The following is a 72089-nucleotide window of genomic DNA, read 5'->3' as shown; positions in this document are numbered from 1 at the left end:
GACACGCGGGTCCGACATGTACTAAATGGACCGCGGCCGATTTAAGCTACCACCTAGCAAGTGTGGTGTCTGGCGGTGACACCACAGCTATACAAATGGCCACTGTTCCGGGCTAAACTGAACAGTTTTAACCCCATGTCCCTAGCTCAAATAGACTTTTTTTGTTTATTGAAATGTTTTAAAAGAATAAAAAGCATAATTCATTTGCTCATACTATCAAATTCGAAGTTACGCAAAAAATGTGTCCTAAAAATGAAAAAAAAAAACATTTTTATTACGCAGCATATCCTCGCAGTTGTACTGTTAAGTCTTCCGTTATTAAGAAGAAACACAAAGGTTGTCAGCACTAGAAAGTGTAATTCAAGTGCTACTAACAAGGAGAGGTCCCCAGCGGTGCGAGCGACTTTTTGAAACTATCTATGCAGTGATGTAGGTTAAGATCCCAGGAATCACAAACGCAGCCACTCGCGCTGGTAGGCCCTCGTTTGCGATGAATTGATGAAAAAAATAAAGTTCGGAATTTTGTACGGTGCTCAGTAGCGTTAAAAAGGATTCATATCTTATCAGGTGCAGTAAGTTTTATTTTTATTTTCAAAACTTTATCGAAATGACTTTCATCATCATTTTTATTCAATTAATTGATTTAAATGAAATTTTTTAATTCCATATCTTCGTACATAATTTTAATCGTAATAATAATCTCATAATATCATTTGCTCTTATTTTTCTTCCTATCATTCTTTCTCCACTTGAAATCATTGTTCATTTGTTTTTAATTAATTTTACGTATTAATTTCGATTTAATTTATTTTGTTTTATCACCCTGTTTTTCGATTCACATTACTGCGCTCATTACATCTATTGCTCATTTTGCTTTAAATTCGTTTGGTTATAAACAAACTCATCTTTCATTTAAATTTTCATCTGCGCTACTTTGTACATAGTAAATACGTATTTAGGGGTTATGTTTTACATATTTCTATGACGATTACCTTACAAAAAATGCATATCTGGTAACTAAAAACACGTTTTTGACACCATTGCACAGTCAATATAAGTAGATTATTTCGCCTATCATGCTTTTTTAACTAATAGACCGGAATTTTCAAATAATTGAATATTATAATAGATAAATATAATGAAATCCATATTCCAAACATTCCGATTGGAAAAAGAATGATATAAAGAAAAACGAAAGAAATGAAAAAGTTTATACAGTGATTAAAATTATGTGACAAAGGAACAGAAATGAAAAATTACATTTAACCCAATTTATTGAATAAAAATAATGATCTAAGTGAATTCGATAAAGAATTAAAAATAAAAAAAATTGTGCCCATGACAAGGTTCGAAACCACAACCTCCAGCATGTGAAACTGTTCTCCTATCCATTTTACCACACTATCTGGTTATACATTTAAACTTTTTTAACACTGTTAAGTGCCACACAAAATGCCGAATTCCTTTTCCGTCAATTACTTGCAAACGAGGGCCCACCAGGGTGAATGGCTGGAGTGTTTGATACCTGGATTGTTAACCTACATCACCTTATAGATAGTTTTAAAAAAATCGATAGCAATAGTGGGGACCCCTTCTAGTAACCTTCTTTCCCTAAATTTCGAATCTCCGCCATAAATGACACCTGTTCCATCGTAACATGGCATGTCCACAAATAACTCTTGCGACTGATTTTCATTCGGCTATATCTTCTGCGGTGCTCTCCAAGTGAAAGAGCAACAAATGGAACAACATAATGTGAGCACCCTAGCAATGTCCCTCCTCATCATTGCTGAACCACTATTCCCAGTCTTCTGAATATAAACACATTCAGGAAATTTGTCTTTAGTGTAATTTAACGTATCTGAAATTATATTTTGCAAAAATGCACTGAAGCGCCAGAGAAACTGGTACTGAAATACAAAGATACGTAAACAGGCAGAATACGGCGCTGCAGTCGGCAATGCCTGTGTGAGACAAGTGTTTGGCGCAGTTGTCAGATCGGTTGCTGTTGCTGCAATGAAAGATTATCATGATTTAAGTGCCTTTGAACATGGTATTATAGTCGGCGCACGAGCAATGGGACACAGCGTCCCCGAGATAGCAACGAAGTGCGTATTTTTCCTTACTACCATTTCACGACAGTACCAAGAATATCAGTGCGTATTTTTCCTTACTACCATTTCACGACAGTACCGAGAATATCAGGAATCCGATAAACCATCAAATCTCCGACATCGGTGGGCCGGAAAAAGATCCTGCAAGAATAGGACCAACGATGACTGAAGAGAATCGTTCAACGTGACAGAAGTGTAACCCTTTCGCAAATAGCTGCATATTTCAATGCTGGGCCTTCCACAAGATTCAGCGTGCGAAGCGAATCAACGAAAAATCATCGATATGGGTTTTCGGAGCCGAAGGCGCACTCGTTTACCCTTGATGACTCCGCGAAACAACACTTTACGCCTCGCCTGGGTCCGTCAACACCGACACAGGACTGCTGATGACTGGAAACATGTAGCTTGGTCAGACCAGTCCAGTTTCAAGTTGTGATGATGATAATGATGTTTGGTTTGTGGGGCGCTCTACTGCGAGGTCAGCAGCACCCGTACAAAGTCCCATTTTTTTCACAGTCCAGTTGTTTACGAATGATGATGATGATGAGGATGATGAAATGATGAAGACAACACAAACACCAAGTCCCCGGGCAGAGAAAATCCCCAGCCCGGCCGGTAATCGAACCCGAGACCCCGTGATCCAGATGTAGCAACGTTAGCCACTAGACCAGGGGCTGCGGATTTTTCAAGTTGTATCGGCCGGATGGACGTGTATGGATATGGAGACAACCTCATGAATCCATGGATCCTGCATGTCAGCAGGGGACTGTTCAAGCTGGTGGAGGCTCTGTCATGGTGTGGGGCGTGTGCAGTTGGACTGATATGGGACACTGATACGTCTAGATACGACTCTGACATGCGACACGGACATAAACATCCTGTGTGATCAACTGCATGCATTCATGTCCATTGTGCATTCCGACAGGCTTGGCCACTTCCAGCAGGACAATGCGACACCTCACACGTCCAGAATTGCTACAGAGAGGCTCCAGGAACACTCTCCTGAACTTAAACACTTCCGCTGGCCACCTAACTCCCCAGACATGAGCATTATTGAGAATATCTGGGATGCCTTGCAGCGTGCTGTTGAGAAGATATCTCCATCCCCTCGTACTCTTAGGAATAATGGACAACCCTGCAGGATTCATGGTGTCAGTTCCCTCCAGTACTGCTTCAGACATTAGTCGAGTCCAGGCCACGTCGTATTGTGGCACTTCTACGCGCTCGCGGGGGCCCTACACGATATTAGAGGTAGGTGCACCAGTTTCTTTGGCTCTCTAGTGTATAACGAAGCAAAATTTGCTTCTTCGGCCTCTTTATGCGTCGTAATAATTTCGCCGTTGACAATTACCAGGAATAATTTTTCATTACTTTGTTCAGAATCCTGCTGATAGGAGAATCACTCAAAAAAATGGTTCAAATGGCTCTGAGCACTATGGGACTTAACATCTATGGTCATCAGTCCCCTAGAACGTAGAACTACTTAAACCTAACTAACCTAAGGACAGCACACAACACCCAGTCATCACGAGGCAGAGAAAATCCCTGACCCCGCCTGGAATCGAACCCGGGAGAATCACTAGTGACGACTAAAAGCTAGGATTAGGGAAGTGTGCGGCAGGAATTCGGCTGTGGCACATTTCAGTAAATAGGTTCAACATTTATGTTTAGTGATTTAGGGAAACTATGGAAAAGCTAAAACGAAAGGTCTGTCGAGAATACGAATGCGTGCTCCTTCCTACAGCGAAAACATCCAGCGACACCGAAGTAATCGGTTACATAACTATAGCAAAGTTACACAAAGATGGATTGTAACTGGTGAAAAGCAGTTGTGAGAGTTGAAAACAAATAGTCTCAGGAGGCAGAAAAAAGTCGCTCTACTTCCTGTAGCTTAAAAGTATCGCGAATTTCTTGCACAGCAAACAGTTAGTTGCAAGTGATTGGAAAAAAGTACTGATTACTACCGAGTTATGTATTCTCAGCCCGACTAATTATGCTTTATCTAGAGAGAAAAGTTCTTTGCATATCAGCACTGATTTCGAGGCATCGCTTTGTACCGTATCATTTACGAGTTTGGAGGGACGACATTCCATGGGAACAAATTAATCGATTCAAATTTTTATTCTAATAGTGGTTTTACACACACCAGGTGCAATACCTCAGGCCAGTGCGAATGGCCAGTTTTATTTTTTATTTTTTTATTTAATTAAATTTCCTAGCGGCGTCCGTTTGGTGAATTATCGTGAGGGATTTGACGTACTCGTGTATCGGCATCCATTAGTAGTTTGGGTGATACTTCCCTCACCCGAGCATTGACTGACGCTCAAATAACACTGTTGTGGGGATTCTGGGTTGGCCACACAGGGACCTTAGAAGACTAGGGCGTAAACGATAATAACGCGAGGTGCTACCGTGAGGCAGTACTAGGCAATGGAGTAGTATAAGAATAAGGAGGCAGAACCAAACGGAATGCTCGATACTGAAGCGAAATCCAATCTGTTTTTAATTACAGCGTTGATCAACTGAGAGGCCTGCGATAATTTTCGATCGTCTTTCCTTACCTGAAGATGAAAGCTGTAAGACAACTGTCGTCAGAGTTACATCTCTAATTCAGAGAGTTAGTGTATAATAAGTATTACGTTTTCTTTCGCGTGTTGCCTCTGTGGAAGAAGATAATGGAGGAAGGAACATTAGGATTTAGTGTCCTGTCGACGAAGAGGTCGTTAGAGACGGGAGCACTAGCTCAGATTGAGGAAGGGTGGGAAAGAGAATCGACATTTACCCAGCATTTACGTGAGACGATTTACGGAAATTACGAGAAACCAAAATTTGGGTGGCTGGTTGGGGATTTCAGTCATCTCTTCCCCAATATGGGTCCAGTGTCTTACCACTGCGCCACCTAGCTCGGTAAGCTACCGGAGATCCATCATTGTATTTTCAGCCTAGACGCACACATCTTTTCGGCGGCAGCAGTGTATGACCAGTGGCCGGATCTTGGCGTTTCTACAGGGTGTTTCAAAAATGACCGGTATATTTGAAACGGCAATAAAAACTAAACGAGCAGCGATAGAAATACACCGTTTGTTGCAATATGCTTGGGACAACAGTACATTTTCAGGCAGACAAACTCTCGAAATTACAGTAGTTACAATTTTCAACAACAGATGGCGCCGCGGTCTGGGAAACTCTATAGTACGACATTTTCCACATATCCACCATGCGTAGCAATAATATGGCGTAGTCTCTGAATGAAATTACCCGAAACCTTTGACAACGTGTCTGGCGGAATGGCTTCACATGCAGATGAGATGTACTGCTTCAGCTGTTCAATTGTTTCTGGATTCTGGCGGTACACCTGGTCTTTCAAGTGTCCCCACAGAAAGAAGTCAAAGGGGTTCATGTCTGGCGAATAGGGAGGCCAATCCACGCCGCCTCCTGTATGTTTCGGATAGCCCAAAGCAATCACACGATCATCGAAATATTCATTCAGGAAATTAAAGACGTCGGCCGTGCGATGTGGCCGGGCACCATCTTGCATAAACCACGAGGTGTTCGCAGTGTCGTCTAAGGCAGTTTGTACCGCCACAAATTCACGAAGAATGTCCAGATAGCGTGATGCAGTAATCGTTTCGCATCTGAAAAATGGGCCAATGATTCCTTTGGAAGAAATGGCGGCCCAGACCAGTACTTTTTGAGGATGCAGGGACGATGGGACTGCAACATGGGGCTTTTCGGTTCCCCATATGCGCCAGTTCTGTTTATTGACGAAGCCGTCCAGGTAAAAATAAGCTTCGTCAGTAAACCAAATGCTGCCCACACGCATATCGCCGTCATCAATCCTGTGCACTATATCGTTAGCGAATGTCTCTCGTGCAGCAATGGTAGCGGCGCTGAGGGGTTGCCGCGTTTGAATTTTGTATGGATAGAGGTGTAAACTCTGGCGCATGAGACGATACGTGGACGTTGGCGTCATTTGGACTGCAGCTGCAACACGGCGAACGGAAACCCGAGGCCGCTGTTGGATCACCTGCTGCACTAGCTGCGCGTTGCCCTCTGTGGTTGCTGTACGCGGTCGCCCTACCTTTCCAGCATGTTCATCCGTCACGTTCCCAGTCCGTTGAAATTTTTCAAACAGATCCTTTATTGTATCGCTTTTCGGTCCTTTGGTTACATTAAACCTCCGTTGAAAACTTCGTCTTGTTGCAACAACACTGTGTTCTAGGCGGTGGAATTCCAACACCAGAAAAATCCTCTGTTCTAAGGAATAAACCATGTTGTCTACAGCACACTTGCATGTTGTGAACAGCACACGCTTACAGCAGAAAGACGACGTACAGAATGGCGCACCCACAGACTGCATTGTCTTCTATATCTTTCACATCACTTGCAGCGCCATCTGTTGATGTTGTTGAAAATTGTAACTACTGTAATTTCGAAAGTTTGTCCGCCTGAAAATGTACTGTTGTCCCAAGCATATTGCAACAAACGGTGTATTTCTATCGCTGCTCGTTTAGTTTTTATTGCCGTTTCAAATATACCGGTCATTTTTGAAACACCCTGTATGTATGCAATCAGATGACTGTAAGAATATCAGAGTCGTCAGCGCTGTGACTGTTGAGCAGTGGCTGGTGACACTACCTAAACAAATTCATTAGATTAGGAGTGTAGAAGGATAATCCACGTGCGCAGATAAATGTTTTCTTTTTCAGTCGTCCCGTGATTTTACGTTGCAATGAAATGGCGCTCGACACATATCGCATGGACCACGTGGGTACTGGCAGAAATGTTTCTTCTGTTTCGCGAGAAAGCACAACTTGCGTGAAACTCAACTTTTCAAGCAGGCCAATGGGCAGATTCCATCACTTCAGATCTCCGAAACGCTTTCATCGACTGATACACTACGAGCGTATGCATTTCTTCACATATGCAATTGACTCTACAGAATTGTTAATTAATATAACGTGCCACTTCAAAACTTAAAGTAACGTTGAGTAAGAACTGGTGACGAGTTGTCCGCTATGCACTTGTGTCTGGGCTCAGAGGACGCAATGGAAGAGATATGACGATGCTTACTGAGCTATTCCGACAGAGACGGTTTTCGCCTGGAGGCTGTTGCATTAGTCTTTATGTTTTGTATTCTGAGATGTGGAGATCGCACGCAATACAGTTTTTCAATGTTGTAAAGATAATTTCACAGAAACAAGAGTAATTGGGTAACACACCGAATAAATCATAACTACATTATTAGTCTGTAACGAACCACTGGAGACCATGGCTCCGTTACACGAAAATACTGGGAACATATCTTTGAACTTCAAAATTTTGGAGGTGAATTTCGGCTTCTCCCTGCATATTCACAAGATATTGTAATAGTTTTCGACACTGGCTGGCAACTATAGTACTCCTCCAAGTGGTTTTATGTATCACTATACGTGATTTGAATTTTCGTTTCGGATTTTTTGTAGTCGTTTAGGTACCCTTATGAGCAAAATATGACTGCTGCCGAATCATTTTCTCTTTTCACCGGCGGAGAACGAAATCAAATAAAAATCATGGATGTGCACACTCTTGTTCTACGCAGTCTAGTAGTGCGAACGGAACTTCGGAAGCAGTTGTAACTCACTGAAGCAATAATCGTAAACATATTAACTACTCGGTGAAAATGAATGAAAGCGCGGGAGCATTTTGCCAGAGGTCTCCCAGTCGTTCAGAGAAAGCTGGAGTCACGAGTCACGTTTCGTGATCAGTGTGACTGTAGCGGCAAATTCGCCTGGGCCCGGAATACGGGAAAAAAGGCATTGTGTGCCAATCAGCAAGCAGTTACGCTTCACTGTGGTGGTGTTCGAACGACTTCACGTGGGGTACAGTCATTTAGAAACTGGAAGAGGGATGAAGAGCGACGGCTGTACCCCAGCAGTTTGATATTCCTCACAGCAGTGTTTCACGTGCATAGGGACCGTTCCGATGCACAGCCACTGCTGCCCGAAAGGAGAGGAAGTTGTAGGCCACGGTCAACAACAGCAGCAGGTGACCGCTACATTACGCAACAAGCAAGATGGGACCCACGTCAAACAGTGGGTGAAGTTTCAACCACATTTAACAGGACTTTAAGGTACATAGTATCACGCTCATCATTGGCACGACGGTTACATGACTGTGGTCCTTTTGACCAACGACCATTACGTTGTGTTCGGTTCATATGGCGAGAGGTGGGAACACGTAAAGCATCCAGAAACATTGTTAAATATGATCGTTTTGGTGGTCCAGGTGTTATGCTGTTGCATGACTGTATTGATCACGGTACTCTCACCAGTCAACGTTATTGGGACACTATACTTCTCCATGTGCGCCTATTCAGGGGCGCATTCGGTCTGTCTTCATTTTGACAATGCGCGACCGCTTCGAACAGCGCAGATGGAGCAGCTCTTAGGACGAGAGGGTATTCGGGGCGATTGGCCTGGCCTGCACCCTCCCCCCCCCCCCCCTCCACCTTAAATCCCTTTGAGTACGATTGAGATGTGTTAAGGAGACGCATTGCAACACGTCGAACTGCACCAACGTCTATCCAGCAGTTGGGGGAATGGAACGCCATACCGCAAGAATTAATTATTAACCATATGCCCAGCATGCGAGCAGGTTTCAGAGCATGCAATACCGTCCGCGTTTATCACACACCCTGTTAAAGCCTATGTCCAGCCTTTTGTAACGTCCAGGGGCTATCATAATTCGTGGTGACTTCCGTGTAATTACTTACTGCCTTTTAATAAAAGTGCCATTACTGCTTGTCTCATTGCGTATGTCTTTCAGTTACCTTTCGCACTGTACTTTAGCAGATCTTTCTATGTATGGTCCACGTTTGACCGAGCTCTGTCACATCATGCAGAAGTTACGTTTGTCCTTAAGTTTTGCACACCAATGTAGTTTAGATTTCGCAACAAATGGCTCTGGTTGCACTGGTCATTAGCCAGTTTCCACTGCTTGTACTGGCGTTCTTCAAAAAGATGGTGGTATTTGACGTTTGTGTGGTGGGGCACGACGCTAGGTAGGTTGGTAATGACGTTTTTTGTGTTTGAGGGGGGAGGGGCGGACTGCATGTGGAGGAGGGGCAACTATCCTCCCCTAGCCTTCGCCGGCATGTCATTCCTGCTGATAGTGTACAATTACTGTAAAGTAACGGTTTGCGGGGACCTGAACCGCAGTCCCGAGTCTCTCTTTCGGCGACGATTACACAACGAGGCCGTGCAAGTGCGGCGGGCGCGTGTGGCCAGAGGCCGTCTAACTTAATGGGTGGCGGAGGGCCCTGCATCGACCGGCGGCTGACCAGCCGCCGCCGGCCGGGTCGCGGGTTCGGTGGCGTGAGCGGCGCGCCGGGTCGATGCGAGCCGGACCACAGTGACGTCACGCGGGACTGGACTGCGATCAATACGACGGGACCAGCCAAGGCGGCGGCAGGGCGACACAGCAGGACCTCCCACCCCCTTCCCCCTCCCTCTCCTTCCCTCCCAAGAGTCGGCTTCCGCACAAAGAATTTCCTCTTCTGCGCTCTCCACGGCGAGGGAAAAGCACATATTAGATAGGACCTTAGATGTGCCTGTCTTGTGCTTTGGCGAGTTCATCAAAGCGTTCTGCACACTTGACTTCGACTTTCCACTAACTTCCCCTCCAGGTAAGGAGTAATGGTTCATCTCGTACGTGACATCACTCGAACAATGGGTAATATATGACCCCGCAGCGTCACAATGGAAACATGTGGAATCAGGCGTTCTCAAGAGTTAGGTATTAGATACAATATTCTTCTATCTGAACTGCTAAGAAATGAAGAGGTCATTCGGAAAACAGGCGAGGAAGGGATACGTGAAAAACTAGAAAAAGGGAAGAGATGATAGGACATGGTTAGGACGTCAACGAATGGTACTAGTGGGAGCCGTAGAGGGCAAAAACTGTAGGGGAAGACCGAGACTGGAATATACGCAGCGCATAATCGAGGACATTAGATTTAATCGCCACATTGTGATGAAGAGGTAAGCTCAGGAGAGGAACTTTTGGACCGTCAAAAAAGGTTCAAAGACTGGTCTACAATAGAAGGTTTTTTTTTTTTTTTTTTTTTTTTTTTTTTTTTTTTTTTTTTACCGAAGTCGTGATATCAGCCTCGTCTCAGAGCAAATACTACTTGCATGCTTAGGATCATCAACTGCACTTACGTGCAAAACTTACACTATCTGATCAAAAGTAACGCGAAACTGAGCAGTAGATGTCACGACAGGAGGAACGACACCCGTGTGAAGAGGGACTGGGAGTATTGTGTTGCCAGCAAAGATGCAGAATGTGTTGGTCAGGAGAGCTGTGATTTCGAATGTAACCTAGTCACTGAATATCACCTTCGCAATAAATACATCAGGGACATTTCAGTCCTTATAAAGACGTCCAAGTCCACTGTTGGTGACATGACTGTGAAATGGAAATGAGAAGGAACAACCACACCTGACCACCAGGCAGACCTCATGTACTGGAGGACAGGGTTCATCGAGCATTGCAGAGGATGGTTGCAAAACATCGCATGAAATCAGAGGAAGCGACCACTTGTGAGTTGCAAAGTGTTAACAGCAGTCCAAATAGCACAATGACTGTTCATGGGGACTTAAAAAGAGTGGGGAACAGTGGTCGTGCAGCTCCTCATAAGGCACGCTCGAGGAGGTCTAAAGAGCGACGCAACTGGACAGGGGGAATGAGTGATTTGTAGTAATGAATCACGCTATACCCTATGGCAATTCGATGGAAGGATTTTGAATTTGGCGAATGCCTGGAGAAAGGTATTTGCCGTCATGTTTAGTGCGAGCAATGGAGTACGCAGCTGATGGTGTTACGGAATCGGAATTTTTCCGTGGTTAGGGTTTGGTGTCATTCTGCTTAATAAAATGCTACATTTGGAAGTATAAGAACACATTTTACAGTATTGTGTACTGCTTATAGTACAGGAACAACTCAGAGACGATGATTGTACGTATCAGCATGACAGTTCAACCACTAATGAAGCAGCATCTGTGAAGTTATGGTTGGCGGACAATAACATTCATGAACTGGACTGGCCTGCCCAAAGTACCGACCTGAACCCCCCTGGAACACATTTGGGATGAGTTAGAACGTCAGGATCGCTCTAGATCCCCGCTTCCAACATTACCTACTCTGGTTTCGTCTCTTTGGGAAAAATGGGCTGAGATTCCTCTCTAGTCATCCAGATACCCTGTTGAAAGTGTCACTAAGAGAGTTGAGACTGTCATATTGATATCCACTAATAGGTGCCCACATACTTTTCATCAGATTCTGTACTAACTTGAGTACTCCTGTAGAAACTGTCAGTACTGACCCATGTGTGTCACCAAGATCATTGTAGAGTTTACGGTTAAATCTCAATCTATCTAAAATCTAAACTCTTCTGCTTGGTATCTGAAGCTTTACTGGTCCTAAATTTTGAGGATCCCTCCTATAGTTCGTCTTGAATGAGACAAACACAAATGTCTGTGTTTATTTGTGTACATAGCTTAATAATGTACGTTATAAGAAGCAATCTGGCACGGACACCACAAGGCAGTGCACTGTAAGTACGTAAAACGTAAAAAACTTTCGGGTTCGTAAATGTTTCGTCACCGATTACTAAATTTCCGTCATTTCGGCCAGCAGCACCAGCACTGCATCTAGCTACACTTGGTCCACAACTTAATGTTCTTGTAAAACCTCCATCTGATGATGATCCTGCAGTGGTTCGAAAACATGTTCGTGGTTGAATAAATCGTAAAAAAGCGACTGGTTGCTTATTTATCACCAGATAAACACCAATTTAAATCACAGTCACAGTTCGTCATCCACAATAGATATACTGAAGATAAACTTCTCTTTCTCCAACACTAACATGGGACAAAAATCAGTTGGCTGATCACATGGCAGCAGCCTGCTAAAGGACGTCACCTCTCCAACTAGCACAAAAATATAAAATTTTCTTTCCTCGAAAATGAACCTGAACAGTCACTTTTACCTCCAGCGGTTGACTATGGAGATGTTATCCTGCAAAGACGTTCCAAGGAAAGCTCTGAGCAGTTGGATCTTATATGGAACGCCCGTGTACAATAAGCCTACGCCGTAATTATTCTGGCTACTAGAGCCACTGCAGAGCCTTTTTTTGGATGAGGAGGGGGGGGGGGGGGGGTGTAATATACTACGATCGTGGGGTTTGCAATGAAATTTTTGGCTTAAAGGAGCAGGGAATACACTACAGGTTAAGGCCACGACAGACATTAGCATATAGTTTCACCTGCTTTGCCAAGTAAACTTCAGATTGCACAATGGAACCAGGGATATGCCGATAATCATTGAAAGTCCAAGGTCAGCCTGTTCCCGCCCCGTTTTCCTTGTTTAACAACGTTTTGAAAACGATCAGAAAAACCAGATGTATCCTTTAAAAATTAGATTGTTGCTGAATACTGAAGCCATAACACCTTCACCATCGACTGTTGTTTGTGGCTGCTTCGACTGCAGTGGGAGCTGTAACTGCAAACCTTACTGGACGGTCTGCTCCACAGAAGGGCACCTTATGTGCGTCCTGTACTGACAAGCGAGACCACCACATCCCTTACTGACGTTCTGTATGCCTCCCGAGAACGGACATCACTTACGGTACATGCCACCTACGTCCCGTGCCTGGCTTCTCTGCATCCATTTGGGCATTCATTTCGCTTTTGTGAGCTTTATTCTGTAGTTTTATAACGGGCAGTTAAATGAAAATGAAATATATGGCGAAAAGTAGGTAAAATTTATTATTTAAAAAGTAATAGCCATAAGTTAACACATTTGTACCACTGGAGGGCAAGACGGTCAATGCCTTCATGGAAAAAGACTTGTGGTTGCCTACAGAAGAATGATTTTGCCCAGGCGTGGACCTCTTTGTCCGTAGCAAATCTACGGTCGCAAGTATCTTTCTTCAGTGCACAAAGAAATGCGAAATCGCATGAGGAGAGATCGGGACTGTATGGAGGATGGCAAGGGCTTTCCAGCCAAAATTTTGCAGCGTAGTCGAAACAACCTTGGCAGCATGCGGCCTGCCCTCATCCTCCTTACAGTCGCGATCTCTCCCCATGCGATTTCCATATTGTTGGTACACTGAAGGAAGATATTCGTGGCCGTAGATTTGCTTTGGAAAAAGAGGTCCACGCCTGAGCACAAGCACGGTTCTGTGGGCACCAAAAACATTTTAACATGAAGGTATTGACCACGTCGCCTCTCAATGAGATAAATTTATTTAGAGTTTAGGAGATTATTTTTGGAATAATAAACAATTTACACATTTTTTTTCCATCTGTCTCGTTTTCATTTGACTACACGTTACAAACGAAAGATCCAGACAACGAAAGGTTCTGCTATTTGATCTAACGCCGCCACTCGCTGAAAGTGTTCGGAATTATAACCCAAAAAAGTTGTTCATACCCCATACACAAATGTAGCAGCAGGAAGACGGCACACTACATTTCGGCCCAAGCGACATGAAGGTTTCCAGCATATCAAGAAGCATTTCCTTTTCTTCACTTTTCTTTACGTTGTATGGTGACTAATACGGGGTTACAAAGACACAACGGTGCTTCACTGACAATGTCTTCTTACTCTAGTAAAAAAGTGTGAGTTAATGTGGAAAACGTGAATTGAGCAGTCTCACAACGGAAGTGAACACAGACATCTCACCGAAATCGATCCACCACATTAAACCTTCGAAGATTCTAACAGTCCCTAACGCCGACGACATTTCATCATAATTATGTACATTGCTACATTCAAGAAGTCTTGAAGTGGCTGTGACCGTTGGCGAGTGTTGGTCGCTGTTGCGAGCGACAACATTGGTTTCCTGGCTTTCGGAGGACGGGAGTCGTTCTCGCGCCTGGAGAGAAGTGTCCGGATTTTGGTTAATCTGGCAAAGGGGTAGTGCCCTGGCCTGGTTCAAAGGAGAGTGTTTTCCACGGAATACGCTTTGGAAACCGAACTCCTCAAAGTGCCGGCATGCAGCAGCACTTTACAGTAGAGCTGCGAACGTTAATAGGAAATAGCCAATATCAGCGCCTACTTGCTGCCCTGGAGACTGAACGGCCCTAAGGCCAGCATGTCAGAATAACTTCGTACAGCTGGTAGCAACTCGTGAAGTCAGGAGTTGGTCGGCAGGCCTGGTCGGGTGCTGGTGGATTTTCGAGTCCTCTGGGGCGCAGGCGGTATGGTGGTCTCTGCTTCGGAACTGCAGTCGGGGATCATTGCTTTTCTCTCGGCGTGGAAAATTTTGGAATGCGTTCTGAAGTGCGTTCCCATGCGTCGGGGTGGGAAGGGTGTCTGTTTTCAAGGTGGCTGTTACTGTTTAGTGAGCGTACACGGACAATTTACGAAGAGGTCGCGTGACAGAGCTTGGAACCCCTAGCTAACTGATGTGTTCACTGAACGAAATGGGCTTGACGAGGATTATTAGACGCGCATAAACTGTGTTTCGCTTCTATGAGAATTCGAACAGTGGATTTCTGGTGTATGTCCTTATTCCAATTAACCTTCGACTGTGATCTTGTATTGTTTACAGGAGATGGTAGACCTTGTTGGTGGCGGTTGGGGTTGTTTGGGGGAGGAGACCAGACAGCGAGGTCATCGGTCTCATCGGATTAGGGAAGGACGGGGAAGGAAGTCGGCCGTGCCCTTTCAAAGGAACCATCCCGGCATTTGCCTGGAGCAATTTAGGGAAATCACGGAAAGCCTATATCAGGATGGCTGGACGCGGGATTGAACCGTCGTCCTCCCGAATGCGAGTCCTGTGTGCTAGCCACTGCGCCACCTCGCTCGGTGTTGGTGGCGGTGTAGAGCAGTGTTAATACTGACATGTAGGAAGGACGACGGATGACACCTCTCACCTCTAACAGCATCGAAGGTTTTTGTAGGGGATTTGTGGGGGGGGGGGGGGGGGGGCGTACTGGCCACTCAGAGAGAAATTCAGTTTTCACCAAACCATGACAGAAGCTTACCATTTAAACGTTTTGAATCTATATTTTATAAGACATCAAACCAAATATATTAATTGAAAAAGTAATATATTGGAGCTACAGCCATTTTTCTGAAGACTTATGTAGTGCTCAATTTTCCACACCTACGCGGGTGGTACCGTGGCCAGTGCCATCGCAACAGGATCCGATGTTTCTTTGTTCTGATTTCTGGGCACGTTTTCTAGATATCTTCACGCCCTAGCAGCTGAAAGAATACCATGCGACTGCAGCACACCGTTTTGAATCTGACTTTTGTATTAGGCTAAATATAACAGAATAGAGACAGTTTTAAATACTATAACGTTATTAATTCAGAATTGTTACAAAGGGATAGAATGGCTTACATATATAAAAGGATGTGGAAGTCAATCTGATGTTTAATATTTTGCGTGACATATGGAAGTAACTATTACTGGGGTGAACACCTTAGCCACTTTTCCCGACGAGTAGTGTGGCCACTTTTGCAGATCGGTCGCCATGTCGGCATTAGCAATGCACAGGAGAAACTATCATATTGAAATAAATAATAAGGAACTACATTTGTAGGCCGAAAGTCGTTATTTAAACACTGATATTATTCAAATTATTACTCTTCATACAAGTGAGATTGGTTCAAATGGCTCTGAGCACTATGCGACTTAACTTCTGACGTCATCAGTCGCCTAGAACTTAGAACTAATTACACCTAACTAACCTTAGGACATCACACACATCCATGACCGAGGCAGTATTCGAACCTGCGACCGGAGCGGTCGCTCGGCTCCAGACTGTAACGCCTAGACCCGCACGGTCACTCAGGCCGGCTACAAATGAGATCACAAGATTAATATACATTACCTATCTTACGTCCGATGTCTCAAAAACAAAATAAAAAAAATTATTAAAAATAAAGGAAAAGCTTCCTCTGTCAATCTCGACTACAACAATGACGATGAATATTAAAACTCGTTTGGCCATTTCTCGGCAAGTCGCAGGCTGTTCAGATTAAAAGATATCCAATGGCCACTTCTCCCGTCGTGACCAAATTACATCTTCCCCTACCGATCTTACTATTAATTGATAACATACATAAATTAGTACATTGTGTTAATTAATAACGTAACTGCATTATGAGGCACGATCGCAAATGTTTATTAAAAGTGTTGAAAGTCATTTTTCTTTCTTAATTGATAACATACATAAATTAGTACGTTATGTTAATTAATAACAGTATTTGCAATATGAGGCACGATCACAAATGTTTACTAAATTTTTTGAATGTTATTTTTCTTTCACTCAGTGCGTTGTATTACAAAGGTCTTAATTTGATTTCATATTACTTGCTGCAAACATGTAGCACATTTGAAGACGACCGCCTGCGTAACGTACATTCACGAATGCAGGCTTCTTCCGTTTGACAGCAGCTGACCCGTGCTATTTGCACACACTTGTTAGTTGTCAGCATTCGAAAACAAACAACAAAATATTCCCCCTCTCATTTCTGTTCACCCCGACGTAAGCTCGCGGCCGAATTCACCAACGTCAATTAAAGTCAAGCTCATCTTAAAATATTAGTGTCTCTGTAAGTATTTTTGTTTGATACTGAGGAAGGAAAATACTCACTTAACGTTTTTGGATTCTGCTATTAGCTGCTAGAAGCATATTATTATACACTGAAGCGCCAAAGAAACTGGTATAGGCATGCGTATTCAAATACAGAGAAAACTTAACGTCGCAGAAGACACCACACACAACACGGAAAATTTCAGGCTACTGATCAATACTGCAAAACTTCCTGTCCAACAACGACATTCACAACGTAGGATTGTGATGACAGACCATGGATCAACGCATGAAGACGTTATGCAAAGATAAAAAGAATAAAGTTGCACCATTGTCTGAGGTCTATAATTGGCGAAATTCTGTAATAAATAATACCGTTACGTAGAATGGCAGAGAAAATATATTTGTGGTAAGTTCTATTGGACCAAACTGCTGAGGTCATCGGTCCCTAGGCTTACACACTACTTAATCTAACTTAACCTAACTTGCACTAAAGACAACACACACAACCATGCCCAAGGGAGGACTCGAACCTCCGACGGGGGAAGCCGCGTGAACCGTGGCGAGGCGTCTAGACCGCAAGGCTACCCCGCGCGGTTGAAAATAAATGAAAGAGCCACGGTAGTGACGAAATATAGCTGAGTATGTGCGTTTGCAGATGATACTGAAACTGAGTCCAGAGGAAGGCATATATGAAAAGCTTTGACATGGTCTTGTGAACGATTCTCATTGTAACGGAAAGAATAAAAGGTATCCAGAATGATATTTTCACTCTGCAGCGGAGTGTGCGCTGATATGAAACTTCCTGGCAGATTAAAACTGTGTGCCCGACCGAGACTCGAACTCGGGACCTTTGCCTTTCGCGGGCAAGTGCTCTACCATCTGAGCTACCGAAGCACGACTCACGTCCCGTCCTCACAGCTTTACTTCTGCCAGTACCTCGTCTCCTACCTTCCAAACTTAACAGAAGGTTCGCAGGAGAGCTTCTGTTAAGTTTGGAAGGTAGGAGACGATGTACTGGCAGAAGTAAAGCTGTGAGGACCCGGCGTGAGTCGTGCTTCGGTAGCTCAGATGGTAGAGCACTTGCCCGCGAAAGGCAAAGGTCCCGAGTTCGAGTCTCGGTCGGGCACACAGTTTTAATCTGCCAGGAAGTTTCAATAAAAAGTATATAATAATGTCCACATCTAAGTCCAGCAAACACAGTGCACTTTAATGATGTTTCACAAATATTTCAAACGGGTCAGATGTTTCAGTTATACAAGTGCCCTTTCACCTAGTGATAACAATGTCATGCAGTATAACGGAGAAAGGAAACAAGCAGAAAATAAATATTTCAGAAGCCTACAACTACTGGAGAACTCATCATTTACAAGATATGAGACTGAATTACAAACACCTGCCAACGAACATAATTATAGATACATGTATTAACTCGTAGAAAACTCATTGAATGGCACACACTGGGGTGACAACATTCACGGGATACCTCCTAATATCGTTTCGGACCTCCTTTTCCCCGGTGTAGTGCAGCAACTCGACATGGCATGGACTCAACATGTCGTTAGAAGTCCCCTGCAGAAATATTGAGCCATGCTGCCTCTACAGCAGTCCATAATTGTGAAACTGTTGCCAGTGCAGGATTTTATGCACGATCTGACCTCTGGATTATGTTCTATAAATGTTCTATGGGATTAATGTCGAGCGATGTGGGTGGCCAATCATTCGCTGTCATCCATTGTCCAGTACGTTTTTCAAACCAATCGCAAATATCTGTGGTCCAGTGGCGCAGTATCATTCATAAAAATTCCATTGTTGAAAAGCTGCAAATGGTTCAGATGGCTCTGAGCACTATGGGACTCAACTGCTGAGGTCATTAGTCTCCTAGAACTTAGAACTAGTTAAACCTAACTAACCTAAGGACATCACAAACATCCATGCCCGAGGCAGGATTCGAACCTGCGACCGTAGCGGTCTTGCGGTTCCAGACTGCAGCGCCTTTAACCGCACGGCCACTTCGGCCGGCCTGCAAATGGTCTCCAAGTAGCCGAACATAAAGATTTCCAGTGTATGAGGGTTCAGTTGGACCATACGACCTTGTCCATTCCATGTAAACACAGCCAACACTATTATGGTGCCATCACCAACTTGCACAGTGCCTTGTTGACAACTTGGCTCCATGGCTTCGTATGGGCTGCACCACACTCGAGCCCTAATATCAGCTCTTAGCAACTGAAATCGGGAGTGCACAGTGCCTTGTTGACAACTTGGCTCCATGGCTTCGTATGGGCTGCACCACACTCGAGCCCTAATATCAGCTCTTAGCAACTGAAATCGGGAGTCATCTATCTACCCACGGCACGATTTTCCAATTGTCTAGTGTGCAAGCGATATGGTCACGATCACAAGAGAGGCGCTGCAGGCGATATGCTGATAGCAAAGGCGCTCCTGTCGGTCGTCTGCTGCCACAGTCCATTAACGCCAGATTTCGCCACACTATTGTAACGGATACGTTCGTCGTACGTTCCACATTGATTTCTGCAGTTATTTCGCGTAGTGTTGCTTGTCTGTTAGCAATGATAACTCTAAGTGAACGCAGATGCTCTCGGTCGTTAAGCGGAGGCCTTTGGCCACTGTTGTCCGTTGTGAGAGGTAATATTTGAAATTTGGTATTCTCGGCACACTCTTGACACTGTGGATTTCGGAATATTGAATTTCCTAACGATTTCCGAAATGGAATGTCCCATGCATCCAGCTCCAACTACCATACCGTGTTCAAAGTGTGTTGATTCCTGTCGTGAGGCCGTAATCACGTCGGAATGCTTTTCACGTAAATCACCTGAGTACAAATGACAGCTCCGTCAATTCACCATCTCCTGTATGTGTGCGTGTTGCTATCCCTCGACTTTTGTGCTCTCAGTGTATGCCGGGAGGCCTAAGAGAATCGTGCGGTTCTAGGCGCTACAGTCTGAAACCGCGTAACCGCTACGGTCGCAGGTTCGAATCCTGCCTCGGGCATGGATGTGCGTGTTGTCCTTAAGTTAGTTAGGTTTAAGTAGTTCTAAGTTCTAGCGGACTTATTACCTCAGCAGTTGAGTCCCATAGTGCTCAGAGCCATTTGAACCTAAGAGAATAATTACAGACCGGCGGACAAGGGTGAAATGGAATGAAATTTTCATTCTACAGCGGAGTGTGTGCTGACATGAAACTTCCTGGCAGATTAAAACTGTGTGCCGGACCGAGACTCGAACTCGGGACCTCTGCCTTTCGCGGGCAAGTGCTCTACCAACTGAGCCACCCAAGCACGGCTCACGCCACGTCCTCACAGCTTAAGGCTGAAATGGCTGGATAATATGTGCTGACAACCACAAAATGTACATTCGAGGATGCATTAGAAAGGTAGACAAGTTGTAACTGGAGGAGGTGATACAGTATTTAAGGCACTGATCCCGTATCTAGGAGACCCCATATATTCAACTTGAGTGAGGTTTTCTGGGGCTTCGGTAAGTAATACATGGATAATGCCAGGATGATTGTTTGGATTCGACCACTGCCGTAGTCCAGATGTCCTTCGTCCCTTGACGTGATGCTTAACTTTGGGGTTGTCTTCCTTTAACAGATACGTATGGAGAGAGGCTAAGGTCCAGAAAGGTCTGGCGTGGCAAACAAGAAATTAAGTCTGCACCATGGACACCCTCTTTTATGTAATTACTAAAGAAGCCCTTATCAAAATTCTGATTACTGGAGCAGGCGGGCACGATCTCGATAGTTCATAAAATTCAGAGGAAAGATACACTAACCCCTTACCCGAATATGACTACTTGACCTTTAGCTAGAAGAGCGGGTACACGTACCTGGGCAGACATTATTGTTACAGCTTGGAGAAGAATAAAAAACGGGTGTTACATCCGGATAAATACTGTCACCTGTGGTTCCATACCAAAAACAGACAAGAAAAGCGAAGCAAAACACGTATTAATCCAGAACAGAACTGTACCTGGCAAAATGATGAAATGTACTTATCACACTGTGTTTTGCACAAAGCTAAAAAGTCATACCTTAAAAATATCACTGTAACACTTGGAAGTAAATAAACTTACTTCTTTTAAACACTTGTCAGAGTATTAAGATAAAATTTACTTTTTTAAAAAAACTATATTAGGCCAATGCTGCAACACTTCTACAACATGGCTCACAGACGTGTTGCGGGGAGTGGATATTAGAAAACTCACCACTCTGTCTCTAGCTGTGGAGTTTGGCTACTGGTGATAAGGGCAGTTTTGGACAAGTTATGGAGTTTTGGCGGTGAAATGATAAAAGTTGCGAATTTCTTTTGAGACGACTGAAAATCGTAGTGCCGGCCGGTGTGGCCGTGCGGTTAAAGGCGCTTCAGTCTGGAACCGCGTGACCGCTACGGTCACAGGTTCGAATCCTGCCTCGGGCATGGACGTGTGTGATGTCCTTAGGTTAGTTAGGTTTAATTAGTTCTAAGTTCTAGGCGACTGATGACCTCAGAAGTTAAGTCGCATAGTGCTCAGAGCCATTTGAACCATTGAAAATCGTAGTAACAAACCTTACTTGCTTGTGTTACGTCTTGAAGACTAGTTCGCTGCACCTCTCCACGCAAGTTTATCCTGTGCAAGCCTCTTCATCTCTGCGTAACTACAGCAGCCTACATTTATTCCGCTCTGCTTCCTACAGTGAAACATACGCCTCCGTGTACAATTTTTACTTTCACCCCTACCTCCCAGACACACACACACACACTTCTCTTTTCTAAACTTACGATATCGTGATGACTCAGGATGTGCTCTATCAGCCGACTACTAAAAAGTCAAATTGTGATACAAATTTTTCTCCTAAATTCGAATCTTCAACATTTTTCTGTAGAACCACATTTTAAAAGCATCTATACTCTTCTGGCGATCTGAAGTTTCCCCGGCGTATTTCAAATTTGAGCAGTTCTCGGGTAGCCGACCGGGTAGCGTCGTAATTGCTCCATAATATTTCGGCAGACGTACACGCTGCCATCTTCAGGTGGTTCCTGATCAATGCTGTGCTGTTCCTCTCGGCGCAGCAGTTCTGCTCGAAGGCTGCGATCAGGAGAGCCTTCCAACAGAACTGCAACACCTCGAGACAACATTTCGGTAAAACGGGTACAACCAGAAGCAAATAAGACACGCACTCAGACAGACTGCGCCACGAGAACAAGAAGAAGAAACAGAAGAACACAAGTCATCTGCGTGCATTCCGTTTGTCGGAAACACAGCAAGAAAAATCGGTAGAATCCTGGGGAAACACAATGCGAAATGTGTATTCCGACCCCCTGCAAAAGCCTTGACTGTACAGGGTTCAGTGAAAGATAACCTAGGCCTTCGAAAACCAGGCGCTTATCAAATTCCCTGTCAGTGCGGAAAATCATACATTGGGGAGACAGTCCGCACTGTAGAAGAGAGGTGCCGCGAACACAAGCGCCGTATCGAATTAAGCCACGTCACTAAATCAGCTGTGGCTGACAATTGTATAAAGACTGGCCATACTATGGACTATGAAAAAACAAAAATACTCTGTCAATCCTCCTACTTCTGGGACTGCATTACTAAAGAGGCCATCGAAATCCGACTACAGGACGCTCTACTTAACAAAGACAGCAGCCTTCAAGTTATTCAGGCTTGGAACCCTGCACTCAGCCTGGAGAGAAAGATGCGGTCCCAGAGATCGAGGGCCGCCCCAGACGGCGGCAGCATGGAGACTGCTCCAGTAGCCGCCGCGCCGGCCGCACCGAAGACACCAGGAGAGGAACGGTGGAGGGGGGTAACGGCTAGTATATATAGGGCGCCGAGAGGAACAGCACAGCATTCGTCAGGAACCACCTGAAGATGGCAGCGTGTACGTCTGCCGAAATATTGTGAAGAAATTACGAAGCTACCCGGTCGGATACCCGAGAACTGTTCAAATATACTCTTCTTGTCTGAAATGTTTATCGTCCACGTTGATCATTAGAACATTTCAAAAGCTACGCTCTTACTTACCAGTCTTAAATTTATTGTTGACGTTGAAGGCATATGGGTATATTGAAATAACGTAAAAATAAAAACGTATTTTCTATGAAAGTAGTCACTTTATCCATAAATGGCACGCTATAAAAAAGAAATAATTACAAAAGACTGTAAACATTTACAGAAATCATAGCTACACGCTGCTGATGTGTAAAGCAAAGCACTGAAGTCCGTTACTGTAGCGTCATAACACATTGTACAAAGCGTCTAACAAAAATACATTTCTCAGTCATTAAGACAGTAGTGAGGTGAGACCCGTAGCTACGTAGGCCGCCAGACCGCGAGCGGCGGTGCGCACCGGTAGTAGAGTTCGCACAGTCACGACGAGGCGTACTCGTTGTACACGAGCTCGAGTATCTTCATGCGCAGGAGCAGCTTCCGCGAGTAGTTCATGTTCCTCATGTAGGGCAGCAGCGACTTGAAGAAGAGCAGCTCGTCGCTGTCCACGTCCTGGATCTCGCGTTCGGTGAGCGAGAGCGCCTTGGTCTCGGCCGAGGCGTCGGCGCACGCGTCGCTCTCGAGGTGGTGTCGGCGGCGCGAAGAGCGCTTGTGCGGTGGCAGCATGAACGAGACGGGCGCGTGCGCGATCGTGTCGCTGAACGAGGTGCTCTCCGACAGGTCGGGGAAGTGCGGCAGCGCGGGGAACTCCGTCTTGATGTGGCGCCGCTTCGCCTCGCTCTTGAGCGTCTCCTCGTCCGCGTCGTACTGCGAGCTGTCCACCGTCGCCTGCTTACTGTCCTCGCAGAACAACTGCTGCTCCAGACTGCGCGGCCGGTACTTGCTGCCGATGGTCCGCTTCGTGAAGCTCATCAGGTGGAAGAAGGGCCAGTTGGACGTCGCCTCCGTCGTCGAGCCCTCGCCACCCGTGTGCGACACCTTAGCGAGCTCGCACCGGTAGTAGTCCTTCAGGCTCTTCCATCTCTTCTTCACCGCCGTGCCTGCAAACAGAACACACAATTAATGGCACATTCCGTGGCCGTGTTAAAAACGAAACAAACATAAGGACTCTGTCCAACTCAAGTTGTACACTGAGGGAAATGCAATGACCGAACGCAACCACACGTACTCCAGTATTTCCAGGCTTGTGAGATTTGATAATTCAGGGATTTGTTAATTCAGATATAATTGTATGCAAGCTTATTATCAATAAAGATAAACGCCATTTTCACACTCGCCTTAGATTGTTTGCAGATGATGCTGTCATTTTTATCGTCTAGTAAAGTCATCGGAAGATCAAAACAAATTGCAAAACGATTTAGAAAAGATATCTGTATTGTGCGAAAATTGGCAATTGGCCCTAAATAATGAAAAGTGTGAGAGGTCATCCATATGAGTGCTGAAAAAAATCAACTATACTTCGGTTATACAGAAGAATGCTAAAGATTAGATGCGTAGATCACATAACTAATGAAGAGGTATTGAATAGAATTGGAGAGAAGAGAAATTTGTGGCACAACTTGACTAGAAGAAGGGATCGGTTGGTAGGGCATATTCTGAGGCATCAAGGGATCACCAGTTTGGTATTGGAGGCCAGCGTGGGGGGGGGGGGGGGGGGGGGGGGGTAAAAATCGTAGAGGGAGACCAAGAGATGGATACACTAAACAGATTCAGAAGGATGTAGGTTGCAGTAGGTACTGGGAGATCAAGAAGCCTGCACAGGATTGAGTAGCATGGAGAGCTACATCAAACCAGTCTCTGGACTGAAGAACACACGATAAATCAGTCAAATATAGAGGCCCTAAAATCATCTAAATACCTAGGAATGATAATTACAAATAACTTAAACTGAAAACAATACACAGAAAATGTTGTGAGAAAGGCGAACCAAAGACTGCGATTTATTAGCTTGGTTCAAACGGCTCTGAGCACTAGGGGACTTAACTTCTGAGGTCATCAGTCCCCTAGAACTTAGAACTATTTAAACCTAACTAACCTAAGGACATCACACACATCCATGCCCGAGGCAGGATTCTAACCTGCGACCGTAGCGGTCGCGCGTTTCAAGACTGTAGCGCCTAGAACCGCTCGGCCACCCCGGCCGGCTGCGATTTATTGGCAGGAGCCTTAAAAGATTCAACAGATCTACTAAAGAAACTGCCTACGCTACCATTGTCCGTCGTAGTGTGAAGGTGGTTCGATGAACCCTCTTCCAGTCACTTAAGTGTGATTTGCGGAGTGTCCATGTAGATGTAGACCTAGATGAAGAATGATGTAAGTTCGAGTACTGAGTGTGTCTATCGTTACTGATACACTTCACGCGGAGACCGCAGAGCAGCGTGCCCGGAGGACGTGCACATGCAGCTTACCACCATCTTTCGAATTTTGAGAAAGGTTGAACCATTGGCATGGGGGAACTTGGTGCTTCATACCAACACATTGCACGGACTGTTGGCTATAGTGCAATGACAGCAGAACGAGATGGAATCAGGACAACACTGCACCACAAGAAATCGTAGGATTGTTCTGCTGACTCCAGTGATCAGACCGCTGACAATAGCTGAAACCGGGGCAGAGATAACAGGAAGTACCACGGAAAATATTACAGGGGGCTGAGTTAAGATCTCGTTTACCGCTGACACCATGCCAGAGTCAACACAGACTGACACGGTAAATAGCCAGAGTCAACTAGAACACTGTGGCATTGTGTTGTGTTCGGCGATGGGGTCAAATAGACGTCAGTGTGTCCGTGAACGAACTGGTGAAAGTTCACTGGAGGTAGTGATTTCTCGAGATGCATACAACTCCGAGAATCACGGTGTGGGGAGCTATTGTATATGACACTAGGATGGATTTGGCATTTGTTCAAGGCAGACTCAATGTTCGTCAGAATGGAACAAGAATGCTGAACCCTGTTGATCAAATGTAAATTTATAAAAAAAAATTTAAAAACTGTCTGCTATTTTCAATATATTGTCTCAAACATATTCAAAATTAAAAATTCTTTTTAGTACAAAGTAACGACAAGTGTCGCTAGCTTAACTACCATCTTCAGATCTGAGAATAGACAAACCAAAGGAAAAATTGCCGTAAGTAAACAATTAAGTAAAAATGCTTATTTTAAAAATTGATAGGAAATTAACATACCACATGTAATATTATAAATGCACTAGCAATGTACAACACCGTTGCATCGTCCATAAAATTCTTATTTTATATCTTATTTTACATTTCATTATCTGCTTACGAACGTTTGCTCCTATTCTGACTATATCAGATATATTCAGTAAACCCTGTTGTCATACCCTTCGGGATCGCGTTACTATTTGGTATATTTCAGCATGATAATGCAAACTGTGTAGACACTATGAACGCCTTGAGCATTGTATAGATCCTTAACTGGGCGGCCCGTACCCCGTACCTGGTGCTCACAGAGCATGTCTCGGATGCGATGGAAAAAGTATTGTTTCATATCAGCTTCTAGCCAGCAATCTTTATTCACAGACGCAGCCTGTGTTTCATACAAGACAAGAAGTTCCTCAAGATGATCTTTGAAGGCTGTTGTCTTGCATGCACAACGAATACAAGAGCGTATTCGTGCCCGTGGGGTCACAGCTCGTGCTGATGGTGATGGACATCATTTCTCGATGAAATGAATGTTTAATCATTTAATACCCATCACGTCATGAACAATTTTACAAACTTCGATAAATATCTCACTTGTTGTGTATGTTGTAACACTTTCCATTTCCGTCTGTACTGTATTCATTAAAGATACAATGAGGGAAGTAAAGGATTATTTCTATCTTGGAGTTGTTTGTTTAAGTCAGGATGGCCGGACGGGGATTAGAACGGCCGTCTTCCCGAATGAGACCGGGACCTTACCTCTGTGCCATCTCGCTCGATTACAAGAAATTAGTCAGGGGCTTAATGAAATTATTACAGACCCATATCTCTGACCTCAATTTGCAGTAGGATTTTTGAGCAAATACTGTACTCGAACATTATGAATCACCTTGAAGAAAATGACTTATTGACACATAACCAACACGGATTCAGAAAATATCGTTCTTGTGCAACACAGCTAGCTCTTTATTCCCATGAAGTAATGAGTGTTGTCTGCAAGGGATCTCAGAGCGATTCCATATTCTTAGATTTCCAGAAGGCTTTTGATACCGTTCCTCACAAGTGACTATTAATCAAATTGCGTGCATATGGAGTATCGTCTCACTTGTGACTGGATTCGCAATTTCCTCTCAGAGAGGTCACAGTTCGTAGTGACAGACGGTAAATCATCGAGTAGAACAGAAGTGATAACTGGCGTTCCGAAAGGTAGTGTCATAGGCCCTCTGCTGTTCCTGATTTAAATAAATGATCTAGGTGATAATCTGAGCAGCCCCCTTAGATTGTTTGCAGATGACGCTGTAATTTACCATCTAGTAAAATCATCAGACGTTCAGTTCCAATTACAAAATGATCTAGAGAGAATTTCTGTATGGTGCGAAAAGTGGCAATTAGCACTAAACAAAGAAAAGTGCGAGGTCATCCACATGGGTACTAAAAGAAATCCGATAAATTTTGGGTATACGATAAATCGCACAAATCTAAGGGCTGTCAATTCGACTAAATACCTAGGAATTACAATTACGAGCAACTTAAACTGTAAAGACCACATATATAATATTGTGGGGAAGGCGGAACAAAGACCGCGCTTTGTTGGCAGAACACTTAGAAGATGCGACAAACCCACTAAAGAGACAGCTTACATTACACTTGTCCGTCCTCTCCTGGAATATTGCTGCACGGTATGGGATCCTTACCATGTAGGATTGACGGAGGACATCGAAAAAGAGCAAAGAAGGGCAGCTCGTTTCGTGTTATCGCGCAATAGGGGTGAGAGTGTCACTGATATGATACGCGATTTGGGGTGGCAGTCACTGAAACAAAGGCGGTTTTCTTTGCGGCGAGATCTATTTACGAAATTTCAATCACCAACTTTCTCTTCCGAATGTGTAAATATTTTGTTGACACCCACCTACGTACGGAGAAATGATCATCATAATAAAATAAGAGAAATCAGACCTCGAACGGAAGGATTTACGTGTTCCTTTTTCCCACGCGCCATTCGAGAGTGGAATGGTAGAAAAGTTGTATGACAAAGGTTCGATGAACCCTCTGACAGGCACTTAAGTGTGAATTGCAGGGTAACCATGTAAATGTAGATGAAACTGAACGTACAATGACGGTTTGCGGATAAGGTTGAAATGCTGTATGACTGATTGTAAAACTTGGACAACATACTCTTGAAGAGGTGGACGAATGTTGCTATGGCGGAAGTATTTCAGAATAAAAACTATCTTGGTTGCGAAATTATTTATCATCGATAACGCGTTTCACCCTTTTGTGGCAGCATCAGATTGCCTATAAAAACAAGAAACCAATCAATTAGAAACGAACAGAAGAAAGCGAAAGCCCATATAGTAAATGTGGTGTCACCGCCAGACACCACACTTGCTAGGTGGTAGCTTAAATCGGCCGCGGTCCATTTAGTACATGTCGGACCCGCGTGTCGCCACTGTGTAATCGCAGACCTAGCGCCACCACCAAGGCAGGTCTCGTGATACGAGAGAGTACTCGCCCCAGTTGTACGAGAACCTAGCTACCGCCCAGTTGTACGAGAACCTAGCTACCGACCAGATGTACGAAGGCTTTCTCTCTCATTAGCCGAGAGACAGAATAGCCATCAGCTAAGTTAATGGCTACGAACTAGCAAGGCGCCATTAGCCATACAGTGATTGAACTTAAAGTCTACTGTGTATCGTCAAGATCGATGTACTACCATGATATTAAAGATAAGTATTAATCCTGCTCCGTACTTTTCTTCCTAACATTAATTACGTATCCTGTTCCAGTACTTCACGCCCGTCTGCGTTAGTCTAGCGTGCATTTTCAGCCATCTCCACTTCACGGTGTCGGCCCAGATACCCGACACAACAGTAAACTGGTCAGGAAAATGAACTAAAACTAATAGAAACTTACGTAAAAGTGGCTGGTTATTGAGCTCATCTGTCATAAGGCCATATAAAATACTTCGCAGCCAATACTGTTTTTATTCTGAAAAAGTATAAAGCCTGAGACTAGAAGAAAAATCAAAAAAACTATTTTAGGAGAGCAGCTCTGTATGGATGCAAAAAATGGGCGATGAGGAAGATGGCTACGAAACCTTTAAAAGTTTTGTTACAGGAGATTTTTGAAGATCGGATGGTTGATCGAGTAAGGAATGCAGAAGTCCTGTAACGATTCGACGAGGAACATTGTCTAATAAAGAACTTAGTGAAACGATTGGGCAGATATGCGACGTGAGTCGTTGCTGAATGTCGAAGGGATAGTGGATGTGGCAGGCCTGGATACGAATACATAAGGCAGAGTATCGATAATCGATGCAACTGGTAGGCCGAAACGAAGAGAGTAGCTGGCAGGTAGCAAGAGTGGCTGAGATGCATCAAATCAACCTTAGTGTTGACTACATAAACAATTGCAGTCTCGAAGTAACGGGAATGTCCTTAATTTTTACAAACAGTTTTAAGATATCGAAATAATATCTTCGATAAATATCACAGAATGCCAAGAGGCGAACTATTTCTCTACGCAGTTAACTTATGGAATCTTTATTTCTGTTTTTGCGGCGTTCAACATATTTTTAAAAGAGGAGTGTAATGAAACAAGATCCGTTAGTGTTAATACAAAAATATCCAACTAAAAAGGCAAAAAATGAGCTAAATCTTCTAGTGACACTTTCAGTAGCAGAACGTAGGGAGCCAGTTCATATGGTGCACAATTTGCTAGCTCATGTTGAGAAACTAATCATGTAATGAACTTCGTTAGGCGCATTTTGAAAAGCTACGTGGTTATAAAATCATTACGTTACCTAACTTGAGAAGCTAAATTACGTTACTTACTAACTGTAAACAGTGAACTTAAGTGAAATACTTGCAATTACTATGTCTCGACCTAGGCTCACACAAACAGTACCATGACTGATTTCAACTTCTTAGCATGTCATCATCAGATGATCCGTTCAAACAGAAAGAAGAAGAATAGCAAAATCCTAGGAAACTGAATTCAGACTAACTTTTATTCACACCTAAACGCACGTAAGTCGTCAGCTGAACAGGCTAGGAGAGATGCTCGAAGGTGAACATATCAGCGCTCTGATTGTTATAACGGAAGGTTGCAGTTAGCTACGGCTCAGTATGAAGTTTATAACTATTAAACCGCACTGGGCGCGTTTTGAGCGCACTGACAATTTGTTGTTTGCATTGCACTCTCAGGTTGTGAAATCAGCTGCTTTAAGAGTTATGACCTGAAGATGGTTGTTCGACAACTGAAACTGTTTATCCAACTGCTTCTTTATGTTGTCATCAAGGAAAATAAATTATACTGAATTTTTTGACTGGAAGGTTGAACAATACTCTAAAAAATTAAAAGGTGGGAAGTAACCAGTAACCCAGTTCTTATTCTGCTGTGCACGTTTACTAAATCAGGTGAGGCTTTGATAATACTCAGCTGACATCTATTCCTATATGGCGAAGCTGGAGCTGGCTGCAGTCAGTACATTCACACATTCACTTTATTACCACAATGTCGACGTCGCCCAATTTTTCTCCGCACTTTCTGATGCACACTTAGGAGACGAACGCCATACTCTTGATGACTACAGTAGAGTGGGCGCAGTGGTCAAACGGTAAACTGTGCGGTACCATCGCATGTAAGGGTCAAATACCACTGCTAAAAGTTCGCAGACGACGCAGCACCTCCGGCTGTCAGTAAAGAAGATTTGGACCAATCAACTGAATCCACAAACAAGGCTAATATGGCGATACTGGACTGCGGCAATCTAACGCGGAAACTGCAGAAGACAGTACTGAAAGTACAGAAAGAATTCTGTCTAGGAAGCAAAATTACATACAATTGGTGAAGGAAACACGATATCAGATGTAGAACGGTTCAGGGACAGAAAGGTATCATCAGCGAAATTGTTCTCTCTAATAAAGTATTAACATGGAACTGGAGATATGTTTCTAAAAATATACATCTGGGACACAGCACTGAGCGGATGTGCAACGCCAACCACGGCAAAACAAGAGTAGAAAGTAAATGTGATGCTAAAGAATTCTGTCAGAAATGACGGGGGGCAGATACAGTATGAACTGAAGCGGTACTAGAAGCACTGAAGGAGATAAATATGTCTACGGAACATATTTATCGAATGAAGAGACGCAAGTGGGAAATCTGCTGCGGCATCCGGAAAGTTATATCCGTATCTACATACTTCTATTCAGTTCACATTTAAAATGTCTTGGTTCATCGAACCACCTTCTATTTCTCTGCCGTCCCACTCTTTAACAGCGCAAGGGAAAAATGAATATTTAAATCTTTCCGTGTGCCCTCTGATTTTCTTTATTTTATTACGATGATTATATATTACTATGTAGGCAGACATCAACAAAATATTTTCGCATTCGAGGGATAAAGTTGGTGGCTAAAATTTAGTGTAAAGATCTCGCCACAAACAAAAACGCCTGTTTTGATGACCAACCCAACTCGCGCATCATATCCGTGGCACTTTCTCACCCATTTCGCGATAACAGAAAAAGAGCTGTCTTTCTTTGAGCTTCTTCGACGTCCTGCATCAGCAAGCTATAAAGAGCTGCAGCAGAGAAAAACTGTAGCGACGAAGGAAATGGAAGGTCAGATCAAACCAGTGGAATTATCGAGAAATTTAAATGACCACGCTTGTTAGACGCTGTTCGCCTACCCTGGAGTACCAATGTGAATTTTTATCTTTTGACACGCAAGGTGCTCGTGCTTCCTTACTCTCCGCGTAGACAGCGTCCTTTACGAGTTTAACATTTAAGTCATAGTATTGCATTTTCCGACTTCAGAAGTCGATATGTTGCTATTGCTTTGCACGAAGCATTTGACTGAAAATTAAAATTACTAAGCGATCCTCTAACGTTTCCGTCAAGCTAATGACTACACGTTCGAAGGAGTTACATTACGAGTGATTATTTATCGTTACATTCAGAATTTAATTTCTCCTCCGAAGTTGAGACTTTCGGTCTCACTTTCCACGAAATACATCCTCGAGAAAAATGGTTCTTTTCACAACAGTCGGCGCCGGAAGTTTCGTCCCTACTGCGCGACCGGGAACTGCCAGCTGGTGTCTGCTTTTCCAGAAGAAGCAGAGGCGTGCCAAGTTCTGGGGAACCGGTCGCCATCTCAGCGACGAGGTGACCTGCACACACGCGCCGCGCTGCCGACACACACACACACACACACACACACACACACACACACGCTGACGTCTGAAGCACGATTCCTCTTTCGCAGCTAGACTGGGTGTCGTTAACAGATCTTGTGATGAGGAACGTGCTGAATAAGTCTGTGTCATCGATGTTGTTTCGGTTTCTCCGAATGGGTTAACGGAAAAACTTGTGAAAAAAAACGTGTGAAGTTTATCCACCAGTAAATTCCAGCCGACCGGAAGGAGTAGCTTGAGAAAACTAGACGATGAGACCTGAGAGTCCAATTACAATTTGAGTAATAGGAGTCCAAAACAAAGACGAACACTCTCATTTCTGGGATATCAAGCATAATGTGTCATTCCTTGAAATTTGCCGACACTGAAATATTCGCTGATGTCTTAACCATGGTAGCCGGTCAGTGCTTCAGATTCAGAGTGCTAGGAAAAGAGATCCGAAATTCAGCATCATCGCTGGCCGTGGATGGGAGCTGCTACTATCACAGATGCGTCGTTGGAAGACTGCTAGCTCCTTGAACTGGTCTCTATAGGACAAAGTGACAAGCCAATGTGATTTTGGAAACGTGACATGTTAAATATTAGCAGTACATCTGGAAGTTAATCAACAGCGCTGATGTTGCTTCGCAGTAATATTGGGAGAAGAAACAATACCATTAGTTTAACTGTTATAAAGGTAGTGTATCTATTTGTTTCTATTAAAAAAAGATCGTGATTTCTTTTCATAATCTACATATCATACTGTGGTTTCCAGTACATTCGTATCGTGATCTACAGAGTTACGAAACCCAAAACAAACTTCGTGAGTACACGTTAACTTCGTGTGCACTAGGACAGTGCTGGCTGTGCTGATAGTAGTATTAGTAGTTTTGCTCGTTTTTTAAAATGAGTTATGAAGAGAGAAAAATCGGAACGCATTCGTACGTAAACGGAGAAGAGTCACAAAGCGGAACGCGCATTGGTATGTAAACGGAAAAAAGCGTACAATTGCAGGTCAGTAACTCAGTTGGGCAAGGAAAGGGTGGCCGTGACCTTATTGCAGGAACTATCTGCACGAGCTTTTTAGGAAAACATAGGATGGTCAGAAGAAATTATGAAGTCCACTCTTTTCGGGCAAATAAATCAGTTTTTCCACTGCGCGACCTGGTACGAATATGAAGCGGATATATCCTAGAAATGAAGCTCACAAAAGTCCATTATAACTTTTCAATAGCTCTCTGAGTGAAAAAAATTAATTCAAAAGAATACCTAGCTTTTACTATGACATAATAACCTGCCCAAATCGGGGCACGTGACTATAGGGGTCCGACATAATGCAGCGCTCGCCTACTTTTACGGACTCTTCCCGTTAAATCAAAGTTAGACAGCTGTTACTCTAATGTCACATCTTGGGATAACAAGAACGAGTTAAGAGCAGAAGACAAGTCGTGTCACGCATTAACAGAGTTCAATGATGATGGCGTCCTCTTGGGTAAAATATTCCGGAGGTAAAATAGTCCCCCATTCGGATCTCCGGGAGGGGACTACTCAAGAGGACGTTGTTATCAGGAGAAAGAAAACTGGCGTTCTACGGATCGGAGCGTGGAATGTCAGATCACTTAATCGGGCAGGTAGGTTAGAAAATTTAAAAAGGGAAATGGATAGGTTAAAGTTAGATATAGTGGGAATTAGTGAAGTTCGGTGGCAGGAGGAACAGGACTTCTGGTCAGATGAGTACAGGGTTATAAATACAAAATCAAATAGGGGTAATGCAGGAGTAGGTTTAATAATGAATAAAAAAAATAGGTGTACGGGTAAGCTACTACAAACAGTATAGTGAACGCATTATTGTGGTCAAGATAGATACGAAGCCCACACCTACTACAGTAGTACAAGTTTATATGCCAACTAGCTCTGCAGATGACGAAGAAATTGATGAAATGTATGATGAGGTAAAAGAAATTATTCAGGTAGTGAAGGGAGACGAAAATTTAATAGTCATGGGTGACTGGAATTCATCAGTAGGAAAAGGGAGAGAAGGAAACATAGTAGGTGAATATGGATTGGGGCTAAGAAATGAAAGAGGAAGCCGCCTGGTAGAATTTTGCGCAGAGCATAACTTAATCATAGCTAATACTTGGTTTGAGAATCATAAAAGAAGGCTGTATACATGGAAGAACCCTGGAGATACTAAAAGGTATCGGACTGATTATATAATGGTAAGACAGAGATTTAGGAACCAGGTTTTAAATTGTAAGACATTTCCAGGGGCAGATGTGGACTCTGACCACAATCTATTGGTTATGAACTGTAGATTAAAACTGAAGAAACTGCAAAAAGGTGGGAATTTAAGGAGATGGGACCTGGATAAACTGAAAGAACCAGAGATTGTACAGAGTTTCAGGGAGAGTATAAGGGAACACTTGACAGAATGGGGGAAAGAAATACAGTAGAAGAAGAATGGGTAGCTTTGAGGGATGAAATAGTGAAGGCAGCAGAGGATCAAATATGTAAAAAGACGAGGGCTAGTAGAAACCCTTCGGTAACAGAAGAAATATTGAATTTAATTGATGAAAGGAGAAAATATAAAAATCCAGTAAATGAAGCAGGCAAAAAGGAATACAAACGTCCCAAAAATGATATTGACAGGAAGTGCAAAATGGCTAAGCAGGGATGGCTAAAGGACAAATGTAAGAATGTAGAGGCTTATCTCACTAGGGGTAAGATAGATACTGCCTACAGGAAAATTAAAGAGACCTTTGGAGAAAGGAGAACCACTTGCATGAATATCAAGAGCTTTGATGGAAACCCAGTTCTAAGCAAAGAAGGGAAAGCAGAAAGGTGGAAGGAGTATATAGAGGGCCTATACAAGGGCGGTGTACTTGAGGACAATATTATGGAAATGGAAGAGGATGTAGATAAAGATGAAATGGGAGATATGATATTGCGTGAAGAGTTTGACAGAGCACTGAAAGACCTGAGTCGAAACAAGGCCCCCAGAGTAGACAACATTCCATTAGAACTACTGACAACCTTGGGAGAGCCAGTCCTGACAAAACTCTACCATCTGGTGAGCAAGATGTATGAGACAGGCGAAATACCCTCAGACTTCAAGAAGAATATAATAATCCCAATCCCAAAGAAAGGAGGTGTTGACAGATGTGAAAATTACCAAACTATCAGTTTAATAAGTCACAGCTGCAAAATACTTACGCGAATTATTTACAGACGAATGGAAAAACTGATAGAAGCCGACCTCGGGGAAGATCAGTTTGGATTCCGTAGAAATATAGGAACACGTGAGGCAATAGTGACCCCACGACTTATCTTAGAAGCTAGATTAAGAAAAGGCAAACCTACGTTTCTAGCATTTGTAGACTTAGAGAAAGCTTTTGACAATGTTGATTGGAATACTCTCTTTCAAATTCTGAAGACGGCAGGGATAAAATACAGAGAGCGAAAGGCTATTTACAATTTGCACAGAAAGCAGATGGCAGTTATAAGAGTCGAGGGGTATGAAAGGGAAGCAGTGGTTGGGAAGGGAGTGAGACAGGATTGTAGCCTCTCCCCGATGTTATTCAATCTGTATATTGAGCAAGCAATAAAGGAAACAAAAGAAAAATTCGGAGTAAGTATTAAAATCCATGGAGAAGAAATAAAAACTTTGAGGTTCGCCGATGACATTGTAATTCTGTCAGAGACAGCAAAGGACTTGGAAGAGCAGTTGAACGGAATGGACAGTGTCTTGAAAGGAGGGTATAAGATGAACATCAACAAAAGCAAAACGAGGATAATGGAATGTAGTCGAATTAAGTCGGGTGATGCTGAGGGAATTAGATTAGGAAATGAGACACTTAAAGTAGTAAAGGAGTTTTGCTATTTGGGGAGCAAAATAACTGATGATGGTCGAAGTAGAGAGGATATAAAATGTAGACTGGCAATGGCAAGGAAAGCGTTTCTGAAGAAGAGAAATTTGTTAACATCGAGTATTGATTTAAGTGTCAGGAAGTCGTTTCTGAAAGTATTTGTATGGAGTGTAGCCATGTATGGAAGTGAAACGTGGACGATAAATAGCTTAGACAAGAAGAGAATAGAAGCTTTCGAAATGTGGTGCTACAGAAGAATGCTGAAGATTAGATGGGTTGATCACATAACTAATGAGGAGGTATTGAATAGAATTGGGGAGAAGAGGAGCTTGTGGCACAACTTGACTAGAAGAAGGGATCGGTTGGTAGGACATGTTCTGAGACATCGAGGGATCACCAATTTAGTATTGGAGGGCAGCGTGGAGGGTAAAAATCGTAGAGGGAGACCCAGAGATGAATACACTAAACAGATTCAGAAGGATGTAGGTTGCAGCAGGTACTGGAAGAGGAAGAAGCTTGCACAGAATAGAGTAGCATGGAGAGCTGCATCAAACCAGTCTCAGGACTGAAGACCACAACAACAATAACATGGTTTGATAAACGCTATTTGTTTAATTTTCTCCACTAGACCATGTTTTATACAATTCCTCTATAGACAGCAACTGTTTAACAGATGTCACATGTGGGACTGGGCGAATACTGTGGTATTAACTGGCGCCTAATGCCTCAGGACATAACCATTTTAAAATCACATTACAGTTTCCCTACACCGTCGCTTGGAAATCTATACATTTCGCTCTTGAAAATTCCCCTACATCTAGAGCTCAAAGGTCAGGGAAACTGATGCGATTACTCCTTATAAAACGATGTTTGATTACTCATTGCCACGACCTCAACTTTTCCAAATTCGTCTCAGTTTTCTCCATTTTCCCACATACTTGTCTACACAATATAGTCAGTAATGTGGTACAGGATTCGGTAACTGTTCTATTCTAAAGAACCCAAACAGGAGCAACAATTACTTCAATTTATAACGGGACCAGAAATCGATCTGTGAATTAAATATAACACTTATGAATGGCATTAGCGTTATCAACACAAGTTGTTGCGGTTGTGCTTTCCGTCATGGTAGCTACGTTGCTTTTTGCCCTGTTAATGAGCGCGAAATGCAGTCAGGATCCCACCTCATACCTCCGGACCGAATAATAAAATCCCATCATTATGCCACCGCCCCCGCCCCCGCCCCCTCCCAGTTTTCACTAATCATCAACACAGAAAAAGCAGCGGCAAACAAAGGAAGGAAGCCATAACCGTATTCCGCTTATCTATCTACCTTTCTTTCTTAAGAGGCTGTAGAATACTGAATATCTGTCTCTATTTAAAGCCGACACAACACTTCCTAGTATGAGGGCAGGTCACCAACCAACCTAGATTCAATTATCAACCGTAAGGAAAAGCACCATCGTCAAATCTCTAAAAAGAATAAATAAAAATATGTTGCACAAATCACTGAAGTTATTATCTTCTTTTACAACAACTTCTGTAAGAGCTATGCTTTAATTAGGTCTATCTATTGCGTTATACGCTTCAGAGGGCCAGAAATTACTGTCTCCGCAGGTGACCCTTCTTGGGAAAGACACTAAAAGGTATAACAGAAAAACTTCACGTACGGCCTTTAGCAGAGGATGAAACGGAATTTGCGACACAAAAATTTGCTTCATATAAATAACATGAGCGTATCGCTGCCAGTTTCAAAATTGAGGTCCTGAGTTTAGATGCACTAAAAGTAGTCTGTGAAGTACAGAACGACGGAACACCATCATCGGTAAAGCTACATGGAGGCAACTGTCTATCTAGTTAGTAACAAAACTTAATTTCGATTTCCGTGAAGAAATACGTTTCATTTTGTACGCTGGAAGCTAAAGTTTGCTTATCAGGCACAACACACTGTCGCATCTCACTTGTTTGGAGAATATCAGATTAGCACAGTCTGCAGGTGATAAAGATTTATCGCCGCTCCCAGACACAACACGTGACGAAAAGACAGATTACTATCAGTTTAAAAATGTTATGAAGACAGTTAATGAATAATTTGTGGTCACTGCAAGACTCATATCGACGAGAGAGAATGTGTGCTTATCTCGAAATCAATCCCGGCAATAGTCATTGTCCATGGGCGTTGCGGCCGTACAAAAAGCAAGAACAGACCGAAATCTGTCCGGTATGCCTTCGTATTGACATAATTTTTACACAGCTCTTTTCGTCTGTAGCTGATGTGATGTTTCGTGTAGCTGTAGACATAATCAGCAGTTGCAGAGAAAACATGTTCGAATAAAATATAACGAAAGAGATATATATGTGACAATGACAGGACAGCAGTGATTGTACGGGGATGACGCAAATTACAATTAAGTTTGAATAACCAGTACGAAAGATACCTTGCGTCTGGCAAACCCAGCTAATTAAATAGCAATCTGTTATTGCAGTGGACAGGTACGCATAGGTACGGGCCACAAGGACTGCGGTCAGTAATAGCGTATGTATTTCATACCTGCAGTAGAGAGACATGCTTAACTACAAAATTTCGAAAAGGTATTAAAGTTCAGTGAAAAGCTATAAAAACAAATTTTGCCGATGGCTTTGTAATTCTGTCAGAGGTAGCAAAGAATAGATGTTTTGGAAAGGGTTACAAGATGAATATCAACAGAAGTGAAACAAGCATAGTCGATTTAAATTAAATTTAGCGATGCGGAAGAAATTATGTTAGGAAAATTAAATACTAAAAGCAGTAGTTTTACTATTCTGATAGCAATATAACTGCTGGTGGTAGAGGTAAAGAACATACAATATGCAGACTGGCAAAAGAAAGAAAAACTTAAGTGAAACATATTAACATCTTAATGTGCATTAAAGAATTAAAAATCTCTTATGAAAGTTCCTGTTTGGTGTATAGCCTTACACACTGAGGTGACGAAAGTCATGGGACAGCACATTCCCATATATAGATGGCGGTAATATCGCGTAAAAGGTATAGAAGGACAGCGCATTCTATTCATATGATTCATGTGAAAAGGTTTAAGAGGTGCTTACAGTCGCACGACGGGAAATAACACTTTTTGAACGCGGAATGGGAGGTGGAGCTAGACGCAGGGGACATTCCATTTAGGAAATCGTAAGGGAATCCAATATTCCACGATCTACAGAGTCAAGAGTGTGCCGAGAATACCAACTTCACGCGTTACCTCTCCCCACGGACAACGCAGTGGCCGACGGCCTTCACTTAACGACCGTGAGCAGCGGCGTTTGCGTAGAGTTGTAAGAGCTAACAGACAGGCAACACTGCGTGAAATAACCCTAGATATCAATATGACACGTACGATGAACGTATCCGTCATGACAGCGCGGCGAAATCTGGCGTCAGTGGGCTATGGTAGCAGTCGACCGAAGGGAGTGCATTTGCTAACAGCACGACATCCGCCTGCAGCGTCTCTCCTGGGCTCGTGCCCAAATGAGTTGGATCCTAGACGACCGGAAAACCGTGGCTTGGTCAGATGAATCCCAATTTCAGTTGGTACGAGCTGATGGTAGGGTTCGAGCGTGGCGCAGACTCCACGAAGCCATGGACCCAAGTTATCGACAAGGCACTGTGTAAACCGGTGGTGGCTGCGTAATGGTGTTGGCCGTGTTTATATGGAACGGACTGGGTCCTCTGGCCCAACTGCACTGATCACAGACGGTAAATATTTATGTTCGGCTACGTGGGGGCCATTTGCAGCCACTCATGGACTTCAAGTTCCCAAACAAGATGGAATTCCTATGAGTGTTACCGGTCCTCAGCTGTTCACGATTGGTTTGACGAACATTCTGGTCAGTTCGACCGAATGATCTGGCCAGCCAGCGAACATTTCTGGAACGTAGTCGAGAGGTCAGTTCGTGCACAAAATCCTGCCCTGGCAACACTTTCGCAGTTATGGGCGGCTACAGAAACTGCATGTCTCAATATTTCTACAGGGGACTTCCAACGACTTATTGAGTCCATGCCACGTCGAGTTACTGCAGTACACTAGCAAAGGAAGGTCCGACGCGATATAAAGATGTGTGCCATGACTTTTATCACCACAGTGTATATAAGTGAAACGTGGATGATTAGCCGTACACGCAAGAAGAAAATGGAAGCTTTTGGACAGTTGTGCTGTTGAAGAATGCTGAAGATTTGATCAGTAGATTGGATAATTAAAGTTACAGCACAACTTGACTGAAAGAAGGATAAGATTGATTGGACACATCCCGAGCATCAGCTATTAGCTGATATCGTAAATGAGGAAACTGTGGGGAGAAAAAATTGTGGAGGAAGCTCAAAGCTTTACTATTGTAAGCAGGGTAGTTTTCAGTAGTTATGTAGAGATGAAGAGATTTTCAGGGAATAGACAAGCGTAAAGTGATGCACATCGAAGTAGTCTTCGAATTGAAGACCGAAACAAGAAGGACCACTATTTCGTAACAGCAGATCGACTGAGCGGGAATTAGATTATGACTTAATGTATGCAATGCCTACTTGAAAACGAGTCGACCAAGAAACTTCCTCTCCGACCGTTACAAATCACTACTTAAGAAATCCTAATATAAACAGTGAGAACAAACATAAATCATAGGGTGCTATTAGTGTGTTGATGAATAAAATAAATGGCTGCACACTTTGATTACATCACCTTCAGTTGTAGTTGCTAGTCGGAAGACTGGTTTGGTGCAGAACTCCAAGGTGTCTACCTTGTGAATAATTTTTCATGCCTGCATTACTACTCCATATCCATTTGAACCTGCTAATTGTATTTAACCCTTGGTTTCCTTCTAAATACCACATGGGGGCAGCAAACGAAGACGAAACGCTTATACTCTCGTATTTCACTGCTCTCATTCCTCTTTAGTGAGCATACATATCATCGAAAGAGACTGACTATGCTGCTAGCAGTTAATAATGACTCAGCTAAGTCTGTAAAATGTGCCTTCTTGGCTCACACATAAAACATTTCAAATAGAGTGCTTTGGTACAATTCACCACAGAAAATAGTTGGAACAAATTAACTGTGGTGACTGTATGGAGTGATGATTTTTGAATGCTGGCAAAAAATAATTATAAAACACATTTAGAAAGCTTTTCGCCAATATAGTTAAACTGAGAGAGGAATTTACAGGACTGCTCTAGAGTGTGTCCCTTACAGAGATAGAGTCTTATGGCCAAATAACGGTCAGCGCTGGAAAAGGCCAGTACCATTGCTGTGTTTATTGTGTCTCAGCGTTGCCGAGCGTGCGCTACTTGTAGCAGAAGAGTGCTTTTATTAACACCTCAGATGTGAAAGGAGAAGAGTGGACGCAGTAAATCCTAACAGGTGGTTGACTGGATGCAGGAGCATGAATCCAAAAAAGACAGTCTCAATTGTCAAACTCCAAGATGTTAGTGGACTCCAGATTTTCAGGAAAATTTTCATTGATGAGTAATGACAATGTTTTGTCTTAAAATTTATATTTGTTACGGTTCTTTATTGGATTAATTAATTTCGTGTAGCTCAATGGCCAGGCGTTAGTCTTTCAGTCGGGCACCACGTCGACGACTTGCGTGTCCGTAATCTACTCCAGCTATCCAGTTATCCAACCGTGGAAAGCGGACCAGCAGTTTGATGAGGAATCCAAACCGCATGTCATTCCTGACGATTGCTCACACTCCCAATCACCCACCCACCCACCCACCCACCCACCCACACACACACACACACATACGCGCGCGCGTACATTAATGCTATACCTCGCCACAACACTCCGGGTCATAAAATTCCGAGTAAAATAACTTTTCTACATTACGTTCTATACAGGTGCAGATGGCAGACTGTGAAAGAAAAACAACTGTAGTGCAAAACACAAAAAACCATAGCACTTGGTAATAAGGTTCTTCAAATACGAAAACATTTTCTTAAAAACTCGAGTTTATATGTGTGCAATTGTTAGGTCTACAACTTTGCTTCCGCCGGTTTTTTTTGGAATTCGGGGCTTCATTATGAAAAACTTACAAAAACTTTAAGGTTCAAAGTGTTGCTAATCGCTGGTCAGCCAGGATGTGTGCCATTGATCGAAAAAGGTGGAAGTCAGAAGAAGCGCATGTGTGGAGAATACGGCGAATGGGGTAGGATTTCCTATATGTGCGTTTCCAAGCAGGTTTTGTCGGGTTTTGCGATATGGGGTCGAGCACTGTCATGCTGCAAAATCACCTTTTCATGTCTATCGCTGTATCGTGCCCATTCGTATTTCAGTGCTCGGCTCAAACGCATCAACTGCTTTTGATAACGATCTTCAGTGACTGTTTCCGTTGGTTTCAGCAGCTTCGAAAAACTTTTCCACCGCCGTGCCGGTCTACGACGTCAAAATCACCGTTCTTATGATGCGTTGAAACCATTCTCTGCGCGTTCTTTCACTACTGCCGTATATTGCAAAAGGGTGGAAGCAAAATTGGAGACCTAATAGTAAATAGGACTTGTACCTGTTTTTAATAGAAAAATAATAAAAGCCTATAGATGATGGTGAAACTTCCATGAAACATGCCTGGTAATAGAAAAAACAAAAAATTATGCTTTGCTTAAGGCGGACCCCTTCCAAAAAAACAAATATAATTTCTTTGTTCGAATTTAAAGTTCATATCATGGTATAAATGTGGTGCGAATCGAGACGTGAATTCTTCCATGACGTCTCAAATTATGAATGGAGGGTGAGTGAATAAGAGGAAATTTAAAAAAAGAAATTTAATGATAAATTTCTAATCTGAAGAAAGTTTATTATTTTGGTATATAGATGTAAAATTTACAACGTTCATTAACGATGTTTTTCACTTCATATTTGGTATAATGTTTTTAAATCCATATTCTGCTTTGCACACTCATGTGAACTAGGTTCACAAGATTTCCCAAGTTTAGAAAACTTGCTTAAATTGTCAATTTTGGAGTTCGCCAGCCATCTGTCAGGTCCACACACGCCATACGTGTGCTGCCTCCTGAGTCGCGCACCACTCCTCAAAATTTGTTCCACAGTTCCGCGGACCAATGACGGCGTTGTTTGCACAATCGTAAGGAACTTGGCTCGTTCCTACTTGTCATTAGTTGCTTCTGGACAACAGTACGACCACAGGGTACTATCGTTCGGTCACTGACCTTCGGACCAGAGATGTGACGATCGGTTTGTCCAGCACGATTTACAGTCTGGTAGATGTTATCAGAATTTTTTTTTTTAGGTTTAGATGAGTGATATCGGTTTTAATGCTTTCCCATGTCTCCACTTGCCACTAACACCGCTAACGGTGGAACTGGACACATCTAAGTAATGTGAGCTCTCTCTGACGGAAATCCTCAAAACTGCATCCATGCAATAGGATACATCAGATATACATTTACAAAATTTGAAATCAAATTCCTCACTATAATTGTAAAATCTAAAAGAAATCTTGATTAACATCGCAAAATCTTCGTTTTCGAGTTATTAATGAAAGTTTACCATAAAAGTGTTTTGGGTAATATCCAACAACTGATGATTGGAAAAAAAGCTATTCTCAAGCTCAGTCGAATACTGCAGTGCTTTACTACGCCTGATCCTTATGAAGGTGTTTCCTCTGACCTTTGAATTGACGTTGCCTAAACCACGGTGCAAATTTATATTTTTTGCACCAACAGAGTTTGTAACCAACGATAGCGTCAATCTGCTAATGTACTCACTGTACCGATAATGAGTCCGTGTTACTATGGTGACATGTTTACGGTTGACATTTGTGTTCATTCGAGGTTATTCCGTCTTGAAAGTTTCACGTGCGTACCTGTAGTAGTTGCTTCACTCCGCAACAAGAAGCCGTGCGTCAGAGAGAGCTGTAGAGTATGTGAAGACAAGTAAGGAGGTCCTTATCCCGCCACCGTCGCTGGATGGAATCCGTGGACTTTACTAGACGCAGCTTATTGTCTCTCACGACCAGCCACTCGTCCTCCCATCAACGCATGAGTCTTCACAACAGTGAGGTGATGGCACGGAAGGGGATGACACACTGAACAGTTAGGCTGCTACAAACACCCTTTCGTTCCCCGTAATACTCACGTGCCCTGGCACCAAGACGACAGACACCTCTTCCCCAGGTTTTGTAGTGTCAAGGAAGGTAGCAGAGACGATGTGCAACTGTTTAGCAGCGAAATATACAGCAACGTCTCGGATAAAATATTGTAGTTAACTTCACGCTAGCGTCCAATGAAATAATGTGTTGTGGTACTGTTGGTGTCGTTCCGTTCATCGGATGGAGACGAGCTCGCGGCATCTTAAAACTACATCTGCACTCCGCCAGCCGCTACAGCCCCTGTTCAGGAGGAGCACACTGTGTGCTTGCACCGCGTTACAGCCTCATTACACTTGCCTTATCCTAACAGGCGACACTCAGTTTCACACGTACTATTCAGTCACTTATACTAAACAGTTACAACTAGACGCAACACTCGTACTCTCGTACTTCGCGAAGAAGCACGGATTTGTGCGAAAATAGAAAATTTCCAAATTAGGCAACTAAACCTACCATTGGGACCTCTCAGCTAAAAGACCGTAAAGCTTTAGTTTAATCGCTCTGACCAGAGAAAGATACCACAAACTATGAGAAATCCCTGACATGACGCCCGATTTCATTTGCGTAGGTCGTGTAATGTGCCATCACTCTGCCACAATCACTAATCAGCACGTGTCCGACGGCCAGGTATTCACCAATGCCGGGCTGGCTTGGTTCAAATGGCTCTGAGCACTATGCGACTTAACGTCTGAGGTCATCAGTCGCCTAGAACTCAGAACTAATTAAACCTAACTAACCTAAGGACATTACACATATCCATGCCCGAAGCAAGATTCGAACCTGCAACGGTAGCGGTTACTCGGCTCCAGACTGTAGCGCCTAGAACCGCACGGCCACTTAGGCCGGCAATGCCGGGCTCGTGACCAATGTTCGCAGCTAAAGTACATACTGCGATGTTTAAGGAGAAAATGCGTCAGGTTTAGGTGTACGATTTGCTGTAGCACATAACGAGCGGCAGGGAACTCTCGCACTTTTCTGAATGGAAATCGAGGAGGGGAAGCTTGCACGACTACTCTACATGTTGGTAGAGTTATACCCGCGGCGATCTATGTACAGAACACTCAATTTCTCCTCAATATATTTGCACAGGGACATCAATATTTTTCATTCTTTTAGTGGCTCGTAGTGTAAAAAATTTCTCCATTGTATTAGAATATATATGATTTTCTGCTAGGAGAAAAAACGAAGGCTCAATGGATAGTATCAAGAAAACCTGAATCAAGACAACTGTAACGGGATCTGAATCCCGCTCCTACAGAACACTGGTCCAGAGCCTCACGGACACTGCTTTAGTACAAAAAGTGGTTGTCAAATAATAATAACAAATAATAATAATAATAATAATAATACAGTGTAGCTAATACGAGCGCTACAAGGTGTCAAATTAAAATGTTGTAATGCAGACACTGCCCACGTGTAGTTAACTTTTTAAGACCGAAGTGGCATTACGGTTACGACATTAAGCTAGTATTTAACAGCAGGGGTTCAAATCCCTGTTGCTCACCCTGATTTAGGATTCCCTTAGTTTCTCTTGATCGCCTAGGGCGAACCCTGACACCTTTCCTACAACAAGGCCAATGCCGATTCTCTACCACATGCTTGTGCAGTCCAAGCAGTTTTTCCACACCTGACCTTGCTCTCCTTCTTTACTTTATAATACATTTATTACAAGCTATCTTCCGGATACTCTTATCCTTCAGGTTTACATGTCTTGTGTTTACTTTCGAACACGGGTATCAAATTAAAAGAGTGCACCTACACCAAGCAATGTTACATTCAATATTTTTAGTGAATTTCACTATCACTTTTATTTCTGGGTGAATATATATTGTCATTGAGGAAACAATCTAACGTCCTATCTTCGAAACAAAATAAATCAGCGAATCAAATTTTGTCTTATAACCTGACATTGTGAGTCTTTACCATACTTATCTGCATAAACAATGTTTTAGACGAGAGTAAAGGCGTTTCCATAGGTGAAATCATCTGTCCGCTGCTTTTGATTACGACCGTCATGCTCCACACTTACGTGAAAAACATAAGAGATTGAAGCCTCATTCGTGACGAGAGCTTTTGAGATGAAGCATAAACTCAGATAGGACAAGGATGTGGAGGGAAAGCGACCATTTTCTTTTCAGACGAAGTATTCCGGCATTCGCCTTAACTGATTTCGGGAGACCACGGAAAGTTGAAATCTGGGTGGCTGGCGGATCAAGATTGTTGGGCCTGTAAGCAGAATGTCACTTTATAGCGTGATTATATTTTTCCCATGTACGTTCATAAAATCTTTCTACCGAATGGCAGGTGTCACTTGATATCAATGACTTTGAGAAAGCGACATCGCTGTTGATTCAAACATGCGCGAAGTGACAACGGTGATAATACAGCACGTTAACATTTCCTGTGAACTGAATAGTATTATCTCCGAATAATTCGCAGAATCTACCGCCAATATGGTAAATACTGATCTAACTCAGAACAATCTATAGTTTAGAAACATCTCAAAGGATGCCTTGTTTCTGGTAAGATATGTAGAATTCACCTCTAGCTCTCGTAGCTTTGCCTTATCCAGTGACGTGCGAGCACTGCGGCCGCTTTAGTCTGCGATCATTCATACAGCCGATCAGCTGGTATTCGCGCGTGTCAGCATGACGTGAATCAGACCACACGCCGCAGCACGCTCAACGCTTCCTTTTCCGGTCTTTACCACGCACTATCTGAAGGTTACCACTGCGGAACGCGCGCTACTTATGAATGAATTACCTGCGGCAGTGGTGTAGCAGCACTGCCGTCGCCTTTCCAAAGGCAACTGCGTCTGGCACTGACAGGCGCGTGGCCAACAGAAGCAAATAAAATTCAGCGTTTAAACCAAGAGTCGCTTCCGGGCAGGAAGGTCTTGTAATTGACACCATCTGCAGCATTAGACAAGTGACTGACAACAGAATAGCACGTAACTTGGAAACATACATGGTTTTTATCGACTTGGGGACACACTTGGGCGCCGGCCGTGGTGGCCGTGCGGTTCTAGGCGCTTCAGTCTGGAACCGCGTGACCGCTACGGTCGCAGGTTCGAATCCTGCCTCGGGCATGGATGTGTGTGATGTCCTTAGGTTAGGTAGGTTTAAGTAGTTCTAAGTTCTAGGGGACTGATGACCTCAGCAGTTAAGTCCCATAGTGCTCACAGTCATTTGAACCATTTTTTTGACACACTTGGTTTTTATAGACTTGCAGAAGGCCTGTGACAGCATACCACTTTCTAGGGCGTGCGGAGCAATGAATACCCAGAACTTACATAAATATTATGTACAAGCCTTCAGAAAGCTCTATTTAGATAGCACTTGCGTTAAAGTTGGAAAGTTACTATCACTGAAACGTAAGGTTAACAAAGGACTGAGACAAGGATGCTGCTTAGCACGTATTCTCTGTAAGGTATTTGTGAGCGAAGCATTGAAAAATAGGAAAAGGGAGTGCAAAAACATGGAATTAGAGTAGTTCTCCCTAAATTTCGCGTCCGCAGCTCGTGGTCGTGCGGTAGCGTTCTCGCTTCCCGCGCCCGGGTTCGATTCCCGGCGGGGTCAGGGATTTTCTCTGCCTCGTGATGACTGGGTGTTGTGTGATGTCCTTAGGTTAGTTAAGTTTAAGTAGTTCTAAGTTCTAGGGGACTGATGACCATAGATGTTAAGTCCCATAGTGCTCAGAGCCATTTGAACCATTTTTTTGAACCTAAATTTCGCTGACAATCAGGTCATTTTCGCCGAGGAACAAGAGGATGTGTGTCATACGTTAAGAAAGCTTAAAGAATAAAAGCAGTGGAACATGAAAATTAAATATACAAAGATTGAATACTTGGCCGTCGAAGTTAAAGGAAGGGAGCTTGTTACAGATTATGGATCTATAGTGAAGTGCAGTCGATCATATAAGTATTAAGGGACAATCATTTCGGATAAAGGTGGAAGCAACGAGGAAATAAAGCACAGAATGGGAAATGGAAAGGTGGCAATTAACCAATTACACTCTGTTATCTGGAACAAAACTACGTAAAAAAATTTGGAACGGAGGATATACAAAACTACAGCTGAGAAGATTGCTCTGTATAGTCCTAAGCTGTAGGACGTTTCCAGTGTCAATGACAAGAAATTAAAGGCAAAGGAAATAAGAGTTTTGGAGCCCAAATTGTGAAGTAACAAGGAGAGACCAAATATGAAATGAAATGCAACGAGAATAGATGGGTGCTACCAAGCATATTGTACGACACAACTGAAAATAAACGGCTTACATGGTCTGGACATGTTATAAGAATGCCAGAGGAAAGAAGACCGTCCACAATATGGGACTGGAAATCTCCACGACGCAGAAAATGAGGAAGACCCTGACCACATTGGAACAATGGTATATGACGTGCGGTGCAGGGCAGAGTCTTGTAAGAAGAGGAGTGGCAAAATCAAAGGAGATGAAAATTGGATACGAGAGACGCTGCATGTTATAGCTGTAGAAGACTCGTAGAAAGAAGAAGATTCTGTCTACGAAGAACTAGGGGAACCAATACTGCGAGAGGTAGTCAAAGTTTTAATTAACATCGCGTCGGAAATATAAAGTTACGGAATTACTTTCTGTGTTTTATTTCTTTGCAGTTATATAACTTCAGTCCTCCTATGCACTTATATTTCCGCACCACAGAACCGTAACACACCATTACACAAACCAGTGCAAAACGGAACGGAAAATGTAGTACCGTTTTTTGCATAGGAGCAAAGCTGCAACAATCCATGCGGAGTTGGTGGAAGTGTACGACAACAATGCGCCATCGTATGGCAGAGGCTGTAGGCGAGTAGGCAAAAGAAGATTCCTGACACTTGCACCCGGCCTTGCTATTGTTTTTGCTTGCAGTCGTTTACGCTTCGCAGCTGAAAGCTGGCAACAGCGCTGCCAGCTGTCACAGATTTTCTTTCGCCGACACTATCACAGGTGTTGCATACGCTTCCAAAGTGGTCAAGTCTGAATGCCAAAGAACCAAGTGGCAGACTCTCTCTGTGAAGAACTGGGATTTGCGGGAAAGTGGATACCTTGGTATTGCATGTCATCATCGAAGCGATAGCGGAAAAAGTAAAAATCGGTAATGGATCAGTTTTCAATACGTTGCACGACATTTTGAAAACGATAAAGGTCTCCGCCAGCTGGGTTCCGCGACTGCTTGTACACATTCAAAAAGCCCACTGAAACCAGCTGCAGCGGAAATGTTGCAGCTGCGTCGGACCAATCCAGGTAACTTCTTTAGCTTCCTAATAACCATGGACGAGTAGTGGTTGTCTTACTGTGAGCCACAGACAAAGTCGCAAAGCAAGCACGTGGAAACATGTGGAATCACCACCGCCGAAAAAGACAAAGGTCCAATTAACATCGTGCAAGGTGTGCTGTGTGTTTTTTGGGGTTGCCTTTGTGTGGTGCTAGCAGATTACCGCTGGTAAGCAACTTCATTTTGTTAAATTTTGGAGGAGAAGCAAAAACGGTTTCTTAAAAAGTAATATAAAGCGATTTATTATGTTGCTGTATGTGTAACTGTATAGTAGAACCCAAATTATCGACAGATTAGAGAAATTGCACTTTCAAATCTCTTTTTTATTGTTGTGTTATGGAATTCCGAGGTTTTCACAGGCTGATGGAGTTACGAGGATTTCATTGCTTGCTATCGTTATGCTCGTAAGCGACAAATGATAATAGGAGCATACTATCGAAACCTCCTGATGAGGATGCGGGAGGCTTTGAAGACAAAGCGTCGCGGGAAGGTGTCTAACAAAGTGTTGTTGTTCTGACAACACCTTAGCTCATTCCGCTCAGGATACGGTCACATACGGTGCTTCTATAGGCTATTAAATTTTTTCTCACTTCGACCCCCTCCCAACCCCTTTATACCCAGTGACTTCTTCTTTTCTCCATTGAAGAAACCATTGGGTGGAAGAATGATGACGAAGTAACTTTCAAGGTGGGATTTTTTCCAAACAGCCAAAATACAGGCCTATCCGACCAAGCTCTCTGTCATGTCATCCATCGTGGGGGAACAAGTGTGTCCCACTGAAAACTGAATACAAAGAGAACCACTAACACATCACCAAGTTCCATGGTCGCAGCTTGATTGCTTAGCGGTGATAATTAAAACTTTATGAGCACGCTTCGTAAGGGAAGTTACCATAGGTGTGAACAAAAATAGGTCAAATTTTGGCAGAGGAGGATTAGCAGATCACACATTCCACCAAATGTTGGATGGATAATCATCATACGGAGAATAAATTCTTTAAGCCATCTGTGAAAGCATCAGTACGAGAGAGAGAGAGAGAGAAAGGAATTCAAGGTCTGAAGTCCAGTCTGTGATGAAATCATAGGAGATGGAGCAGCAGGAAGGACTGGAAGACTCCTTTTATGTGGAAGGAAATTGGCCTTGTCCTATACAAAGTAACAATCCCTGAATTTGCCTTAAGTGATTTCGAGAAACCATGATAAACCTAAATGGGACCTGAATCATTCTAATCCCAAATGGGAGTCCACAAAATAAATTAAAAGTATTACGTAACTTTCGCTAATGCTCTGAAGATTGCTGTCTAGAAAACGATGAATTACAATAAAAAAATATTTCTACAGCAGCAATCGGGATCTTATTACATGATGTCTCTAAACGAGTCCATCGGTTTCCCACCTCGCTATGGAGGAAGGAAAAGCTCAGATTGGTACCAAGTGTCTTCTATCGCAGGAAGTAAGGAGGCTTATTGAACAGTCTGTACGACAGGTCAACCGGGAAGTTAGTTTCGTTATGACAATAGGGCGGTGTCGTTAGTACCAGGCAGAAGTCGCTTTTGTTGAAGATTTATGCTAGTTACATTTAACTATAGGTTTGAACTTGAACAACATGAGAGCAAGCAGCGAACATCCACCATGAAATCTTTTGCATTGATGGAGACCAATCATTGAGGTCATAGGTTTACGATGTGAGCATACAATGAAGAAAGAAGTGACCGAAAAACAAGTGAAATGCCTACACGACGATGAGACAGATCATTTGAGATTTAATGAAGGTTAAGGAGTCAAAGATTCAATCACGATCTGGTTATCATCGCAGGAGATAAAATTTCGACGTCCATCACCCGCAGCCACAGGTACCACATTATTTCAAACAACCTGCATCTACAGTGAAGACCACAGTTATTAAATCAACAAAACATGGTGTTTAGTGATCAATATTTACTACATTTATGTCGCAAATAGCGAAGGATCATTTAGAAACTTAACTTAACAGTCTACATACTGAGCTGCTTTTGCAGAGGACACGCAAAGTAAAAATTAACAAACAGAACGTCTAGTTTTCCAAACTGTCCATTCATATAATGTGTGGGAAATAAAGTGCGTGTGCCATTCTTTTGCATTCACGGAGATGTCAACGTTGAAACATAACCTGTTTGTTATTTCAAGACTCATGTATAACATGTAAACTTCCTTTTAATTCTAATGCTACCTTAATATCAGAAGATATTATGTTCATATGCCATCAGAATTGGTAACTGTTTTACACGCGATGAAAGTGATTGATTGTTGGAATGTTCTCCAGAAATGCAATGTCTGTTTTACTTATTTGAGAAGCTTGCAATATGCCGGTTTTATCAAGAAACATTGCAGTTATTGGCTTGGCTATGTTCAGATGAAAGTGTGATTGCTAAGTAAAACTGGGCGCCCACTGAATACTTTTTATATTGTTGAAAGGTATATCGAAATGCGATCATAAAAACAAGGAAACATACTTTTCTGTATTTTCAAGAGACCCTCATAATAAAAATAAAAAACGTTAAACTAGATAAATTACACCAATCTTCCTGTTTGTAACACCACAAATCCTTTATAACTTTTGCTTCTGTGTATGGGAATCTGCATACCTTTGTAAAAAAAAGTAATTAATGATACTAAGATAAAAGGTGTTTCTTTTATTTTTAACAGGTAGTTTGCCAATACTTATTGCCCAAAACGTCTCTGGATCTTGGGAAGAGTCAAGCTACAAATATGCTGACGCCGCCTGCCCTCCCTCATGGTAAAGACATGACTCCGAAAAGTCTCTCGATTATTTTCCTTACGCAAATCCTAGTGTCGAAACATCTGCACCCAAACATGCTCTGTTGGATCCGAATTGGAAGTCTTTGTCTGGAATGTCAAAGACGAAACTTCTGGGTATCTGTTCCTTCAATTTTTGGTTGTTTTCGATGTGTTTTCACAGCCACAGATCACATAGATAATGTTGTGGTAAATACTAACCAAAAACTACATTTCATTGAAAGAACACTTACAACATCCAACAGTTCTACTAAAGAAACTACTTGTACTGCACTTGTCCAACAATATGGATAACAGGCATCTCTTATGCTAGCTGCAGGGATCGAATGGTTGGCAGCATACATTATTTTAAAATGTGAGTGGATTCCTCAGTCTTTCCTGGTTGGAGCTTCAACCAATTCTCCCTCCAGCTGCAGTGTTCCATCCATAAACAGCCAAGTTTTTCCATCAACTTTGTGCTATGGCAACAACGTCTTTTGGAGAGTAGTGAATGTTATCATATCTCCAGAAAGTTGTCATCCATCCTCATCCGAACAAAAACCTTCTTCGTTGGATTTGCTACCCACTTCTAGAAGTCAATGCCAGGACTGTACCACCAACTTCTATAACTCATTGCCAGCTGGGCGGTATTGGAGACAGAAAGCTATGTGGTTCTCGGTGGTGAGATGCAATGACTTGTTTTGTCGCAGGTGTGCGGTGATGGAAAGCAGCAGCGTGAACGTCGGTGCACAGCAGTGGCAGTCACTGGTATATGGAGGTTTAGTCCCACTTCGCAAAATTTTTTAACTTCCCCTTCATATCATCTTATAGATATTTTTACAATTTCATCTAAGACGCCAGTTGCTTCTGCAGAACGAACGTTCAGGCGCCTACATTCTCGCAGACCAACAATGCGGCCTATAGTTGTTTGAGATAAGTAAGGCACCATTTGAAATGAGTTCCTTTAATTTTTTCGTTTCCTATTCTTGATATAACTGTTGACGATACGTGGGAGAAAATCTCTCGGCGCTATTCCCTACGTATTGAGGAAGCGGAGTTTACCGAAAAATCCTAGCAGGGGGGAGGAACTATCAAACGATTGCGATTCCAACCAAATGTCGTCCAAAGACACTTTTGATACCGGTCGTCCAGCCAGACAGGCATCTCAGTCCTATCCAACAGACCCTTTTCAGTTTTTTAACGTGGCTTCATAGACGAACAACTTCGTAAACCACATAGGAAATAGATCACCGGCAAAAAAGCACATACGATTGTGGATCTGGATAGCGCCCCAGACACAGGAACTCAAGTAGTTCACAAACACGTGATTTACATGCGTTGCTCGCTCAAGGCCTCGTACAGCTTGTTGAATATTCATTTTCGATCCCCGGTTCCTTATCTCAGAATACTCTCCTTTATATGCTGTACTGCTTGTATAAATGTTTGAATGTTCGATGAGATACCACGTATACCCATCAACAAGTTATGTTTCATCTCCAATAGTGGCACTTGTATTTACAGTGGTTTTACCTTACAAAGCACAGCGAATAACTTTGTCTATGCCATAGTATATGAACAGCTGTACTTAGCTTCGCCTCCTCATCCATACGGTCAAAACAAACCACTACGAGTAACGAACTATTCCAATTTAATCTTAAAATACTTTTGGAAAGTACGTAAACTGCGACAATAATTCTGTAAGTCATCTATATTTTCAGTGGCTAAATATTACGTTTCAAACGGCAGATAAAGTTTTTAAATATCTGTTTCTCTGCTTCGCTAACCACTTCATGCAATAAGCTAGAGTTTTAAGTTAATTATGCTTCCAAGGCTTGCGTAATGTCTAACATCGTACGAGCCAGCTACAGGCACCTACACAGAAGTGGCTTCCATAAAATTTTAAAATGTGCGTAAGAACGAACGTGCAGAAACAGGGCCAGTCAATTTTCTCTTGCTGAAGCCACGAATGTACCGCTCACGCACGCGCTACCCAATGGCTGGAGCAGCATGGACGTTGACATGTAGCAAGCAGCTAGCGCTCGCTACACGACGGCGGCGGCAGTGGCTGCTGAACTCAGCGTCGCGGTATTTTCAAACGAGCATGCAAAGGCAGGTGTCTGCACTCACTGCTGTCCCAAAGCGGAAGTAATTGCCAATTGGCGACTTGCAGAGAAATGTAAATTGTAGACAACACAAAAGGAAATGCGATAAATTCGAATACGTCATCCTAGCCTTCAGCAGATGTTTAATTGCATAGCACAATAATGAACAGACATGCCAGGCTCGTTTTTCATTCTTGCGCTGGTCGTCAATGTTTTAGAGCAGAGGTCCCCAACCTTTCTGAGACCCTGAGGCCACTAGTACCCCTGCCCAATCTCCGACATAATAATTAGCGTTCAGCTAAAACTTATAACGAAAATAGTTTTCTTTGAAAACTTTCATTTGTAAAATGACGAAAGATAGATGATGCTAAGATAATTACATATTTTATTAAATCAGGACCTAATGAGTGAGATGGTACCGTTTATTTCTAATTACTTTTTTTATAGAACGCTCAGGCAGTTCTCAGTGCCTCACGATTATTACCTGCTTGGCGCTGCCATTTGTTACACACTGATTGCTGGATTCCTTACTTCTGAACTGGCAGAAATTAGAAGCCAATGCTTTATCTCTCACCCTCAGCAGCAATAACAATAATAATGATAACAATAAAACAGTGTTGGCCCTACGGCGGCACACGGTTGCTGTTGTGTAGTGCCGTCAGTTATAGCGAAGTGAATGATGAAGGAATTTCTGGTCTATTGCGGGAACTACGTACAACTTGGAGAAGGCACTTACACGAGTTATTCAACCATATGTGATGTATATGCCTCAGTTTTACTGCCATAGATGAGACGAAGAGAGTAGTGCAGTAACCAAGTTCAAATGTATGTGGGTTGCAGTGATGATGATGATGATGTTTGGTTTGTGGGGCGCTCAACTGCGTGGTTATCAGCGCCCGTACAATTATCCAATCTTTGCTCAGTCCAATTTCGCCACTTTCCTGGATGATGATGAAATGATGAGGACAACACAAACACCCAGTCATCTCGAGGCAGGTGAAAATCCCTGACCCCGCCGGGAATCGAACCCGGGACCCCGTTGTGGGTTGCAGTAGTTGTTCAGAAACAAGGCTTGTACAGGATCGAATAGCATGGAGAGGTGCGTCAAACCAGTCTTCGGAATGAAAACAACAGCAACAGATGCATGGCACAAACTAGAAAGTATATGTGTGGGCTACGTGAGGAAGATGATGTTCATACAATTGTTTCACATACTGTAACCTCCACCAAATTATGTCACGTGTTATTGCTAGTATTTGGAAAAAAAGTATTGGATTAGTGCGTAATTTCGTAGCGTTTTTCCGCTGAAGTTTAACAAACACAATACATACACATAACAGAGACTTTTGTTATCAATAGTATATTCTCCTTCACTAATTAGAACAGTCTGCCAACATCTGTCTAACTTTTCGATTTCGCGACTGTAGATATCACTTGGTTTTGAGGCGAAGAACTCGTCGAGCCATGTTAGCAACGGATTTTCATTCGGTTCGATCGGAAAAGGTGAAAATCCGAGGACACAAAATCAGGTGAATAAAGTGGGTGCGGAATGACTTCCCAACCGAACTCCTGTACAATATTTTTTTGTAAGTCGGTTTGCTTGGGCTCAACCATTCATTTGTTTTCCTTGTTACCACACAGACACGGTTTCTCTTCACCAGTAACGATACGGGATAGGAATGGTCGGTGTTCTTCACAAGCCAATTGACGACGAGCAAGCAGAGATGCACATATGGCTAGCCGCCGATTATTGTGATTTTAGCTTAGAGCATGCCGGTGGCCTCCCGATTTGAACCTTCGCCACTGCATGCAAATGCCGCACGATCTGACAGTTCTCGAGTGGATCATTGTGGATTAATGCATTTAAATGATCTTCATCAAACCCCGAAGATCTTCCTGAATGTGGAGGTCACTAATGTCAAAACTATCCTAGTTAAAACGATAAAACCATTTTTTCGCCGTGCTCTGTCCAATGGCACTATCCCTGTACGTTTCTGGCTGCCTCCGCTGCTGTCACCCCTCTACTGGACTCAAACAGAAGAAAATGTCGGGAATGTTCCGATTTCTCCACTTGGCACTCCATTTTATAGCCCCCACTCACTATCCCCAAATGAGAAAATGACAATATGTAAACTCAACTAGCAGCAGCTGGATCTAGAAATAAAAAATGACAGTCGATAAATGAAACCATAGCGACCAGCAGAACACCAACATGCAAAACAAAAACGTTAAGAACTTATGCACCAATCTAATAACTATTGGTAATTATTTTAACCATAGTGGTCTTAAGAAATAGTAATAACAGAAACGATTTTGAGAAAACAGTTTCGCGGCTGAAATATGATTGAGTCCTTTTGTTTTTACCCTCAGGTGGTAACCACCCCCAGATTGGGAACCACTGATCTAGAATGATTTTCGATACTGTGATGAGAGTTTTGGTTATGGAGTTGAGCGAGTGTGTCTTACGTAATCTTGGTGTGGTGCAGGTGGATCTGTGAGGTAACTAGAGACGACACACATAGGCGGAGTCTACACGATTTGGAAAGTGTGCCGAGAAAGCTCGGTGGTGTGGTGTGCCTCGCAGGATGGGATCAGTGGAGAGGCGGCCTAGCGTGCGCGTGACGGGGCGAGTGCGTGGCAGCGGGCGGCACTTACAGTCTGCGCAGTTGAGCTCGGCGGCGACCTCCTTCCAGAGCGCGTCGACTATGCGGCGGTCCCTGTTGTGGATGCTGCCCGTGTCCCACAGCGGCGAGCGGCGGTAGACGGCGGCGATGAGCGCCTCGGTGTTCATGGCGGCGGCTGGCGCGACTAGGGCCACGGCTACGGCTACGGCTTGCCTCCCCGAGCGTCGCGCTCGCACTGCTGCTGGCTGCTGCTGCGCCGACGCCCGCCCGGCGAGCTCGCGCCGTGGCATTGAGCTTGCGGCAGCGTTGCCGCTCGGTGCGGCCCGGCCCGGCTGTGGCTTTGGCAGCGCCCAGCCCTCCCCCCCCCCCCCGGCCCGCCCCCTCACCCCTCACTCCCGAGGCCTGGCGTGGCGTTTGTTTTATTTCTGGCCCGGTCAACGGAGCGAGCGGCAGCGGCGGCGGCCCGGGGGAAGGCAGCTGCGGCCTGGAGCAGCTAGCAGCCCGCAGCTGCACCGGCTGGCCTGGGCTGGCGCCGCCGCCCGCACTTGCTGCTGGCAGCCGCACGGGCTGCACGGCACGCTAAACAACCGGCAGACACGACGCCGCGGCGGGACGCAACACATGTTTTACAACGCTCGCTAATGCATATGTCGAGGAACTACAAAATGCCTAGCGAAGCTTTGAAGGTCAGCCGGCAAATACTGACCAACACCACTACTTCAGCGTTTTCGTCAAGCCATTTCCTCTTGTGGCGTTTCTGCCCCATCACTGCCCACCTTTATTATAGGAAGATTTTGTTACGGAAGGCTAACGAGTACGAGTATCACAAGGCAGACTCGTCGAACGATGCGCCAGATGGTCACAGAGCGTGACAACGGCCGGGCGAACAAGAGCCGTCTACTGGAGCGAAGAGGACTGGGTATTCGCTTACCAATCTGGGCGTCAAGAATCGAATTTTTAATATTTATATTTACTGTTTAAAAATCAATATACAGCTCCAACCGTGCTGATGACATTATTTGCACTGAGAACTTGTTAATAATAATTTCAATATCAACTCTATTAAGCAGGAAATGCTAATTACAAATTTTAGTTACTGTCAGTGCTTATTGATCGAAAGGATGGACTAAGCATAAATGCGTCTTGAGAGAGCAGGTGCCAAATTGCACTAGTCTACTATCTTTTTCCGAGGATATAACCGGTGAATCGGTGTATAAAATCTGATCTAATGTAAAGACAAAGTAGTTACTAAAAATTGCTTCGGATGACGTACTCGTTCGATGTTGTCTTAATCCGAGACAACCTGCGGTCGGTTTTCGACGAACCAACACACGAACTTGGGTGTGAAATGCAACTGCGCGTAAAGACGGAATTGTTAAAGTTACCTCGGAAAACGTATTGTGCGATCTCATGTTGATTCTAAGATAGTGTTTTTGTGACTTTTGCGGTGCTCGAGGACTATTGATTAATGACCGGACATCTTGTTACAAATATTAACGAGGTACTGGCTCTAAAAATCATTTTACTAATGTTGCGGTTGATGAAATAAAAGAAAATACTTGGCATCCTAACATTTTATGGTTCTTATTATGCTTAACATTTAAACCTTCCCACTCACTGTGAACTGTTTACTGCAGAGCGTTAGAGCTCGTGACCGACGGTAAAGAAACCAAATGAGCCGTATCTACCAGAAGCGAGTTAAGCAAGTTGCCTACAATTCAGTTTCAAGAAGTAGGGAGCTGACGCACTAGACTTTCATGTGAAAATCACACGTAGCACCACTACGCGTCCCCGAGTACATATTGTGGCAGACGGTATTTCGAACATTCATTCCCCTGTCTGTTACCATAGTGTTACATTCTGTCTGTCTTGTTTGACTATACACGGGCGATTTTCTTGTCAGGGTTTGCAGTCATTAGTCGCTTCCAATTAAATTGCTATTTACTGTGCTGCTTTTTGTCATCCTGGCCAAGAGCTAAACTAGCGAGGCGCACGTGAAGACACATGTCCTCGCATCTCTAGAAACAAAAAGATGGTTTTCGAAAGCCTACCTCACATCCTGCTCCGCTTCACGTACACACAATTCAGTTCAGTACCAGTCTGGAGAACGTCAGAACACGCGGCTGACCTTTACTAACATTTAGCGCACCCAGATTCATTTGTCGTGGAATTCCAAAACTAAATTGCACAACAGATTTAAAGAAACACTTTTTCGACACTCCATAATTCCTCTACGTTGCGGCTCATGTGTGTGCCTTCCTCTGTGATGGTGCAAAAGCGTGGCGCCCAGGGACGTCCTGTCGTGCTCGGCGATGCTTCAAACAGCGTGGTGTCGACAAATTCTAAAAGGACCACAGCTCAGAAGTTCATGTGAGCTGTAGGGTATGTACATAATGTCACATTGGCACCAAATTTTACCAAAATTTTTCCCAATGCTTCTGTGGACGTATGACAATATAAGGTTGTCGTGGTCCCTCTTACCCACATTTCACCTCTTCTTTTGACTTCTCTGCGATGGAGGACCGAACCGCGACACCAAGCGTTGAAATCACGCGGTTTTCTTCTGAGTGGCCGATGAAGAAAATTGAGACAGATCGCCGCTTATAATCGACACGATAAGGCCTCAAGAGATAGCATAAAAGGTTTCAATGAAACCACCCACTTCCCTGGGTCGTTGACTGCCACACATCACGTGACAGAAAACGACAGTTCGCAGTCCGACGAGCAACAGGAAGACGTTCTTGACCACCTTTGACACTGATGACGCACTTGGGCTTTTCAACTCTTCTTTAAGGACCTCGTGGAGCTGCATCCCCATGGAACACGGCCTCACCCCTTTGGAGTGCAGCGCGACCGCAATTTTTGCTCCCGTGCACAGGCTGGAACCACTAGAGACCAAATCATTCGACGAAATTTGAACGTGATTCAAAGCAGCCTGAAAGTAGGCAAACCCCACCCAAAGTCTGTCGAAGGGGCTACCTAATTCTCAGGCGCTAGTGCAAGTGCGAATTGGTGTCGAAGTTCCTGACAGGTACATTTGTAACGCGCTCAACAAAGTTGCATGGGTGGCACAGAGAGTGTTGCCGAGCGTGGGACCCTTTGTCATTATATTCGCGCAATACTGTGACGACCTTTCCGTCACCTGACACGTCCACGATGACTGACTTGTCCATGGTGTCGTTGAGAAGCATTGTGATAAAATTTGGTGCCAAAGTGATACCGTTAAAACATCTTAAAGCTCACCTGAACTTCTGAGCTATGGCCATTTTTTCGAATGTGTCGACACATCTCTTACAAACTAGACCCTCTCTTTTAAGTAAACTGCTAGTCGCAGTTGCCTACTAAAAGTGGTAACTTCAGTACGTTTGGTATTTAATGATTACACTTTTCGAGTTTCATCTTGTAAGAAATTGTACTTCGCCTTCTCTACCCCTCTTCCTACCACAAAATTAACGTCAGTAATCTCTGTTCAGTTCCTTACGGATATCATGTAAATGTTGCTCAACTTTCGAAGTGATTTCATCAACTTTTCCAGTGTTTTATTGATAATACGACATTGTAGTGCATGCGTGTCCGAAGGAATATTGCATCGTGCTTCTGCACAACGCAGGCACTCCAATGTTGTATTTATCTGCCGACGCCGGACAAGCGACTTTCAATTAAAATGGCTCCCACGCTTGGGAATTTTCATAATGAATGTACGAGTGCAGATTGTAGACACATGATTGACGCCATACAGATGTTTGGGTCTGGCCGTGGAGCGTGCTCGGATGTCCTCGCGATAAGCGGGACATCTGGGTTCGAGTCCCAGTCTTGAACAAATTTTCGTTGTCTTCATTTCATTATACAACCGATGGTTGTACATATTCGCAACTGGGAATACATTTATGTATTTTATTGAGAAGATTGAGGTATATCATTGACATCATAATTTCCAGTCACAAAACCATTCAATCAGTTTTTTGCCTCATGCACTGATACCGCATCATGTTTAGAAACATTACAACTCCCTTTGTCTGGCGTGAAACGCTATTATACTTTTTCGTTCCAAAAGTAAATGAAAGGAAACTCACTACCTGTATGTATCGATTTCCTTCTGCGTTTTCACACGTAACCTTGAGAGGTATGTGCTGAGATTCGATCAGGATAGAGCCAGTGAAAAATGTCGATAGTTCCCAACCGCAAGGTTGGATGAGTAGTACATGTTCGAGTAGTAAGATGTTTGACAGCTAACAGAGCTAGGTGCACGCGGTAAAAGTTTGAAGAGGAGGATATTAGTGTTTAACGTCCCGTCGACAACGAGGTCATTAGAGACGGAGCACAAGCTCGAATTAGGGAAGGATGGGGAAGGAAATCGGCCGTGCCCTTTCAAAGGAACCATCACGGCATTTGCCTGAAGTGATGTAGGAAAATCACGGAAAACCTGAATCAGGATGGCCGGACGCGGGATTGAACCGTCGTCCTCCCGAATGCGAGTCCAGTGTGCTAACCACTGCGCCACCTCGCTCGGTAAAAGTTTGAGTAGTGGTGAGGAGATGCGCAGAGACAGTAGACGTGTTTCGAGTCGGAGCTAGATGCCTGCAGGAGGCAGCCGGGTCGTGACAGCATCAAAGTAAGAATTGGCGCTACGCACATAATAAGCTATATATTGAGCGAAACTCGGCGCATACCTGGGGAAACTAGAAAAAATAATTAATAAAATAGGTTTTCTTTGGTTAAATAATGTCTAAAAGCTAGATAGAAATTCCATTGTTGATGCAGTTAGCGTTTTGTAAGACTTTCTCGTAAATCCATGCTATAGAAGTTTTTTTTAGTTTTTCACATGTGCCTTAAAAGTTTGAGCGATAAATATTTTTTAGATAAAATTAGAGTTTCATTTCACACCTTATGTCGTTCTCCGCATCCTGTGCTTGCATTGAACCAAAAGGTACATTAAAGTAAAGTTCCCATGAGTAAAGTTAATAATTTATCAGAGTAAAATAATCTATATGCCATTGCACAGTTGGCAAATTATTCAGATCAGGACAGAATTTTTATTAACTAACAAACAGGGCCAAAATGAGTAAAGTTATCTAGAATGACAATTTTATGCCATTGCACTACGGCTGAGTTGAATATATGTTTTATTATCGGCTAAACGGAAGGAGTGCACGAGCTAAGTCCACAGACGCAGTCAGATGCAGGTTGGTGACTTTCATTTATTTTTACCACTAAACTTTCATGCAGTCCGATGTGTATTTTGAGTATTAATTTTCCAACAATATTTTCATGCAGTCAGATAAAGTTCAGTTCAGTTAAATACGCAGTCAGATGCACGTTTTATTAAAGACTAAAGCGGTCACATGCAGTTCAGTCAAGTTTAAATAGAGAAGTTTTATTAACAACACTTTCAACCTCTTCTGTGCTACATTGTGATCGGTAATGCCGATTAGGAACAATACTTCAAGAATTATGCAACCATAAAGCCATTCGCTGCAGAACACGAACAAATCTCCGCTACAACTTTATGATGCATTCGTTTTTTTTAAATGTCAAAATAATACTACCACATACATGTAAATTAGCTCTTTTACGTCTTCATCTATACTCAGCAAACCACTGTAGGATGAAGGTAGAGGGTACTTCCCATTGTACCAATTGTCAGGTCTTCTTTCCGTTCCATTCATGTATGGAGTGCAGGAAGGATGATTGTTTAAACGCCTCTGTGCGAGCTATAAACAGTCCAATCTTGTCCTCGCGATGCCTACAGAATTGCAGTATTTTTCTAGGTTCAACATTTTCTGCTGTATGTTAAAACTTTGTAAGTAGGCTTTCCCGGGATAGTCGGCCTCTCTTCAAGCGTCTCGCCGTTGCTATAAAAGTCTATGTATATTTTCATTTTAAAAATTAATATAAATGATCAGTTTAAAATAATTTCTAATAGTATTCTGACGAACCAACAAGACTGTGTTGAAAACAAGAGTCTTGGCTGCTGAACTGATTTTATTGCTTTATTCATTCATGACGCGCTTTTCGCTTAATACAAGGCGTCTTCAGATTGACTGATCAATCCGAAGATGCTTAGTACTGGGCGAAACGCTCGTCATGAATAAATAAAGCAATAAAATCTATTCTGCAACCGTCAGTCTGAAGATACCTGATGCTAGGCGAAACGAGTGTCATGAGTAAATAACGCAATAAAACCAATTATGCAACCAAGACCGTTGTTTTCCCATATTCTGCATACTGCTTGCTGCACCAGCACGACATGCAGTGGAAACAATTTTAGGGTTTTACCAACAAAATTGTTGAATTTCAACTTATTCTCTGTTCGACACCTTAAAAATATTAAGTTGGAAGTATGTGCGGCCCGCAATATATTCTGCTTTTGACAATGCGACCAGCGAACACTAAAAGGTTGCATTGTTGTTTCTCTCGCACGGAAGGCGGTCGGCGGCGGCGTACAGTGCGCTGCGTTCGGCTGATCTGCTTTGCTGGGGGCAAAAGGCTTCGCTGGGCCTTCGTGCTGGTGTCAGTCGTCGCCCACACAGGAAAATGCGGTTACAGACGATGCTTTTGTGTGGTTTTCAAACTGGACTGAAATGCACGCGAAGCGAAGAGTATTGAAGGATTTTGCTCTTTCAATGTCAAAATCAGTGGCAGTCAACCTGGCCTCTACCTTCCGCTTGTGAACGTTCCAACATTCTTGGTGGGCGGTTGGTGGTAGAAGTTTTAAAAACATTTACATTTGTTTTTCGTAAAATTTTGACAAAGTAGTTGGTAAGTAATTATTATTATAGGCTTTAACTTACAACTCTGTCTTATAAATTTTGTAAATTAAAGTTACTTCCTTATTTTATAAGTCACCATTACTGTGTATAAGTCACCATTACTGTGGAACTAGTGGGCAGTTAGATAATTTTACTATTAACAGAGATAGAACAGTGGGCGGTAGGTGAAAAAGATTGACTACCCCTGATCTAAATCATTAATTCCATCAGCAGTTTAGAGTCAAAAGGCGCCAAGTTCCACTGAAAGATGCGGTGGAACAAACTAAGCAATTTCAGTAGTTAAAAAATATATCAGAAACAAAGCATACACACTTCATTACCAGACTCAAATTCGGAAGAAGACGTAGCTGTACATCTACATCAAGCCAACTTCTGGATCTGCTACGATATTGCCCATGAGTTAGCTCTTTCGCGGGAAGAGCGATTGTCAGTAAACGTACGACCTATAATTTTTTAGATGATCCCGTCTTGGTCATTTTGCGAGATGTTTGTGGGAGAAAGCACCACGATGCCTGACTCTTCTTGGAACGCGCATTCTCGTCATTTCAAGAGCAAAGCTCTCCCTGATGCGCAAGGCCTCTCTTGTAGCGGCAGATATTGCAAGAGTTTGTTGCGCATCGCAGTAACGCTGTCGCGGTTACTGAACGAATCGCGAGGTACCGTGCAGCTCTTCTTTGGATCTTGTCTACCTGATAAGTGACCCGCACTGACGAGCGGTACTGAGCAATAGACGGGACGAATGTTTTGTAAGCCACTTCTTTCTTGGATGGGTTCCATTTCCTTAGAATTTTTCTACTGTATCCTAGCCAGGTATCTGTTTTTCTAGCAACTATTTTTACGTGATTGTTGCGCTTAGATAGATAGCTCCTGGATATTCTGCAGTAGTTATTGCTTCCAGTGATTTATCACCAGTAGTACAATAAAACAGTAGTGGACCGGTCAGCCTACTTGTGTACAATGCTTTATTTACATCGAGGGTCAGCTGTCAGTCCCTGCACCAAGCGTCGATCCTATGCAGGTATGCCTGCATTGCGCTACAGTGTTCTGACATCGCAACTACACTGTACACATCAGCAACATCTGCGATCGGCCTAATGCAGCTGCCGAAGTTATCCGCTAGATGATTTACAAATATAGTGAACAATGAGGACCCTTAAACTCGCTTTTAGTACTTCTGATTTTACTTCTATATATGACGATTTCCCAGTCATTAAGAACAACATGTTGAGTTATGTCTGCCAGGAAATTCTCAATCCAGTGACAAAGCTGGTCTAATATTTCTTAAGCTTGTATTCAGTTCAGAGAGCAACAGTGTTTTCCATATATTTTTTTCCTCGCCAATCCTGTGGAGAACCTCCTCATCCCTTACATTCTTCTGTAGTACCACACCTGAAGCGCGTCGATCCTCTTTTGTTCCAGTTTTAACAAAGTTCATGTTCCACTACTTACATTGCAGTGCTCCAAAAGTACATTCTCAGAAATTTCTTCCTCAAATTAACCCCTATGTTTGATTCTATAGACATCCCTTGACCACGAATGCCCTGTTTGCCAGTGCTAGTCTGCTTTTTATGTCGTCCTTGCTCCGTCCATCACGGGTTATTTTGTTGCCTAGGTAGCAGAATTCCTTAATCTCGTCTACTTCGTCATCGCCAATTCTGATGTTAAGTTTCTCGGTATTCTCATTTCTGCTACTTCTCATTACTTTCGTCTTTCTTCGATTTGTTCTTAATCCATATTCAGCACTGTAGTATTGCCTCATGAATACGCTGACGGCTCAACAACAGTTCGTTGCATTTCCGTTTAAAACATTAAATGCGGCCCAGCGAAATTTGTTGCAAATAGAGAAAACGCATTGGTTATGATATACGCTATCAAGAATTTTCATTTATATATCTATGGTTCAAGTAATACCGATTACAAATCTCTCATTTCACTATTCGGTTCCCACTCGAAACTTCCAAATAAGAGAGGCCAGCAGCTGCAGTCGTGGGCATTGACCCTCAGTAACTGCAACTACGAGATTCACTACAAGCCCATCAAGCAGCACTCAAACGCAAATGCACTTTCTTGTTTGTCGTGCAGCCCAGATACAGCGTTTGACAGGCACAATGTTCAGTGTCTTGCCTTAGACGCCAATTAGCGACGCACCCTCGATTAATTCCCAGATACGGTGCACGAAGTAGCAACAGAAACAGCGAGGTTCGACAGAACACCTGCCTAAGTGCCCAGATATGGCATGAGATAAATGTTATTAGAGCCACGAGCAAATCTGAATGCTCTGAATGGTGATTCTGCCCCCCCCCCTCCCTCTCCACATACTGAAGCTCCTCCACAATGTAAGTTGCCGAATGTACAAATTCAAGGCACTGGACCAGCATCATGCATACCGCTACAGTGTAGACGCCACTTCCAGGCTTGCGCCGACGATCAGTCAGGCCCAGTGCAGCGTTTTAAACTTCGTACTGCTCTGCCCGCCGCTGCAAAGAGTGGTCATTTATGTCGCCAGATCATTTCTAGGAGACATGTAGCTGCTAGCTGTCACCACCCGCTCTACCTCCATGTGTCGCATGAATGGCTATCACCATCACTTCAGCTACCACCCCCTCTCCACGCCATCATATTTGCCTTACCTTCAACCCTGGTTTCCAACAACAGTGCCACATGATGGCATCTGCACTTCAGAATTTATGAAAAGTCGATAGTATTGAAAACAGGACCACTACATCATTCCATTCATTCTCCAGTTCTGCAGCTGAGCAGATATTCACGACCTTCAAAATGCAGATGTTCAAGATAACGAGAAAGATGACTCCGAGGAAATACTCACCAACTTCCTCGCAACATAAAGGTCCATCCCTGTAAATAGATGTAGTCCAGCTGAAATTTTACATAGGTGAAAGACACCGCACACACTTCGACCTGCTGTGCCTAACTCTGCGAGCCCGCCCCTCACGCACAAAGCCTGATTATCACATGGGCTCCCCATATGGGCCCACACTTTCAGCTGGAACCCCAGCTGGACACAAAGCATCATCGTCAGCAATAGAGGCGGCAAATGTTGCTACTGACCAGGAGCACATAGACACTGAAATCAGCTCCAGTCGCAACGAGGTGTAGCCCCCCTCCCCCCGCCTCCCCCTCAAGCACGCTCGGGACAAGCCTGCCCAATAACCTGTCTGCTATCGCTACAAACTCGAGTCGTTTTAGGCGCCAACAGGCAGTCGTCATTGACCAGCGATGGGAGCCGATGGGAACGGAACTACCACCACCCCCTCAGCCTCTACCCGCTTCCACCAACGCCAGAGACCCCCCTCACCAAGCAATTGGTGGAGGTTAAGCATACCTGGTCTGAGGTGCCTATGAAAACTGAAACATTGTCCCCATTTGCCAATTTGGACCATAGGCGTCACCACTCCCCTCCGGGAAGGACCAAGCACGCTCCAAAAATCATCGGTCGGCCAGCAATTCCGCAGGATAGCGTCGATATCCGATCCACTTCATAATGCCACGGGAGCCTTTCGTGGGGATTTTAGCGCTACTGTTCCTCCTTCCTTCCCGAAGTCGACACAGGCCGGGTCATTTCTGGGCGTAGGTGCAGATTAAAGGCGGACAGACGCAGTGCCCGACACTGATTCTGATTCTCCTCCCGCCTTAGTGTCGATTTGTAGGAAAAGTTAGATACTCAGCCTTCACAGCACATATCGCCCTTACAGAGAACTGCGGCGTTACGTGCATGTCATGTGGGTCCATACAAAGACGCGAGAGTGCCTATAAATACCGCAGGCCTGCACTTGTCCCTGTATTCCGCGCTGCTCCCTGAAGACTTCGGCAAGCGCTCTTGACAGCAGAGTGATTGACCTTGCCTGTGTTTACGTTTTCGGTTTGTGATCGGCTCTTGGACTGTTTTGCTGAACCTTACGACTTCCGTTACCCTTCGTTAACTCCGCCGCCATCGACGCCAGAAACTACCTGTTTCTTCCACCGGTCTTCGCAGCACGGGTGATCATAATTTATGTTCGATTTACGTAGAGTAGGATTGAAAACACTGCTCCTCAGTCTTACTTGTAAGCATTATCCTCTGTGAAATACCATCACATTTCATCAAATTACTTTACATTGGAAATGTGGAATGCACTCAACGACTGTGATATGACTTTCAAAATGACGGAGAACAGCCATCAGTCGCCCCTTTCCTTTCAGGTTTTATTAAAGCGAACGTAAATTTCGGCTAATAACTAGCCATTAGCCATGCCTAGTACGTCAATACTCTGTTGTTCGAGAGCACCTGTCACAGCTCATTGAAGACTGCTTTCTTTTGGATCTCACACCACAGGATGTATTTTCATTTTCTAAGTAAAACATGCACTTGCTGTCCACATTCCATAGGTGATTGCTGGACATCACGAGACATCCCGTCGAAACATTAGCAGAAGCTATTCAAAGAACCCTCCCTTTTCCGAGCGTTAAAGCAACCGCCAAAGTACTTGTAGGAAGTGATGACTCTAGGCAACCGAGAATTGCGCTCTACACAGCAGCTTACTGGCGAAGCAATCGCAGATCCACATAGCTGAATGCCACGATTAGCGGCTATAACAGAGGATGTACAATTTTAGACTGGAGACACCACGGAGAGAAGGAGCGTGCTTAAACAAGTGAGATAACGTCCAGCGATTGTAAGCAGTCGAGTTCGGCGACTTGTCTCACGCAGAACTCTTCGTGAGACGTTTGCGAATCAAACTGTACTGTCACAGTTGAATGTTATCGGTTGACGGAGGCGGGATGTCGAAACGTACTCGATGGCACCAGTTTAGCTACAATGGACACGATACAGTCTCCAACATCTATGTGAAGCAGCTACGTGGGAAACGTCTTGCCCTGCCCGAAAGAACTGTTAACAGCTTCAGGCTCCAGCTTAGCCCCCACCCCCCCTTCCCACGATAAAGAGCAACTATGTTGAGTATCGCCGCCAAGAGCGGTACAAAGGAGACTATTGGGAAGGCGAGAGAAGTGTTGGTTCTGTGTGAGGAGGCACATTCCCAGTTCGCTCCTTGCCAGATTTTATCAGAAGGATGGTAGTGATCTGGTTGCCGGTAGGCGCAGTGAAAGAAGATTCAGAATTAGTTGTTTAGTTTCATAAAAATACAGGTACCGTCTTGACTCGTGCTTAGGACCATCTGTCAATGCCCGCTGAGGAATCACTTCGTAAGCAGCCTTCAACTCGCTCACGGCAGTGACACCGCACACTTCCTTCCATTTGACTGCTGCACAGGCGGTTCACCCTTGCGGCTGTACCGCGACGCCGCGGCAGTGAGTGACGGCGACGCGTGTATTGAACTTACACACGCCGACTTGGGAGGTGCTCTGTCCCCTCCCGCTCATAACCTTTTTTCATCGTCCGTCGTACCGCGATGACGGTTACCGTGTAGCCGTGAAGTTCGACGATATTGGCCTGCCGTCCTGGTATGTCCTATTCAGTCTGCCAAAATGTCAGGAACGCTAGTGTGCTGATCCTGGTGCGACAGAGGCAGACTGTGGTGTTGAACTCTGCGACTGATAGCGAGGTAGCCATCTCTCCCAGTAGCACCAGTTGTTGTCCATAAACGAGCAGGAAATCTACAACAGACTTGTTAGGCGTCACTTCGCTGCAGTCTGGGAACTGTGAACGTCATATCGATCCGTCAGACTGACTGCCTTGTGAACTAAACTGCTAATGGTTAATGTTTACCCAATGTCTTTCGTCGTGACCGCATAGGGCTTGCTATTACTAAGGCATCAGCTGTTTCCCTTCTGCTGTGCTTGCTTAACGAGTTTCATATAGCATAGAACTGGTTCGTAAGAGGTCTTGGTACCGTTTGTTGCATTCACCTTAGCCTTTCTTTTGTCACATAACGAAGGTGACGCGACCGTATTTGGCTGCTCCGACTCACTACATTCTGCCGAAGTCTGACGCCTGGCTCGCCAAAAACGCCGATGTATTCTGCCCTGACCCAGTCTCGGAGGCGAAATGTTTTCATTGCGACCGCCTCGTTTCGACAATGCCGTAAAGTAACAAGATTTCTTCGCTCTGGGGCTTTGAAAATTTTACCATTTTATTGCCCTCTACAAGGTTGGCATGCAACAACAGTACGCTTGCACGACTAGCAGCAAACCGGGAGACTCGCGGCCCGTTGTAGACAATGACGAAAACGCAAACGAGGTTCAGTACACAGTTGGATTTCCGAAAGGCTTTTGACGCTGTATCACATAAGCGGCTTGTAGTGAAATTGCATGCTTACGGAATATCGTCTCAGTGATGTGACTGGATTTGTGATTTCCTGTCAGAGAGGCCACACTTCGTAGTAATTGACGGAAAGTCATCGAGTAAAACAGAAGTGATTTCTGGCGTTCCCCAAGGTAGTGTTATAGGCCCTTTGCTGCTCCTTATCTACACTCCTGGAAATGGAAAAAAGAACACATTGACACCGGTGTGTCAGACCCACCATACTTGCTCCGGACACTGCGAGAGGGCTGTACAAGCAATGATCACACGCACGGCACAGCGGACACACCAGGAACCGCGGTGTTGGCCGTCGAATGGCGCTAGCTGCGCAGCATTTGTGCACCGCCGCCGTCAGTGTCAGCCAGTTTGCCGTGGCATACGGAGCTCCATCGCAGTCTTTAACACTGGTAGCATGCCGCGACAGCGTGGACGTGAACCGTATGTGCAGTTGACGGACTTTGAGCGAGGGCGTATAGTGGGCATGCGGGAGGCCGGGTGGACGTACCGCCGAATTGCTCAACACGTGGGGCGTGAGGTCTCCACAGTACATCGATGTTGTCGCCAGTGGTCGGCGGAAGGTGCACGTGCCCGTCGACCTGGGACCGGACCGCAGCGACGCACGGATGCACGCCAAGACCGTAGGATCCTACGCAGTGCCGTAGGGGACCGCACCGCCACTTCCCAGCAAATTAGGGACACTGTTGCTCCTGGGGTATCGGCGAGGACCATTCGCAACCGTCTCCATGAAGCTGGGCTACGGTCCCGCACACCGTTAGACCGTCTTCCGCTCACGACCCAACATCGTGCAGCCCGCCTCCAGTGGTGTCGCGACACGCGTGAATGGAGGGACGAATGGAGACGTGTCGTCTTCAGCGATGAGAGTCGCTTCTGCCTTGGTGCCAATGATGGTCGTATGCGTGTTTGGCGCCGTGCAGGTGAGCGCCACAATCAGGACTGCATACGACCGAGGCACACAGGGCCAACACCCGGCATCATGGTGTGGGGAGCGATCTCCTACACTGGCCGTACACCTCTGGTGATCGTCGAGGGGACACTGAATAGTGCACGGTACATCCAAACTGTCATCGAACCCATCGTTCTACCATTCCTAGACCGGCAAGGGAACTTGCTGTTCCAACAGGACAATGCACGTCCGCATGTATCCCGTGCCACCCAACGTGCTCTAGAAGGTGTAAGTCAACTACCCTGGCCAGCAAGATCTCCGGATCTGTCCCCCATTGAGCATGTTTGGGACTGGATGAAGCGTCGTCTCACGCGGTCTGCACGTCCAGCACGAACGCTGGTCCAACTGAGGCGCCAGGTGGAAATGGCATGGCAAGCCGTTCCACAGGACTACATCCAGCATCTCTACGATCGTCTCCATGGGAGAATAGCAGCATGCATTGCTGCGAAAGGTGGATATACACTGTACTAGTGCCGACATTGTGCATGCTCTGTTGCCTGTGTCTATGTGCCTGTGGTTCTGTCAGTGTGATCATGTGATGTATCTGACCCCAGGAATGTGTCAATAAAGTTTCCCCTTCCTGGGACAATGAATTCATGGTGTTCTTATTTCAATTTCCAGGAGTGTATATAAACGATATGGGAGACAATCTGAGCAGCCGTCTTCGGTTGTTTGCAGATAACGCTGTCCTTTATCGACTAATAAAGTCATCAGAAGATCAAAGCAAACTGCAAAACGATTTAGAAAAGATATCTGAATGGTGCGAAAAGTGGCAGTTGACTCTAAATAACGAAAAGTGTGAGGTCATCCACATGAATGCTAAAAGGAACTCGTTAATCTTCGGTTACACGGTAAATCAGTCTAATCTAAAAGCCGTAAATTCAACTAAATATGTAGGTATTACAATTACGAACAACTTAAATTGGAAGGAACACATAGAAAATGTTGTGGGGAAGGCTAACCAAAGACTACGTTTTGTTGGCAGGACACTTAGAAAACGTAACAGAGCTACTAAGGAGACTGACTACACTACGCTTGTCCGTTCTCTTTTAGAATACTGATGCGCGGTGTGGGATCCTTACCAGATAGGACTGACGGAGTACATCGAAAAAGTTCAAAGAAAGGCAGCACGTTTTGCATTATCGCGAAATATGGGAGAGAGTATCACAGAAATGATACAGGGTTTGGGCTGGACATCATTAAAAGAAAGGTGTTTTCGCTGCGGCGGAATCTTCTCACGAAATTCCAATCACTAACTTTCTCCTCCGAATGCGAAAATATTTTGTTGACACCGACCTACA

At 43.9% G+C, this 72089-nt stretch overlaps 1 protein-coding gene across 1 annotated transcript; it reads right to left on the bottom strand.

The window, feature by feature from the left end:
- Nucleotides 1-22806: 22806 nt before the first annotated feature.
- On the bottom strand, nt 22807-57101 carry LOC124777159. Its single transcript, XM_047252460.1, has 2 exons — nt 56827-57101; nt 22807-23702 (listed from the first exon to the last, which is right to left on the bottom strand). The coding sequence occupies exons 1-2, from the start codon at nt 57083-57085 to the stop codon at nt 23083-23085; spliced, it is 879 nt and encodes a 292-aa protein (XP_047108416.1). The 5' UTR covers nt 57086-57101; the 3' UTR covers nt 22807-23082.
- Nucleotides 57102-72089: the final 14988 nt, after the last annotated feature.

This window comes from Schistocerca piceifrons, chromosome 2 (assembly GCF_021461385.2).
Source record: "Schistocerca piceifrons isolate TAMUIC-IGC-003096 chromosome 2, iqSchPice1.1, whole genome shotgun sequence".
Taxonomy (NCBI): Eukaryota; Metazoa; Arthropoda; class Insecta; order Orthoptera; family Acrididae; genus Schistocerca; species Schistocerca piceifrons.
The sequence above is the reverse complement of the archived record's forward strand: the minus strand, read 5'-3'. Positions and strand labels throughout refer to the sequence as shown.

Coding starts and splice junctions, on each gene's coding strand:
- LOC124777159 (XM_047252460.1), bottom strand. CDS start 57,085: ATGCCACGGCGCGAGCTCGCCGGGCGGGCGTCGGCGCAGCAGCAGCCA. Junction 23,703..56,826: donor CGAGCTCAACTGCGCAGACT/GTAAGTGCCGCC, acceptor TTCTGTTTGCAG/GCACGGCGGTGAAGAAGAGA.